The sequence below is a fragment of the Gadus chalcogrammus genome, chromosome 8, assembly GCF_026213295.1.
Source record: "Gadus chalcogrammus isolate NIFS_2021 chromosome 8, NIFS_Gcha_1.0, whole genome shotgun sequence".
In the NCBI taxonomy this organism is placed as follows: Eukaryota; Metazoa; Chordata; class Actinopteri; order Gadiformes; family Gadidae; genus Gadus; species Gadus chalcogrammus.
This window is the reverse complement of record NC_079419.1, coordinates 21,826,318-21,886,317: the sequence shown is the minus strand read 5'-3', so window position 1 is coordinate 21,886,317 and position 60,000 is coordinate 21,826,318. Positions and strand designations below refer to the sequence as shown.

Below are 60,000 nucleotides of genomic sequence, written 5' to 3'. Positions count from 1 at the left end.
GTCGACTTCAGGTTGATGTGAAAGTGGAAGAACCAGAGACGTCGCAGAACCCGACAAAGTCGTTTGTGATTCATTATATCGTCTGGAGGCGCACACAGCTTTTGGCCGTGATAATATGTATTAAATGATATAGATTTCTATGTATTATATGATATTATTTAGATATAGAGCTCCAGGACTGTAACGCAAGTGTTGTACACTTCCTTATTATTTGGATAACCGTTCTGCTTTTGGCGTTATGGCGCATAACACGTCGGACTCTCGTCTCTGGTATTTCTACAACGAGACTCGTATTGGGGGTTATCTCAGCCATAGTTGAGAAGGAATTGGGGGAAAGGAACTTTGGCTTTGACTGGCTGAAGTACATGAACTGCGACATGCCGCCGGTTGCCGCGAGGCACCATCGCCCGGCAGCGGGCAGCCGGCAGCAGGCAGCGCCCGGTTCAGTCGACTTCAGGTTGATGTGAAAGTGGAAGAACCAGAGACGTCGCAGAACCCGACAAAGTCGTTTGTGATTCATTATATCGTCTGGAGGCGCACACAGCTTTTGGCCGTGATAATATGTATTAAATGATATAGATTTCTATGTATTATATGATATTATTTAGATATAGTGCTCCAGGACTGTAACGCAAGTGTTGTACACTTCCTTGTTATTTGGATAACCGTTCTGCTTTTGGCGTTATGGCGCATAACACGTCGGACTCTCGTCTCTGGTATTTCTACAAGAAGACTGTATTGGGGGTTATCTGAGCCATGGTTGAGAAGGAATTGGGGGAAAGGAACTTTGGCTTTGACTGGCTGAAGTACATGAACTGCGACATGCCGCCGGTTGCCGCGAGGCACCATCGCCCGGCAGCAGGCAGCCGGCAGCAGGCAGCGCCCGGTTCAGTCGACTTCAGGTTGATGTGAAAGTGGAAGAACCAGAGACGTCGCAGAAGCCGACAAAGTCGTTTGTGATTCATAATATCGTCTGGAGGCGCACACAGCTTTTGGCCATGATAATATGCATTAAATTATATAGATTTCTATGTATCATGTGATATTATTTAGATATAGAGCTCCAGGACTGTAACGCAAGTGTTGTACACTTCCTTATTATTTGGATAACCGTTCTGCTTTTGGCGTTATGGCGCATAACACGTCGGACTCTCGTCTCTGGTATTTCTACAACGAGACTCGTATTGGGGGTTATCTCAGCCATGGTTGAGAAGGAATTGGGGGAAAGGAACTTTGGCTTTGACTGGCTGAAGTACATGAACTGCGTCATGCCGCCGGTTGCCGCGAGGCACCATCGCCCGGCAGCCGGCAGCCGGCAGCAGGCAGCGCCCGGTTCAGTCGACTTCAGGTTGATGTGAAAGTGGAAAAACCAGAGACGTCGCAGAACCCGACAAAGTCGTTTGTGATTCATTATATCGTCTGGAGGCGCACACAGCTTTTGGCCGTGATAATATGTATTAAATGATATAGATTTCTATGTATTATATGATATTATTTAGATATAGTGCTCCAGGACTGTAACGCAAGTGTTGTACACTTCCTTGTTATTTGGATAACCGTTCTGCTTTTGGCGTTATGGCGCATAACACGTCGGACTCTCGTCTCTGGTATTTCTACAACAAGACTGTATTGGGGGTTATCTGAGCCATGGTTGAGAAGGAATTGGGGGAAAGGAACTTTGGCTTTGACTGGCTGAAGTACATGAACTGCGACATGCCGCCGGTTGCCGCGAGGCACCATCGCCCGGCAGCAGGCAGCCGGCAGCAGGCAGCGCCCGGTTCAGTTGACTTCAGGTTGATGTGAAAGTGGAAGAACCAGAGACGTCGCAGAACCCGACAAAGTTGTTTGTGATTCATAATATCGTCTGGAGGCGCACACAGCTTTTGGCCGTGATAATATGTATTAAATGATATAGATTTCTATGTATTATGTGATATTATTTAGATATAGAGCTCCAGGACTGTAACGCAAGTGTTGTACACTTCCTTATTATTTGGATAACCGTTCTGCTTTTGGCGTTATGGCGCATAACACGTCGGACTCTCGTCTCTGGTATTTCTACAACGAGACTCGTATTGGGGGTTATCTCAGCCATGGTTGAGAAGGAATTGGGGGAAAGGAACTTTGGCTTTGACTGGCTGAAGTACATGAACTGCGTCATGCCGCCGGTTGCCGCGAGGCACCATCGCCCGGCAGCGGGCAGCCGGCAGCAGGCAGCGCCCGGTTCAGTCGACTTCAGGTTGATGTGAAAGTGGAAGAACCAGAGACGTCGCAGAACCCGACAAAGTCGTTTGTGATTCATTATATCGTCTGGAGGCGCACACAGCTTTTGGCCGTGATAATATGTATTAAATGATATAGATTTCTATGTATTATATGATATTATTTAGATATAGTGCTCCAGGACTGTAACGCAAGTGTTGTACACTTCCTTGTTATTTGGATAACCGTTCTGCTTTTGGCGTTATGGCGCATAACACGTCGGACTCTCGTCTCTGGTATTTCTACAAGAAGACTGTATTGGGGGTTATCTGAGCCATGGTTGAGAAGGAATTGGGGGAAAGGAACTTTGGCTTTGACTGGCTGAAGTACATGAACTGCGACATGCCGCCGGTTGCCGCGAGGCACCATCGCCCGGCAGCGGGCAGCCGGCAGCAGGCAGCGCCCGGTTCAGTCGACTTCAGGTTGATGTGAAAGTGGAAGAACCAGAGACGTCGCAGAACCCGACAAAGTCGTTTGTGATTCATTATATCGTCTGGAGGCGCACACAGCTTTTGGCCGTGATAATATGTATTAAATGATATAGATTTCTATGTATTATATGATATTATTTAGATATAGTGCTCCAGGACTGTAACGCAAGTGTTGTACACTTCCTTGTTATTTGGATAACCGTTCTGCTTTTGGCGTTATGGCGCATAACACGTCGGACTCTCGTCTCTGGTATTTCTACAAGAAGACTGTATTGGGGGTTATCTGAGCCATGGTTGAGAAGGAATTGGGGGAAAGGAACTTTGGCTTTGACTGGCTGAAGTACATGAACTGCGACATGCCGCCGGTTGCCGCGAGGCACCATCGCCCGGCAGCAGGCAGCCGGCAGCAGGCAGCGCCCGGTTCAGTCGACTTCAGGTTGATGTGAAAGTGGAAGAACCAGAGACGTCGCAGAAGCCGACAAAGTCGTTTGTGATTCATAATATCGTCTGGAGGCGCACACAGCTTTTGGCCATGATAATATGCATTAAATGATATAGATTTCTATGTATTATGTGATATTATTTAGATATAGAGCTCCAGGACTGTAACGCAAGTGTTGTACACTTCCTTATTATTTGGATAACCGTTCTGCTTTTGGCGTTATGGCGCATAACACGTCGGACTCTCGTCTCTGGTATTTCTACAACGAGACTCGTATTGGGGGTTATCTCAGCCATGGTTGAGAAGGAATTGGGGGAAAGGAACTTTGGCTTTGACTGGCTGAAGTACATGAACTGCGTCATGCCGCCGGTTGCCGCGAGGCACCATCGCCCGGCAGCGGGCAGCCGGCAGCAGGCAGCGCCCGGTTCAGTCGACTTCAGGTTGATGTGAAAGTGGAAGAACCAGAGACGTCGCAGAACCCGACAAAGTCGTTTGTGATTCATTATATCGTCTGGAGGCGCACACAGCTTTTGGCCGTGATAATATGTATTAAATGATATAGATTTCTATGTATTATATGATATTATTTAGATATAGTGCTCCAGGACTGTAACGCAAGTGTTGTACACTTCCTTGTTATTTGGATAACCGTTCTGCTTTTGGCGTTATGGCGCATAACACGTCGGACTCTCGTCTCTGGTATTTCTACAAGAAGACTGTATTGGGGGTTATCTGAGCCATGGTTGAGAAGGAATTGGGGGAAAGGAACTTTGGCTTTGACTGGCTGAAGTACATGAACTGCGACATGCCGCCGGTTGCCGCGAGGCACCATCGCCCGGCAGCAGGCGGCCGGCAGCAGGCAGCCGGCAGCAGGCAGCGCCCGGTTCAGTTGACTTCAGGTTGATGTGAAAGTGGAAGAACCAGAGACGTCGCAGAACCCGACAAAGTTGTTTGTGATTCATAATATCGTCTGGAGGCGCACACAGCTTTTGGCCGTGATAATATGTATTAAATGATATAGATTTCTATGTATTATGTGATATTATTTAGATATAGAGCTCCAGGACTGTAACGCAAGTGTTGTACACTTCCTTATTATTTGGATAACCGTTCTGCTTTTGGCGTTATGGCGCATAACACGTCGGACTCTCGTCTCTGGTATTTCTACAACGAGACTCGTATTGGGGGTTATCTCAGCCATGGTTGAGAAGGAATTGGGGGAAAGGAACTTTGGCTTTGACTGGCTGAAGTACATGAACTGCGTCATGCCGCCGGTTGCCGCGAGGCACCATCGCCCGGCAGCGGGCAGCTGGCAGCAGGCAGCACCCGGTTCAGTCGACTTCAGGTTGATGTGAAAGTGGAAGAACCAGAGACGTCGCAGAACCCGACAAAGTCGTTTGTGATTCATTATATCGTCTGGAGGCGCACACAGCTTTTGGCCGTGATAATATGTATTAAATTATATAGATTTCTATGTATTATATGATATTATTTAGATATAGAGCTCCAGGTGTTGTACACTTCCTTGTTATTTGGATAACCGTTCTGTCGGACTCTTGTCTCTGGTATTTCTACAACGAGACTCGTATTGGGGGTTATCTCAGCCAAGGTTGAGAATGAATTGGGGGGAAGGAACTTTGGCTTTGACTCCCTCAAGAACATGAACCAAGACATGGAGGAGAAAGGGATTGTTGTCTCCAGCTTGAGACCCGCTGAGGGACCACCGCCGGAGGCGGAGGTGCCTAAGCGCTGCCCGGCAACGATCCCTTTCTCCTCCTTGTCGCGGTTCAGTCTACTTCACATTGATGAGGACGTTGAAGAACCAGGAACGTCGGAGAACCCAACGCGGTCGTTTGAGATTCATAATATCGGCTCACACAGCTTTTGGCCGTTATAATATATATTATATGATATATACATCCACTGTAAACAGAGCGCATGGTACCGTGGCTGCAAGCTGCTCAGGGCCACACCCCCACCCTCCTCCTTGACCCGCCTCCCTCCTCCTCATTTGCATTATAGCTACAGACACCAAAACAGCGCATTTGGGGGAAGCTCAATGTGCGACTGGCTCCGAGTGGCTGTAACTCTGCACCACGGCTGAATTTCGGGAACGTCTTTGAATACTGTGTTAGTTGCCCACTAATACCTATATTAAAGAATACATAAAATAGCATGTCATGGGACCTTTAACGTTATGGATTGTACATATTCATAATTCGAAATTCGTCTCAGCCTTTACACCACAGATACTATAGGGTCTAAAGCATATAACCGCGTTGTCTGATTACAGTTGAATTCATTTTCCCACAATTTAACAGCTCTCGTTTTGAAAAATAATCACCGCGCCATTCGTTTCAATGGGAATCGCAATACTTTCAACATAAAGTGTACATATTTATAATTGGAAATTCGTCCCAGCCTTTATACGACAGATACTATAGGGTCTATAGCATATAACCGCATTTTCTGATTACAGTTTAATGTAACAGTAAACTGAACTCACCGCAACTTCAAATTAACCACACGGAGAGTAGCATGGCAACCGGTCAAACAACACAGCGTTCTGTGCGCGCATCCGCCGTGTTGATAAAAAATAACCCCCATATTGAACGAAGTTAAACTAAGCTAGCGTCCCGTTCACAGGCACCAGAATGAACGAGTTCACAGTAACGTTTATTAGTGGTGCCGAGATGATGCCTCATGAAACGTCAAAGCCTCTCAGCCAGATGAACCACCAAAGTGGTTCGTGCTCGAAGCTTCAAATGAGTACCCTAGGGACATCTAGTGGTGAATGAAATTATGACAACCCAACCCAAAATGTGATTTTTTCTTCGTGTGCCGATACAACATTAAATCATTTGAGAATTGAAGTCATTTCAGTGATACATGTGTGTGAGTGTGCCATTCATAAAATGGCACAGAGCTCATGCTAGAAAATAAATCATTTGGCAAAAGTGTGTCTTAGCAGACGCTTTTATCCAAAGCAACTTACATCGGTAAATACACACATTGACACACCGACGGCAGAGTCAACCATGCAAGGCGACAGTCAGCTGTCAGGAGGAAAGTGACAGGGACACAACAACACTGAACTAGGAGGAGCTGGGGATTGAACTAGCCACCTACCGGTTACAAGTCAACTGCTCTACCTCCTGAGCTAAGCCGAGCCACCCTGCATGACAACTGAGAAGGAGTTATTAATTTAATAGCCATTAAAGTCGAAATCTCCCGCCAATACTGAACCCATATTTCGAAGCAGTAGCCCGAGGCGAAGCCTCGAACGTCACACCCTACGCCTATGTGAATATATATATATATATATATATATATATATATATATATATATATATATATATATATATATATATATATATGTGTATGTACATATATATATGTTTATATGTGTGTATATACATATATATACATATATATACATATATATACACACACATATACACATATATATATATATATATATAGATATATATATAGATATAGATATATAGATATAGATATAGATATATATACACACACATATACACATATATATATTTATATATACACACATATAAACATATATATATGTACATACACATATATATATATATATATATATATATATATATATATATATAGAGAGAGAGAGAGAGAGAGAGAGAGAGAGAGAGAGAGAGAGAGAGAGAGAGAGAGAGAGAGAGAGAGAGAGAGAGAGAGAGAATGTGATTCTAAAAGGGGTGTGTGTTACGCCCAATCTATTGTGTTGGTAACTTCACTCATAAATCTATCTACAGTTAAGTATGCATTTAGACAAATACGATAAAATATCAATATAATATGTGCAACCTTTTATGTGTGGTTGTTCAAGACACACTGAAGGCATGATGCCACCATAGGTTTGCAGAGAACTACATACAATATGCACACTGAAGGCATGATGCCACCATAGGTTTGCAGAGAACTACATACAATATACACACTGAAGGCATGATGCCACCATAGGTTTGCAGAGAACTATATACAATATGCACACTGAAGCTGCACACTTGATTCAGGATTCTCATAGATCAGAGACAGTTCCGTCTTGAGCTTTGCCTTGTTCAGCGTGGGATATGACTTCACCGTGGCATTCAGAGCATCAGCAGGAAATGAATGGCAGTACCTTTCAAACATATTTCCATGTACTAAGGTAGCACTCACAAGGTGGCCAGTGCAAGAGAACCTCGCTTTGGTGTGAGCCAGGATGGTGTCGGTGTCGCAGACCTCTTCAGACAGCCTCTGCTTTGCCTCTTCTGTCAAAGCCGTCCTTGGTCTGTTGGTTCCAGATTGCTCTTGCAGCTGGTCAGAGTCTCTGAATGCAAACAAACCAATAATGTGTTTGTTAGGCTGTGTACAGTACTGTAGTCTACGTGATGCACATGTTCACACTTTATCCAGTAAAAAGATGTCAGCATACCCACTTAAAATGGGCAGGAATGCATAATGTTAGCGTTAAACACTGTTTTTTATCGATTGTGTTGGGACTTCACCCAAATCTATCTACAGTAAAGTATGCATTTAGACAAATATGATAAAATATCAATATAATATGGGCAACCTTTTATGTGTGGTTGTTCAAGACACACTGAATGCATGATGAGTATACCCACTTAAAATGGGCAGGGATGCATAATGTTAGTGTTAAACACTGTTTTTTAAGCTATCCATTGTGCCTCGCCTAACCAGGATGTCCAGCACAGAGTAAAGCATGGGAGATGGAAAAGGGGCTTGCTCCGTCCACTCCACGCATCGACCTGGTATTGCAGTAACTCCAGGACCGGTGCACCCCTCTCTCACTGTGAAAAACAAAACTAAACTCCTCCTGAGAGTACACCCGTCCGCCTGTAGACAACAAAGTGTCATTTACAATTCATAAACGCACTGTTTACAATTATTCCAACGATATTCTGTTGTAGTGATGTTATGGTTTGCGTCGAGGCATCGGGGCGTGTGTCGAGTAGGCCTACCTCGGCTCCTCCCCCAGCGATGCTCCGTATCGAGTAGGATTCACATAGGCGAAATGACGTAGCGCGTGACGTTCGAGGCTTCATCTCGGGCTGTTCCGCGATATGGGTTCACAATTGGCACATTTTTACAAAAAGAAGACCCTACCCAGTTCCAAGATCACTTTTATGGCTATGTAATTAATCACACTCGTTCTCAGTCATCATGCAGTTCTATTATTACAATTATTAGTAGGCTACTGTAGTTATAAGACAATCTATTTTGCCCGGGATGACTTAAAACCTTTGTCAAATTATTTGTTCTCTACCATGAGCTCGGGAGATATTTATGAACGGCAAACTCACACGTATCACTGAAATGACTTTAATTCTTTAACGTTTTGATGTTGTACGAAGCAAACATCACATCGTCACAGGAAACTCTTTCTTTCATCATAATTTCATTCACCACTAGGTGTCCCTAGCGTACTCATTTGAAGCTTCGAGGTCGAACCACTTTGATGGTTCACCTGGCTGCGAGGCTTTGACGTTTCATGAGGCATCATCTCGCCACCACTATTCTGTTGTTTAAGAAAGAAAAAAGGATTCTTTCTGTGGCGTGTCGATAACTCGGATCTCCAGGTTTCCTTTCGTTATGCTTCCGTCACGCTGATTTCAGATTCGCCTGGCTGTCATCGTGTGACCGGTGGTCTACAGTGTTTATTAAAGTCTAGACATCTCCGAATGCTTTGCAACCGTTCTCCTGGGGAACACGCGTGGGCATCGTTCAGCCCACCTGAACGTGTACAACTTATACTTACCTGGCAAGGGAGATACTATGATCAAGAAGGTGGTTCACCCATAGCGAGGCTCAGCAATTGCACTGAGGCTGTTGCTGACCCGTGCGAATTCCCCAAATGTGGGAATCTCGATTGCATCATTTCTGGTAGTGGGGGACTGCGTTCGCGCTCTCCCCTGATCATGTTGTTCTAAAGAAATAATAGCTATGAATGGCTTCATCGCGCTGACTAATGCCGTCCATCCCACGTTTTGCAACGCTACGTTTCTTCAAAAGATCACGCAAACGATGACGCCCAAGCAGTGTAATGCATTACATTCAAATGTGGAACTCTGAGTCTGGAATAACGTAGTCATTCATTCATTTCTTTCATTCATTATGGATCAAATTATTGTTTCTGTACAAGTCCCGTCTCTGGCCACAGCTAGTGGTGCCGAGATGATGCCTCATGAAACGTCAAAGCCTCAAAGCCAGATGAAGCACCAAAGTGGTTTGTGCTCGAAGCTTCAAATGAGTACGCTAGGGACATCTAGTGGTGAATGAAATTATGACAACCCAACCCAAAATGTGATTTTTTCTTCGTGTGCCGATACAACATTAAATCATTTGAGAATTGAAGTCATTTCAGTGATACATGTGTGTGAGTGTGACATTCATAAAATGGCACAGAGCTCATGCTAGAAAATAAATCATTTGGCAAAAGTGTGTCTTAACAGACGCTTTTATCCAATGCGACTTACATCGGTAAATACACACATTGACACACCGACGGCAGAGTCAACCATGCAAGGAGACAGTCAGCTGTCAGGAGCAATGTGACAGGGTAACAACAACACTGAGCTAGGAGGAGCTGGGGATTGAACTAGCAACCTACTGGTTACAATTCAACTGCTCTACCTCCTGAGCTAAGCCGACCCACACTACATGATAACTTAGAAGGACAGATTAATTTAATAGCCATTAAAGTGTTCTGGACAGTGGTTATTTTTTTGGCAGAATGATAGAACTGATTTTGTAAAAGCAAATGTGGTTGAGATGTGGGGGACAGTGTTTTGTGTAACTTTGGAGGGAGGTGCGGGGGGGGTAATGATTTTATTCAGAAACAGGATTTGGCTAAAGATTTTTATTCAGAAAGAGGATTTGCTCCAAAACCTTTGGGCTTAGCCTGTTTCTCTTTTTTGAGACAACCTCTCCTGCCTTAGAAAAAACCCGCTCGCAGGGGACAGAGGATGCAGGGGTACACAAAAATGTCAATGACAATATGTAGAGGTGTGGAAATAATAGTTTGTGCATTTCCCAGTATTGGAGTGGATCAGAGGCGTCGTCAGCCCCTTTTTACTGGGGCACGTGCCCCAGTAAAAGTCTCCAGTGCCCCAGTAAAATTCCATTGATCATTATTAAATTAATCTGCAGAAGCGCCGCACTCGCTATGGAATCGACAGGATTCATCAAGTACATCTCCTGCTGCCTCGGGAGTCTTCAGTCGAGCCTGCCTCTTACCAGCCAATCAAAAAACGAAAGGGGCTACATAAAAGCCAATCAGAAAATAGCCCTATTGTATCTGGGTAAGATTTAACGCAACAACCAATGAAAAAAATCAGTTATTTACGGATTCGTCCACGTGACTCTTCTGAATGTTTCAGTGGTAAAGTGTGTAAAGTATGACCAAGTGTTTCTTTCTGTTCAATAGTCTAGATAGAACTTTATCAATCCCCTGTAGGAGAAATTTGTTAATAAAACAATAATGGTAAAAAAAATAAGGAATCTCCCACTTCCGGCTTCCATGAAAGAGAACCATACTAATTCACACAATAGCGTTGATGCAAATCTAGCATTAAAGGTTAATTTAAGGAAGTTCTCTCCAGTCACGCTGAAACTAGTTTGCTAGTAGTAGCGCTTTAATTTGCAGTGTAAGAGAATTCTGAGAAATCTGAATGCTGACAAAATTCTCAGAATTCTGACACTGCAATTTATTTGCACGCTACGACTAGTGAACTACTTTAAAAAAAACTCGACACTGCGACCAGGCGACAAATGACTGGTGAGAAGCTTCTTAAATTAACCTTTAATGCTAGATTTGCAGCACTTTAATTCCCGTCAACTTTGTTTTCTAACACCAGCATTTCCACAACTATGCTCATGTTCGTGACTGCTATAGGCCTACAAAACCATTTATAGTGCATCTATTTTTCTGCTGGGTAATGCAGCTTTAATTTGGGCTCTGATTCTGAATAAATGCCGCTGCTGAACTGTGTGAATAAATAAAGGGAACTGAAATCTAAAGAAGACACGTGGTTTTGATGTAGGCCTACCGTGAATTCCAGCTGAAAGTGGAACATTGCTGCCATCAGGGGAAATTAATGTAACCTAGGCATATTGTAAGTAGCTTTCAATTCCTTGTTTTTTTGTTGATCATGTTTCGTTGGAAACCACGGGAGCTGGAAACAGCCCAGAGTAAGTCATCTCCTTTTTTAACGTTACAACAAATTCACAACTTGTTTGACACAAACAATGACAACTTGATTGCTGTTAAAGAATGTTGCCCACATAATTAGCACCAGTTTTTCAATACTGAGCGTCTGTAGCCTGTAGTTTTATAGCACACACACACACACACACACACACACACACACACACACACACACACACACACACACACACACACACACACACACACACACACACACACACCATGCGTGCACGCACACACGCGGAAAATGAATAATGAATGAAAAATTGTCTGTCTTCAAAACTTGAGGAAGTTTTAGTGGACAAAAACTTCCTTAACACAAAAAAGGAAATTATGGATATACAGGGTGTTTTTAACATATATGGATCCAACAATGTTCCCAACACTGACACAGATAATTCAGATCATTGCACTCACAATTCCTGTAAACAGTTGTAGTTGTGAGCGATCTTTCAGTGTGTCGAGAAGGCTCCACACCTGGCTTAGGTCAACCATGGGGCAAGGAAGGCTTCACCAACTTTCTCTTTTGTCCATTGAAAAGGAGCAACTATGCAAAGTGAGTCAAAGCCACGTTATTGACCGCTTTGCCACCATGAAGGCGCGGCGATACAGCTTAATAGTGAAAAAATAATCATTAAAAAAGGCTCTATGCAGTAGTGTATGGCCTTATTTAGTTTAATTTAAGAGCTTTGATGGTTCTATAACATTTTCCAGGTTGATTGGTGGCAATGAGCCACCTCACCTTAAGTCAGAAATTCTATTAGTTTTAAACCTTGTTTCTTGCCTTTTTAGTACATGTCGTTCTGGCAAAATTATGCTGTTTCCACACAGCTTCTAAATAAATATAGATGTGTAGACTTCTCCTGATAAAGAGGTGAAGGTCATAAAGAGACTTTTTGTTTATTTGTCAGTTACCTTATTTGTAAATCTTTGAGATGTGTATGTGTTTAAATAAATATAATTGTACGGTACTCATGAATCCATCTTTGCGTCTTTACCTTTACCAGTGCTTTAATATAGCCTACAATATGACAGTGACAATGATTTTGAAGCTTGTACATACCCTTCTGTATCCATCTATTTCATATTGTGCACACGTAAAAAAAAAAATGTTGGCAGTTGGGGGCCTTTGCCCCAGTAAAACTCTAGGTCTAGCAACGCCCCTGGAGTGGATCATCATTTCTTTAATGTGCGGTTCTCTTAAATAGCGCTGGACCTCTACAATGGCATCAGCTGTGGCACTATTACTTTGTTTGCTCAACTGCTGCACAGTTGCGTCCAAATGGCGCCACAGTTGACCTAGGGAAAATAGATAGAAAATGTATTAAATATCATAACAAAATAAACACAACAAAATCAAATTTTCTCTATGAATTTACCAGAGGAGGTGGAAGGGACTTCATCAATCGCTGCCGATGGAAGTGGAGATGAATTTACCGGTATTTCACTTATTATTTGACTACACTCAGTGGTGAGCCTTTTCACAGCTTCGTCAGCCTTGGATGGATTGAGGAAGCCGAGAGTTTTGAATCGTGGGTCCAGGAGAGTAGGGAGGGTCAGGATACTGGTCATTTGGGAGCGGCTAAGGGATTCCATTAACTTTAGTTGAATTGATTTGGTGAGATGTTGGGCCATGTCAGTGTGGATGGATCCACGCTGTTCACAGAGGGTTAGTGAGACCATTTTCAATAGTGGAAGAATCTTCGAGGCTGACACCCTCTTTTCCTCCGATAATTCAATTGTAGCCTCATTAAATGGGCCAAGCACACCAAGGCACTCCTTAATTATGGTAAACTCCATTGGAGTCAACATGGTGACTTCACAAGGGAGAGAAGCCATAGCTGCACTTACAGCTTCTCTCTCTGAGTGCAGCCTCTCCAACATTATATAGGTGCTGTTCCACCTTGTCTCCACCTCCTTCAGCAGCTTACGCTGTGGTCATCCCATGCATTGCTGCATCTGGGCTAGACTTTCCTTTACACAGAAAAGAACATATAAAATATTAGTTGGACAGTGCTACAACAGTCACAACAGGATAATGATATAGTAAAGAGAAGTGATGTTAAAAACAAAGAATATGCAGCACAAGCCATAATACCTTAGCAGTGGTACTAGACCGAAAGAGTGTTACAATTCTCCTGGCACTTGTACGCAGCTGCTCGAGTCCAGGGGTGTCATCCAAGGATTTCTTTACCATCAGGTTGATGGCATGAGCTATGCAGATGGCTTGTTTCATCTGCAGCTCCCTGCCACATGCAAGCATGTTGGAAGCTGCATCAGTAACAAGACAAGTCACCTTGTGCCTGATGCCCCACTCCTCCATAATGGCACCCTTAGCTTCAGCCAGGTTATGGGCTGTATGGCTCTGTGGGAAATGCTGAACCCCAAGCAGTGTGGTATTCAGCACACCATCTGCAATAAAGTGGCAGGTGACTGCAAGGTAGGCCTCCATATTCATGGATGTCCACATATCAGACGTAAGACTGACTGCAGTAGCCTACTGAACAAGGGCCTTGGCCTCCCTTTTGCCTTGGTGGTAGCGTTCCTCCACCATGGCCTTTAAAGCCTGAGAAAACAAGAACACTTTTTAGCATGACTTTTAAAGAGATATATAATGTAGGTTAATGAATGATAACATAATAATGTATACCTGTCTGGTGGGCAGAACATATGAAGGGTCAAGTAATTGTACCAGCCCCCTGAATCCCTGTTCGTTGACCACAGTAAAAGGCTGGCAATCCTTCACCACCATGTCCACTAAGGCCTCGTCCAGTACCTTTTTCCTGGAAGCTGGGCAAAAGAGACAAAACAAGTGAACAAGTAGTAACCTTATGGTATAGCCCACTTATAATGCATCATGCATAAAAAATAATACCAAAACGCACCTGTGCAAGTCCCAGCAGGTGCTGTGGTTGTCTCCTCTTTCTCATGAAGGGCACGGTAATGCCTCAACATGGAAGATGTATTGTTATTATATCCAAGAAGCTTGTTGCAGATTAGGCATTTCACCTATACAAACAAAAACAACCAATACAAAAGACAACATTAAAAAACATTACGCTACTTCTTGCCAAACCATGCTTTAAAATGAATAGCCGTATGAATAGGCAAACCTTATTGGGAGCAACTAGATGAAAATGCTCCCAAACAGGGGAAAACCTTCTCTTTTTGGCAAACTCCATGATGAATAATGAACGTGATGTTTCGATTGATACTACAGAAAATGCAATGCTCAAACTACTACGATCACAGACTAGTGATATATACCACAAGGTTGTGATCGTATACGGGACATCTTTATAGTCGAAATCTCCCGCCAATACTGAACCCATATTTCGAAGCAGAAGCCCGAGGCAAAGCCTCGAACGTCACACCCTACGTCATTTCGCCAACGTGAATCCTACTCGAAGCGGAGCTTCGCTGGGGGAGGAGCCGAGATACTCGACACACGCCCCGATGCCTCGACGCAAAACGTAACATCACTACCGTCCACTCCACGCATCGACCTGGTATTGCAGTACCTCCAGGACCGGTGCACCCCTCTCTCACTGTGAAAAACAAAACTAAACTCCTCCTGAGAGTACACCCGTCCGCCTGTAGACAATAAAGTGTCATTTACAATTCATAAACGCACTCTTTACAATTATTCCAACGATATTCTGTTGTTTAAGAAAGAAAAAAGGATTCTTTCTGTGGCGTGTCGATAACTCGGATCTCCAGGTTTCCTTTCGTTAAGCTTCCATCTCGCTGATTTCAGATTCGCCTGTCATCGTGTGACCGGTGGTCTACAGTGTTTATTAAAGTCTAGACATCTCCGAATGCTTTGCAACCGTTCTCCATGGGAACACGCGTGTGCATCGTTCAGCACACCTGAACGTGTTCAACTCATACTTACCTGGCAAGGGAGATACCATGATCAAGAAGGTGGTTCACTAGCAAGTCTGTAGTCGAGCGTTGTATGGGACACAGTGAATTGCGGACAGAACAAGCAGTCTAGCTAAGCCGGCCATGGCTTCATCAACTCCTCCGGCAGTTGCCATGGCCATCCAACAGAATCGAAGGAATGCAGTGAGATTCAACCTCCTAGAAGACCTCGAAATGGACCGGCTTCAGTTCAGTCGACAAATTCTCCAGAAAGACCTTCAGTTTTCGACCAACGAACTGGATTACGTTTTTGCCTTCCCGGGTAAGAAGATATATGAAGTTGTCTTTACAACAGTGCAGAACTTTGACCTTTGTATGCAACGATTTGATGAGAAGAAGAGATCAGCACCGAGCTTCAAGAAGATCACAATGATACCACTGGCAGAAAGAGATGTAAAGACAGTCCACGTGATTATCCTTTCTGAAAAAGTTAGAAATCAAGACGTGTGGACCTGGTTATCGAGGTTTTGCGATGTCACCAATGGAATGGAGGTTACCGACATCGATGGAGTAAAAACAGGAACCAGACGCTTCCAGGTGCGTCTACGACGGGCTGAGGGAGCAGTCCAACACATCCCCAACACGATCCAGCTGGGAGCATTCCGTGGCTCTGCTTTCTACCCTGGCCAACCCAAGCAGTGCAGGAGGTGTGGAAGCCTGGACCATCTTGCGGCCGCCTGTCCAAGCAACAACTGCAAAAGGTGCAAAGCATCAGACCACAACACAGACCAGTGCACAACCCCACTAGAATGCAGCTTGTGTTCTTCAACCAGCCACAGATTCAGGGACTGTCCCAAAGCCTACTCCAACCGAGTGAAGCTCAACACTATCACCAACAACTTCCCGATGAACCAAGGTCTTAACGAGGACCAACCAATACACCAGGTGCTGCTCGTTCCCCAAGAACCGGATGCAGCCCCAGATAATGAACCAATATTGGACGGGGCTGCAGACCCCATACCGGATGATTATGTAGGGTCCACTGCCATCGACGCCACCCTTGCCCCAGCGATCGACCACAGGCCTGCACAGCAAGCGGAATCCACCCCCAGGCCAGAACAGGGCATCCAGCGAAAGAAATCTCCGGCAACTCTCCAGGAAGCAGGTGACATGTTAGAACTCCTGCTGGCTAACATTCCTGATACAACAGATCCCGAAATGCCCGCTGAGAGGGGGAACCCGCTGTTGGAAGCACTAGAAACTCCTCCGGCTATACCATTGTTTGAAAGCCCACCCGACCAATCAGCACATTCCAAGAAACGTCAGATTAATTCTTCATCATCAGGTGAGCCATCCCTCCTGACGATTCCCACGTATCCCGGAACAAAATGGTCACCGTCCCTTGAAAAAAAAACCTCTTTTCTCGAAGACAAGCAGGTGGAGGCCTTTACTGCTGTCACGCACATCAGGGAAACCCACAATCCGGAGCCTCTAGCTAGACCCAAACGACCAAAAAAGATCAGGAAAGACAAAATATAGTTTTTGCCCCCCCCACCCCCCACTCACTATCCTGATGCCTGTCCTCTCCATCTCATCCCTGAACACTAGAGGCCTTAATGACCCTGTGAAGTGCCTGACGGCTTTCACCTTTTTAAATAGTGAAAAACATGACATCTTTCTACTCCAAGAATGTAATATACCATACAGAGACGATTACAAGACATTTGAACAAAGATGGACTTTTGGCCAATCTGTATGGTCAGGGGACAACAAGAACAGAGCGTCAGGGGTTGTGGTTTTATTCAAAGGTAAAGATTTCTGCATACAAAGGGTCAAACGAGTGATTGGTGGAAGACTGCTTTGCATTGACGTTGAATGGCACCAGCTAAAATTTAGAATAATCAATGTTTACTGTCCACCTGATCTAAATGAACGCCTAGAGGTTCTTAAAGAAATACAGCCGCTTCTTGTGTGTGGAAGCGATGTGATCCTGGGCGGGGACTTCAATTGTCTTATGGACAAAAAGGACAGAATGACCGTTGCTACGGTCAGGCTTGACTCAAGTTCAGAAATGTTGAATAACCTCATCAAGGATTTTAAACTTAATGATACCTTTCGCTATAAGAACCCTAACACACCAGGCTATACATGGTCAAATGGCACCATTTGTTCACGTATTGATTTTCTGTTGACAACAAAGAACATTTTAGTTTCTGATGCAGCTGTTACCCCAGTTTTTTTCAGTGACCATTCAAAAATTGACTGCACAATAAGGTGCAATGTTAAGGCTCATACAAGCCAAAATCCCTGGAAATTAAATGTTTCATTACTCAAAGATCTAAAATTAGTAGAAAGACTAAAGGACAAGTTAAAAAGATGGATTTCACTGCAGTTTTTATTCCAGTCAGTCGGTGAGTGGTGGGAAGACTTAAAAAGTCGGACCAAAAACTTTTTCACACGAGAAGGGAAAAGAATTGCAATGAAAAAGCGTTTCAAATACAAAAAACAACAGGCAAAGTTACAGCGTTTATATACGATGGCCCATTCAGGGTTTGATGTGGCAGTAGAGATTGCGAGGCTAAAGAAGGAGATGATGGCTGTTACTGCTGAGGATTCTAAAGGCCTTCTTATGCGTAGCAGGACTAAACACATGGAAGATAACGAAAAATGTTCCAGATACTTCTTTAGGAAATTAGCCAGACCCAGGAACACTATGTCATCCATTCTGAATGAGGATGGAATAGAAAAAACAGAAACTAAAGACATCCTTGTTTTAATACATACCTTTTATACTAAATTGTATAAAGAAGGGGTGACTGACATAAACGCCTTGGAAGACCTCTTGAGTTTCTTAAAGCCAAACGTCGGTATTGCCTCTGAACTCGAAAGTGGCTTAACTGTAAATTAATTGACCAAAGCCATACAGAGCATGCAAGATAATAATGCCCCAGGAGCTGATGGGTTACCCAAAGAATTTTATGTTACCTTTTGGGATATATTAAAAGACCCACTTTTAGAGATGTTTAATGAAAGTTTGCATAGTAATAATCTACCATTATCCTTAAGAACAGGTATCATCTCCTTGCTTTACAAAAAAGGAGACAAAAAAGACATTAAGAACTGGCGCCCACTTACCTTGCTTGGTGTAGACAGAAAGATCCTTGCAAAAGCCCTTTTTTTCCGCCTGCAACAAGTGTCTGGGCAGATTGTGGGGGAAGAGCAGACATGTGCAATACCTGGAAGATGCATGAGTGAAAGTCTTGCCTTAGTCAGAGATTCCTACCTCTACGCATATGACCGCAGACTGCCATTATGTATATCCGCCTTAGATTTGGAAAAAGCATTTGACAAGGTTAGCCATACCTTCCTCAGGAAAGTCCTGGTTAAACTTGGTTTTGGGCCTCAGCTTAGAGCTTGGTTTGACTTGCTGTATACTGACTGCTTAAGCAAGGTTGTTATCAATGGTCACTCCACTGACACCTTTGAAGTTTGCTCAGGAGTAAGACAGGGATGCCTATTGTCTGTTATGTTGTTTATATTTGCCATGGAGCCCTTGGCTCGGGCTATAAAGGAAGACCCTTCTATTCATGGTCTCCAAGTCCCTGGAAGCGGGGGACAGGAAGCCAAGCTAGCCGTGTATATGGATGATCTAACAATATTATGCACAGACAATAAGTCAATACTCAAAGTGCTATATTGGTGTGACCAATTCTCCGCCGCCTCTAGTGCCAAACTCAATAGGTCAAAAAGTGAAATCTTGTATCTTAATTGGCCTGAACCTAATTTTAACCACGGCCTGGTCCAAAGGGATGAGAGAATTAAGATTCTTGGACTAGAGATTGGGCAAAATATGGAAAATATTAATTGGGAGAAAAAACTACCAATGATTAAAGGTAAACTGCTCCAATGGGAACAAAGAAATCTCACCTTTACGGAGAAAGTACTGGTGATCAACTCAGAAATTGTTGCTTCTCTCACTTACCTTGCCGCAACAATTCCAGCCCCCAAGCATGTAATGACAGCCCTGAGAAGATGCATTTTTCAGTTTGTGTGGGGAGCGCAGCAAGAGAGAATTAGACGAGAGATAATGTATAGACCATTGCAGAAAGGGGGTCAAAATGTCCCTGATCTAGCAAAGAAAATGGCGGCTCTATTCCTGACGCCCATATTGCAGGCAGTACTAAACGAAAATAGGAGGAGCCTATGGCCAAATTTCGCCATGTTCTGGGTAGGCCATCAAGTCCTAAGGAAAGTGCGGTTAAGACCGTGCCTAAAAAGACCTCATGCAGAGAAGAGACCTCCGCTGTATGAAAGGGTGGTGACCTTTGTAAAGTCTGGAAAGTGGCGGGATGTTGGTCGGGTAGACCGAGCCTTTGTGGAGAGTTGTTTGAGCCCCGAACGGTCAAGACTGGTTACTGTTGGCGTGCTGGCTGAAACCAGCTGCCTTAGGGTGTGGAGAAATGTCAATGCGCCTTTTTTGTTCAATGCATATAGAGAGCTCGCTTGGCAGGCAGTTCAGAGGTGTCTCCCTATACGAGACTTTCTGAAGAGACGGGGGTCATCTAAGAGTGCAAGATGTCCCAGGGTGGGGTGTGGTGGAGATGAGGATGTTTCACATTTGTTGTGGTCATGTGGGGTGGCTCGGAGGGTTTGGCGCTTATTGGGGCCATGGCTGGGTGACCTGTTTAGAGTCCCAACGGAATCAGATGTCCTGTATGGGGTTATAAAGAGTGGTGACGGTAAGGGCTGGGAAAGATGGTGGGCCTTGATTAATTGCACAAAAGAGTCGATGTGGAGGTGTCGTAACCTAATGGTGTACAAGAGCCTTTTGTTTTCAGCGGAATCAATCGTTAATTTGAGCATAACCTTGGTAAAGGATTATGTGTGGAGGGACAAGGAACGATATGGAATTGTGGTATGTAAGGAACTCTGGAAAATAGAGAACACTGAGTTATGTAGAATTTTGTGTTAACATTTGAATGCGTTGACCTTGCTGTAAAATGTAACTATTTTGCTTGTTAACCTTTGAATGTGTTTTGACCTTGAAACCATGTTGTAAAATGCAACTCTGTGCCTGACTTAAATAAACGCCTAAAAATTGAATTGGTTCACCCATAGCGAGGCTCAGCCATTGCACAGAGGCTGTTGCTGACCCGTGCGAATTCCCCAAATGTGGGAATCTCGATTGCATAATTTCTGGTGGTGGGGGACTGCGTTCGCGCTCTCCCCTGATCATGTTGTTCTAAAGAAATAATAGCTATGAATGGCTTCATCGTGCTATATTGCAGTCCATACCATGTTTTGCATCGCTACGTTTCTTCAAAAGATCACGCAAACGATGACGCGCAAGCAGTGTAATGCATTGCGTTCAAATATGGAACTCTGAGTCTGGAATAACGCATTCATTCATTCATTCATTCATTCATTCCTTTCATTCATTATGGATCCTTATTTCCAGAAATATTATGTGCAAGGCCTAGATTATCAAAATCCGCTAGTCTGCTGAATGTTTTGTTTATTATTTTCATACTTTGAGTTGATGTAGCTGATGAGATTCATATTATCAAGTGGAAAAGTGTTTAATTGTTACATTTTTGGGCTGAATTAAGAAAAATAATAAGAATGTATTCAGTGCACTCACTTTGTCTGGATGACAGAGCCATTCACAGAACTCATTATTTTGACCACACAGGGAGTGCAGCCAGCAAAGTGGGGGTGTATTCACACCTCTGGTTGCGGGAGAGAAGACACAAGGACTTGTAATTTCTTTGGTGTGTTTTTTCTTTCCACTACCCCACCCCTTGTGAAAGCCAAGCACACAGAGACTCAAATTCTTTTACAACTTTTATTTTTCACCCCGAATGGGTTTCATTGAAAAGGCAATGCATATAAAACACAAGTAAACAAGATCTGTTTAATTAAAAGCTCGCCCACCACAACAAGGTACAGATCTACAGGCGAGAACACGAGAGCATGAGACGAGAGACAAACATGTACTACCATTTGCAAACATTTTCATTAAACATGGAGCTGACAGACATGCACACATCAAAAGGAAAGGCACATATAAATAACATTAATAATAATGCAAAAATCTCAACAATTGAAGAACACACACTTGTACTTAAGATACAACTCAACAATTGGCTTGTACAGGCTAAAGTGCAATAATGAACATGATTATCCAAAGACTCAGGTGACCAATCAACAAATAAAGGCTCAAGCTGTTCCTCCCTTTTGTTTTTTTGTGTTATCTTTAGCAAACTTTTGTTAAAACTGAAGCAGACAAATACATACAAACATCACAAACACATGAAGCTGACAAAGACAAACAACATGTATGACAAAAACACAGATTATCTGAACATGAACAACCACTAAAGGGTATGTAAACTGATTGTGTTAGATTGGAACTGATTAAGGTTAAAAAGATTGACCCGCTTCTCGGCCTTTTGGCTAAGACAGTGATCCCCTCCGTTGTCTGTCTATATATTGCCTATTTAGTGGCAATTATATAGCAGGTTAGGAGGATATTGCACCATCTTTTTGGTAAGTTGGGGTCAAATACCAGTTGCTGATACCCTTTACCAAGAAGACCATTGTCCAGTTTGTTTAAACGGTAAAGTGCATTTTATTGTTGCCTGTATTACCTTGTTTACTCACTGTTTTATTGCTTTTAACATCTTGAATTTTTAAGAGTGTGGTGTCTCCATCATGTCGGTTAACCCTTCCGGCATGAGGAGGCACCACAGTGTACGTTTTAAATTGAAGTCAATCAATGGAATTTTAATTCAGATGTCCCGGCTTGATTTTTCAAGGAAGCACATCCAAGGAATCCTGAAGTTTACCGGAAACGACTTGAATTGTATTCTTACTCTGCCCTTTAACAAAGGATTCGATGTTAGCTTCGCAGCCGCAACAACCCTCAAAGAATTTTGGACACGCTACGACACGGTAAAAGACCAGTTCTCAGCATTTGAAGTGGAGAGACTAAATGACGATTCCATTAAAACCGTAATCGTCAGGATGTTCAATGAAACTGTAAATGCTGATGATATTTGTATATGGCTGGCAACAGTGGCATCACAGAGGTAAGTTATTCACACACACACACACACACACACACACACACACACACACACACACACACACACACACACACACACACACACACACACACACACACACACACACACACACACACACACACAGTCCTCCTTTCCAACTCTGCATCCACGACACTCTTAAAGAGTTCAAAGTTGTCATACACCACATTGTCGAAGCCAGGGGTAGTGGACTTCCTAGTGGATGGACAGTAGGAAAACATTTTCTGCATGCTTCCAGCCACTTTGTCCTTGAAAGGGTTGTACCTCTTCCACTGTCCACCACAGTTTGGCATGTGGCAAGCCCCACATGGCCTTGAGGACTTGTTAGGCATGAATGCCTTCACTGTTGGTGCAGGAGGGACAAAGCACTGGCTGCAGGATGTCCCACGAAACAGGACGGAGGGGGCCTGTGGCTGTGCGGGGAAGACCTGCAGTATGGGTGCTGCCGACACAGGGGGTGGGCCGTAGGTCAACGCAGCGGGTGGCCTCGGCTGGAGGTGGGTGGGCGCAGAAGGCCTCGGCAGAATGGGGGTGAGCGCAGCAGGCTTCGGCCGGGTGGAGGACGACAACCCAGTGGGCTGAACGGGTCGGTTCGCGGGAGTCACAGGCTGTGGCTCAGCAACAAATAATCTGGAAACATAAAATACACATGTGATCAGTATTGATATGACGTGTGTGCTATTTGCTTTCCACAGCCAACAGGTGAAACAAAGTGCTTATGACAACTTACCTCCGCTTCTCACCACGTCTCTTTCCAGCCTCGTGATGGATGAGCCGGTACTGGACCTGAGGCCGGTCTGGCGGAGGGAGGGATGTTGGCAGCGCAGGAGCCTCCGGGAACGGTGCGTCCGACAGCACTTTCAGGTGAGGAGTCACCTTGTGGCCGAAGGAGCAGTCGCTCCTTCTGCCACTTCAGCAGCTCGTTCTGCTCTCCCTGCTGGCAGTACTGGAACAGCAGCCACACCAGCCAGCCGACATCATTCTCCACAAGCCACCTGAAGGTCTGACCGGCGTACTACCCGAACGTGATGACCAGCTGACCTTTCCACAGCTCAGCCCCCGACCTCTTGGCAGCCGCCTCTGCTGTCTTGAGATCCAGCCATTTAGGGTCAACAACAGTGCTGCTGCGGGCCTCTGCCACAGACCTTGCTGCCTCTGTACAGTACAGCCTGGCCTCTCCTTGCCGGTACAAAATGATGTTGGGGTACTGGTGTAGCTGTTGATGGCTGACCAGCGATGGTTTAGTGGCCAAGCTCTTCCCGCAGACATCACAGGTAAAGGTCTCCCTGGCGATGGCATGGATCTTCAGATGACTCGCCAGGTTGGACTTTTCACTGAATGTCTTGTCGCACACGGTGCACTGATGTGTAGGCTCCTCCATGTTCCATCTGGTACAGTAAAACATGAATAAATGAGTACAACAAGCAGATCATTTAGATTGACAATATGTAGCCCTTTATTATACAGAAATGTGCTGTTGGTGTATTAGCCTAGGTGGACAACACGCTCGCCAGATTGTTATCTATGTTGTTAGAAATCAGCTACTGTTTCCAGGTATGCAGCGCATCCCATGCAACAAGAGATTAACACGGTCGCCAAATTGCTTTATGTTACACTTACTCTCGCATCAGCTGTTGTCTAAACAGTCACATTTACCCAAATCAACACATATCCACATCAAATTGTCCAAGAAAACGTTGATTGTCGCCGAAAAGCAACAAGTTTGCAGGTATGCGACGTATGCCCTTACTCATTGTAAACAGTGTCGTTAGCCGCGCCTAGCTATCGTTACAAAACACACATTAATCAGCTTATTATTTCAACGAACCCTGGGTACATATAGTCATGCCATACACCGTTGGAAAGCTTAGATTACCACGATTAAAAGGAGACCACCCACGAGTAATATGGTTGCTCGCAGACAAAACGGCGATAGGTTGACTGAAGTCAACCCAGCAGCTAAAAACGTAACCGCTACGTCTTCCCTTTATACACAACGACCGTGTTATGACACGGTGGAAATCTTTTCTTTTTCTACAAAATCGAAACAGCTTAATACAAACCTTAAAAAAAAGGTCTAATTATCAACTAGCAAACGGTGAAGGGGATACAATTTACCTGAGTGAAACCACGTGCTGTAAGCTATTTTCTTTTTCAACTCGAGCTCATTGGCTGCAATGGCTGCAATAGAGTTCCGGGTGTTGACGTTGTTGGGGCGGGGAAATCGTGGGCACCACCATTTTGGCAGTATTCGATAGTATTGTTGGTTTATTTATTTTTTAACATTTTTTTGGTGAAGCACTGCTTCACCTGTAGTCTTATAGAAGCCTCCACTGCTCCAAACTCTATTTGTGAAACATGCAGACGGCCTAGTGAGACTGCCAGCAGGCAGCAGCAAAGAGATGTAGCGACCTCGGTTTATTTCTTCAGCTTTCACATACACACAAACACGCACACAGGGTGCTTGGTCATTCTTTTGTTTTTTTTTCGTTGTCTGTTAAACCGCCACGTGGAGCGACGTGTCTGGGAACGTCGCCTCTTGGTCTGAGCGTGTGTAGGCATCGCTTCTCGGCCTTTTGGCTAAGATCAAGTGTAGTATCTGTTCTTATCAGTTTAATATCTGATACGTCCCCTACCCGGGGACCATATATTAAATTGATTTTTGGAACTGGGAGATGGAAAAGGGGCTTGCCCCGTCCACTCCACGCATCGACCTGGTATTGCAGTACCTCCAGGACCGGTGCACCCCTCTCTCACTGTGAAAAACTAAACTAAACTCCTCCTGAGAGTACACCCGTCCGCCTGTAGACAATAAAGTGTCATTTACAATTCATAAACGCACTGTTTACAATTATTCCAACGATATTCTGTTGTTTAAGAAAGAAAAAATGATTCTTTCTGTGGCGTGTCGATAACTCGGATCTCCAGGTTTCCTTTCGTTAAGCTTCCATCTCGCTGATTTCAGATTCGCCTGTCATCGTGTGACCGGTGGTCTACAGTGTTTATTAAAGTCTAGACATCGCCGAATGCTTTGCAACCGTTCTCCACGGGAACACGCGTGGGCATCGTTCAGCCCACCTGAACGTGTTCAACTCATACTTACCTGGCAAGGGAGATACCATGATCAAGAAGGTGGTTCACCCATAGCGAGGCTCAGCCATTGCACTGAGGCTGTTGCTGACCCGTGCGAATTCCCCAAATGTGGGAATCTCGATTGCATAATTTCTGGTAGTGGGGGACTGCGTTCGCGCTCTCCCCTGATCATGTTGTTCTAAAGAAATAATAGCTATGAATGGCTTCATCGTGCTGCCTATTGCAGTCCATACCATGTTTTGCAACGCTACGTTTCTTCAAAAGATCACGCAAACGATGACGCCCAAGCAGTGTAATGCATTGCGTTCAAATATGGAACTCTGAGTCTGGAATAACGTATTCATTCATTCATTCATTCATTCATTCATTCATTCATTCATTATTTTTCAACTCGAGCTCATTGGCTGCAATGGCTGCAATAGAGTTCCGGGTGTTGACGTTGTTGGGGCGGGGAAAACGTGGGCACCACCATTTTGTGATTGTGAATTCTCCCGGAGCCTCCCATTGAGCTCCACCGTCACCACCTCAGAACACTTCAGGAACGATTAGTCGATTAACGTGTGGCTCGGAGGCTCCCAAGGAGCGCCACAATCCAACGTCTGACACCAAGTTTATGGGGGAATCTTGAGCCAGGTCAATTTAAACTGTCTAAACTAGGTAGAATAAGAGTAATCTGAACTCACAACAATTATGCACATCTGGGTATTAAATATAGGGTGACATTCTAAAACAAAACAAAAACTGAACCTAAAAGAAAAAATCAGAAGTTATTGGGTGAAGCAAATGTTATTGCAAGTTAATTATAATGAACCATTTTCTAATTATCTTAGTTTTATATGTGGTATGCTTTTAATATCCCCTCGTGTATGTAACAGTCGAGTAACCTCCATTATTTTGATGGCTCTGACACACACAAGAGGACATTCACACATGGTATATGAATCCACCATTTGTTTTCATTTTATATTTTTACTTATTTTTACTTTCATTTGAATCTCTATATACACATTCTTAAGAAAAGCACGAACGAAGATGCATCATAACATGCATCAACAGACCTAAAAATAAGCATATTATTCAACAATTTGAGACCTCAGATGGGATATCTTCCTGCGGAGCCCTTCATTTTCTAAAGGGTCCGCAGAGAGGTCCGCCGAGTGGCCAGGAGTTCTTACACATTCAGAAGTGTTGCTGAGGACAGCTGCTTCACAACAAACCAAAAGCCTTTGTTAACCATATGGTCATCTAAGTCATCATTCCTTAAAGGGGTAGTTCGGAATTTTGGACATAGGGCCTGATTCCCAAGTGAGCATTGGTATTCTACATCACTGGAGACAGTTTTCAACACATTTCATACAGTCCTTCTAGTTGCAGAGTTTGCTCGTGCTAGGCTAGCGCAAGTCAACGGGCAATGCTAGCCTGCTATTAAAAACAGTCTTACCCACTCCACAGTACACCCGAGGTAAATCAATTATAACACCAGACTATAGATTTAAATGTCTGTTTATAGAATAATGTTAGAAATAAAACCTCTGCAACAAGAAGGACTGTATGAAATGTGTTGAAAACTGTCTCCAGTGATGTAGAATACCAATGCTCACTTGGGAATCAGGCCCTATGTCCAAAATTCCGAACTACCCCTTTAAGATGTCATAAATATGGGGTTGGCCGTTCCTTATCACTTGCGTCTCTGCGCTTCTCTGGGGATCAAGGATAACGGGCCCAAACCAACACAGGACATCAAAGGAACAGAGTGAGAACTGATTTCCACTAACCTCAAAGGATTTTGAACGACCCTGCAGAATAACAGGTTGACAAGACCACATGGGAAAATACAAACATACAAAACTTAAATTTGAACATTATCAAAATATCTTAATATTAAAAATCTGCATTTCAATATTAGGCATCATACTTCTGTTGTTACCGGAACGTTGTCAGTCGGGGACAGTCGGGGTTACGTACGGCTGTGCGTTTTGGTTGACCATTAAACTGGTTGTGATATATTGTAATAATCGAGTTTCCTACATAGCCCGTCGTGTAATGAAAAACGAAACACGTATATTGTCAATCATAATTAGGATGGATTATGGATTACATTTTATTGTACTTATGTAATGTAATTGTAAATATTGCCAATTATTAACCATAGATTACGTGAAGACTTTTATTAAAATATTGTTATTCATAGTTTGTAATGAAATATATATTTTATTCTTTCTTATTTTGGTATTATGGACCTCGTCAGGTCTGTTGAACTATGCATTTCTACCGCTTGTCCTCAGGATCCTCTATTGGGGGGGACTCTTCCGCACTCCTACGAGGCAGGTTATCCCAGAATTCTCCTAATAAGAAGCTCTTGATCTTTAGCGCCCAAGTCCTGGATAATCCCCGGACTTCTGTGGACGAGCGGTATCCATGCTATGGACAACTTTAAAGGCTAACCGTTCATGATGGAGTTTAGATAATTATTCCTATCTTAAGATCACCGTGTAACTGTCGTACAGGGATCTGGTTTGATGTAAGACCCCTGGGTTGGTGTCCTTTTGTAGGACTTCTTTCGGTTCTGGAATCCGGCTTTCCTTTCAATGGCGCCTGCATCCAGCTTGTATTGCATCTCGACGACCGCGTGGTTAGAGTCTCGGTAGAACTTTTCCAAGAACGTCAGGATCACCAAATGCTGAATAGTTCTTCGAGGAAAGGGTTCAAATCCGGGATTGCTTTCAACTCACTTTATTGTTAAAGTAGGCATGTTTCGGTATGGTAACTGACTATGGAACGAAAGTCTAGGAGTCGTGTCGAACACGTGTGAGAGATAATAACTCTAGCTACTTCCAGCCACGGGCAGAGGCCCGTGACTGTCCGCGGGTGTGCGTGTAAATCTCTGGCGCTCTCCACCTCGAGTCCACAGGTAGAGACCGTCAAGTGGGCGTGGCCTATGTAGTGGGCGTGGCCCGGGGTGACGTAATGGCTTCAGCTTCTTCGCCTAACTAAAGGTGATGCCTTCTGTGGTGGAGCAGCCTTCAATAAGGTCTTGCTCCCCTTGTGGCTATGTATAGTATTTACGGCTTATATGTTTGGTCCTGCTTCATTGGGTCTATGTGTGGGTAGCTTAGATTCTTAAAATACGTAACAGCTTTTTTCTTTTTCAACTCAACCTCATTGGCTGCAATGGCCTGCCGTGCGTTGATCTTTAGCGCCCACTGTTTTGGAGAATTTAAGCAACATACAGACACTGACAACGTCTCTCCAAACTCTATTTGTGAAACATGTGGACAGTGTAGTGAAGCTCCTTATATCCCCAATCCTTACACAATACAAAGTTGGACTTTCATCAAATATTGATGTGGATAGCATGTTTTTCTGGGTCATACTGTGTGGATGTCAGCATATTCTCATGTCTTCTGGATCCCAATGTGACCTTAGAACATATATTATCCTTATACAAACAGAGATGATGCACACGTGTGAATGTAAGCATTGTCTTCAGAGAGTACATCAGATGGGAATAGACTTGACCCACTCACTGGTGCCACATGGCACATCAGGTGGGAATGGACTGGACCCACTCACTGGCGCCACATGGCACATAACATCTAGGGCAGAGGTGATCAGCTATTTTCCACTATTAAAGTATCTATATGATATGTAGGCCTAATAATAATCATAGTTTAACATAAAATGTAAGGTTAATTTCTACCACACTAGCAGGGAGCAGCAGAGAGCTGCAATGACGGCGGTCCACTGCAGTCCATCCCAGGTTTTGCAACGCTACGTTTCTTCAAAAGATCATGCAAACGATGACGCCCAAGCAGTGTAATGCATTGCGTTCAAATATGTAACTCTGAGTCTGGAATAACGTATTCATTCATTCATTTCTTTCATTCATTATGGATCTAATCATTTTTTCAGTAGCCTACAGGTCCCGTCTCTGGCCACGGCAGCGCTCTCACTCCTTACGTGCTCCTCCTGTATAAATGCTAATATGGTAATATGGTATGCTAATAATTGCTTACGGCCATACCATCCTGAGTACGTCCGATCTCGTCTGATCTCGGAAGCAAAGCAGGGTCGGGCCTGGTTAGTACTTGGATGGGTGACCGCCTGGGAATACCAGGTGCTGTAAGCATTATTATTTTTCAACTCGAGCTCATTGGCTGCAATGGTCTGCCATGCTTTGATCTTTAGCGCCCACTGTTTTGGAGAATTTAAGCAACATACAGACACTGACAACGTCTCTCCAAACTCTATTTGTGAAACATGTGGAGAGTGTAGTGACGCTGCTAGCAGTGAGCAGCAGAGAGCTGCAATGACGGCGGTCCACTGTTGTCCATCCCAGGTTTTTCAACGCTACGTTTCTTCAAAAGATCATGAAAAGTTATGAGGGGATTTGGGGTTTTTCGATACCTGTAAGTGTACAATATCGTCTGTGTAAGCACACGGTCTGTAAAACACAAGGTGACATTAGCTTTTAGAACATTGATTTTGGATTAAGGTCATAGTCTACGTTTGCAGTTTTATTGGGTTTACATTATCTCTCCCAGTTCTCCGTATGTTTCCACAAGACAAGGGCGCTGGGGATTGTCTTTCCCTCAATAAAACTGTTTCTGTGGACACGTCTTGTGATGAATGTGTTTAACGATTTTGAAAGCGTGTTCAGAGATATGCAAATGCAAGCATATTTTGCTTTGGTCCCGAGTCCTGTAAGGTGTCCACTACTTCCGTCCCATCCCGGTGAACATACAACAGATTTTCGGCAGTTGGATCCTGATGTTAAAGATGTTAAAGATGTTAAAGATGTTCCCTGTCTGACCTTCAATTAAAAAATAACTCTGCTCCCAATATCATGTGGTTTTATTCCTAGTTATGAGGCGTAGTTTTGGTAAACTGCTTACATTTGCACACAAAAGCAGATAAATAAAAACTCCATTGAAATTATAATCTATTTTTTTTTTTATTCTCTTTTTTTCATTAATGGAATCTCTACAACAATAGTAGGCCTTTACTGGCTTTACTCTTGGCTACTACCATATATACAGACATACTACCACATTTTTTAATTTAGCAATCGCACATAATTATTTTCAATTGATACAACTATATTTTAATGACTTGCCATTTTACTCAAGATTGTCCAGTAGAATTGTGACAAACAAAATAAATTGAGTTGTATGTTTTGTTTATGTGAAGCAAACAATAATAATGAAAATTTGAATGTAAAATAACTATTAACATTTTGAACATTACTAGGTTAATACTAATATATGAATGTGATCAAAAAAGTCCCTAAAACACCACCCTTCGCTTCCTTTTTGGTGATAGGTACAACAATCAATCAATCAACAATCAAACAATCAATCAACAAGTCAGATTGAATGAACTGTCTCTGTTACATTAGTACACAATCTTTAAATAAATACTTAAGATATGTAACGCATCAATACAACAATCTGTATACAACGAAAGCCAAACAAAGGCACTGTTAGGTAAAGCACAACAAGCACATGGAAACATCCTTTCTGTTCATGGCAGACCTTCTACACCTCATCCCGGGACGCCTCGTCCTGGGACGAGTGTCCACAGCACTCAGGACAGCAGCAGCAGCTGTGGCAGCAGTAGCGTTGAAGTGGACTCAGAGGTCCTGTTGAGCCCCCTCCAGACTGGGGCTCTCGTTGGTTTACTGCTCCCCCCTGTGGCTGTACCTCTCTGTGGGGCTTGAAGCTAATCTTAGGGTGCTGACATGCGGTCAGACCACATACAGAGTTAGATTAGATGCACCAAACACCGACACTAGTTTCGACAACATTGTAGTTCATGTCGGCACCAACAATGCTAGGACAAGACAAACTGAGGTCACAAAAAGCAACATAGCTAGGCTTTGTGACTTCGCCAGAAAGATGTGTCGGCATCGATTAATTCTCTCTGGCCCTCTACCCGATAAGGGTAATGATGAGCGTTATAGTAGATTATTGTCTCTAAATCGCTGGCTGTCACGATATAGTTCAGAGCAGGGCTTTGGTTTCATAGATAACTGGCCCTCCCTGTGGGGTCGCCCTGGTGTGCTCATGAGAGACGGCCTACACCCTACTGGGTTAGGCTCCTCAATTATGTCAAAAAACATAGACAGATGTCTTAGTCAGGCGTGACTCATCCACTCACAGCACGCTGGGCTGCAGGAGTTTAGCAAACCTGCTAGCCACATGATAGTTTACGTTGCAGAGTCTGGAACAGCAGATGGGTTAGCTGAACCAGTATCTATTGCACCAATTGTTTCAGAGCTCAGTGTTAACCAGACTCCCTCTGAAATTAACGCTGTACCTATATGTACGGTGGGGCGGCCTCACACTGTCTCAAGGTGTAAAACCCGCAGGCGAGGGCCGCGACCAGTATGTCGAACTCTGGCGATCCCACTGATCGCCTCAGAGCTGAGTGTTAACCAGACTCCCTCTGAAAATAATAAAATGGAAGCACTCAGAATAGGGTTCATGAACATAAGGTCGCTTTCATCTAAAGCGCTCTTGGTCCATGATCTAATTATTGATAAAAAGATCGACATACTGGGCCTTTGTGAAACCAGTTTAAAGCCAGATGAGTTTCTAGCCCTAAACGAAGCTACTCCACCCCATTACGTTAGCACCCAAGTATCTAGAGAAGTTAAGAAAGGTGGTGGAGTAGCCCTGATATCTAATTCTAAGCTTAATTTAAAGCCAAAGAATAGATATATTTTCAGATCCTTTGAGGTGCTAGCGCTCTGCACTTCAGCTCCCCGAGAAGCGAAACGAGTTCCAGACTCTTTCGTTTTAGCTGTAGTATACCGTCCCCCAGGACCGTATTCCGTTTTTGTTGATTAGTTTTCTGACTTTGCAACTGATCTGGCTACATACTCAGACAATATTTTGCTTATTGGGGATTTCAACATTCATGTGAATAACCCATCTGATGCCCTCGCAAGGGCTTTTCTGTCCATTACAGATACACTTGGCTTCAAACAGCTCGTCCAGCACCCAACCCACATCGGTGGAAACACGCTGGATCTCGTTCTGACCCACGGTGTAGACATTTCACAGCTAGTGGTCTCTTCCTACACCTCAGCTTTATCAGACCACTTTTTGCTCACTTTCCAGGTGGTGGTATCCTGCCCCTGCGACGATCAGCAAGCTACTTTCAGCTGTCGCCGCATCACACCTGCAACCATTACAGCTATGGCAGATAAGTTATCTGGTTCACTTGCACCTCTTTGTAACTATAGTGGTTCTGTGGAGTGCCTTACTGATGACCTCAACATTGCCTTGTCTGTTGCCATTGATTCAGTTGCTCGGAACGTAACTAAAAAACGAACATTGAAAAAACCAGCCCCCTGGTTTAATGCAGAAACGCGCACTCCTTGAACGCCAATGGCGCTCGACTAAACTTGAGGTCTTTCATCTTGCATGGCATAACAGTCTGCTCACCTGGGGTGAGCAGACTGTTATGGGTGCGCTGACTAATGCCAGGAACGCCTACTTTTCCAGTATCATCAACTTGAATAGAAACAATCCCAAGTTTATTTTTTGACACGGTGAGGAGTCTCACTCAGAAACAGACTCAGACAGTGGGCTCCTCGATCGTGGCAGGTGAATTCATGGATTTCTTTGAGAGTAAGATTCAATCAATTAGAGTGGAAATTGATGCTTGCCGCGCGGCTTGTCCTACACATTCTGTGGGGCAGGATGGGGAACTCTGACGCAACTCTCCTGGAGTTCAAGGCAATTCTTTTGGTGGAACTTGAAAGGGTGATAAAGGCATCAAAGCCAACAACCTGTATGTTGGATCCTCTCCCTTCCAGGGTTCTCAAGGAACTTCTTCCCACGGTGGGGCCTGCAATCCTCTGGCTTATGAATCTCTCGTTTTCAACAGGAATTGTTCCAATTCAATTCAAATTACTTTATTTTTCCGTTAGGAACTTCAGATGTGGAGGAGCAGCAGGGTGTGTCCATACCCAACAGTACATACAATAAACAAAAGAAAAACACGCACACACTCACAAACATACACCGTCAGCCCTGCAGAAAATAAAAATAAAAATCCTTGCCTAAGCCTAATAAATAAATAGTATTATTACCTCCATAGTGGAGGATGAATAAATAAATCATTTAAAAAGATTCCAGGCATTAAAACAAGAGGATACAGTTCAAGGAGGGGTTAAACCATTCAAGAGTCTTATGGATGCCGGGACAAAACTTGACAGGGCTCTGTTTGTCCTTACTGTAGGGGCTCTGTATCTGCGGCCTGAGGGTAAGAGGGAATACTGGCTGTGTAGAGTGTGTGGGATGTCAAGGGTGATTTGTGTTGATTTCTGCTTAGTCCTTTTGTTGTATATATTGATGAGGGATTCCTGCTGTTGTCCAATTATTTTGCTGCTCAGTTTGATGATTCTGTTTAGTGGGTTCCTATGGATGTTGGACAGTGCTCCGAACCAGGAGGTGATGTTAAAGGTGATTATGGATTCAATGAAATATCTGTAGAATGCTGTCAGAACGGATTGGTGGACCTGGAGTTTGCGGAGTTTACGAAGGAAAAAGAGACGTTGCTGGCACTTGGAGTGGATGATATCAGTATTTGTAAAATATATATATATATATTTTTTAATAAAATAAGTTAAAAAAATTAATAATAATTTGTGCGGGACATATACGCGCGGTAGCGCATGCGCTGTCAACAGCATTTGAAAGCCGTCAACAGTAGTTACGCACTCCTAAACGTTGGCATGGCTGAGGGGAAACGAGCTAAGACCTACCATTTTCACCCTGAGTGGGAGGAAGATTATTGAATATTGTTGAGAAGGTGCCGTGCGCAGACGGAATGAAACCCCCACTGAAGTACGTAGGTTCACGATACAACCCTTTTCTCGGGAGGTTGCTAAACTCCTTTTCTCGGGAGGTTGGCTACTTGAAAAGTAGATCTTGGGTCAAAAAAGGTTGGGCACCCCTGGTGTAGAGTGCATAAAGAACTGGTGAGATGACAGAGCCCTGTGGAGCACCTGTAGAGATCCTTCTGGATGAGCTAAGGTGGCCGTTAACTCTCACTCTCTGGTGTCTGTCTGTCAGGAATGAGAGGACCCAGAGTATGAGGTGGGGATTGACATCCATCTGGCTTAGTTTTTTTCCCATTAGATGGGGTTGCACAGTGTTAAAGGCACTTGAGAAGTCTGAACACCAGCCGCAGAAATGACTTGGGCTTCTCACGGTGGGTGTAAGCTCTGCGCAGCAGCGTTAGTGTGGCGTCGTCTACCCCTCTGTGACGTTTGTACGCAAACTGAAGCGGGTCAGCATACTTACTGACCTCTGCCTGTAATTGTGTGAGAATTAGCCTCTCAAAGCCTTTCATGACCAGGGATGGTAAGGCCACAGGTCGATAGTCATTATCACAGGTTGGTTTACTCTTTTTGGGCACAGGGCATATGATGGAAGTCTTCCAGACTGAGGGGATAGAGCGTTCCGCCAGTGAGCGGTCAAAAAGGTGGCAGTAGACACCAGCAAGCTGGTTGCTGCAGGCCTTCAGCAAGCGGCCACAGATCTGGTCTGGCCCTGGTGCTTTATTTGGCTTCATCCTTCTCAACACCAGCTCAACCTCCGCCTGCTGCAGCTCCCGATTTACATAGCCCGGTATCCTAGCAGTGAGCTCCTCCATTAGCTTCTCCCTCTCCTGTGTTTGGTCCAATTTCTCAAACCTGCAGTACAACTGGTTAAGGTTCTCTGCCATGTCAATGCAGTCTATTGCCCCGGTGGTGGGAAGAGCTGAGTTGTTAATGGGGAGGCCAGCTAGGGTTTTGACACCTTGCCATGCATCTCTTGGATTACCCTCCAGAAAGAGTTTCTCAACTCTCTTCCTGTATTCCATCTTTGCTGCTTTTAATTGTTTATTCAGTTTTTTTTAATGAGTTTAGACTCAATTTTATTTCCAGAGAAGAATGCAATTTTCTTTTCATTCAGTGTTGATTTCAGGGCTTTTGTAATCCAAGGCTTGTTGTTAGAAAAAACCTTAACAGTCTTAGTAGGGACAACCATTGCCTCACAGAAAGTTATGTAGTCAGTTACCACATCAGTAGCCTCCTCTAGGCTGTTACCCTGCGTTAGCACCTCCCACTCAGTGCACTCGAAGCAGGCCTGAAGAGTGTCAATTGCAGCAGAATCCCACTTTTTCACCTGCTTCTTTATAACACCCTCCCTTTGAAGCTTTGTGCGATAAGCGGGGATAAGATGGACAACGTTATGGTCCGCAGGACTAAGAGGAAGTTTTCTAAATGCCTTGTATGCGTTCTTTACATTACCATAACAGAGGTCAATTGTTTTATCGCCTCTGGTAGTGCATGTAACATATTGTTGGTAAGTAGGAAGTATTTTATTTAGTCTACAGGCATTAAAATCCCCGAGGATGAGAACAGGTGAGTCAGGGGATGCGCATTCAATTTTGTGGACACATGCAGCTATGGCCTCAGATGAGACAGATCAGGTTCGCCTGACTGTACGCCCATTGGCAAGCTATGTTCGCATGCAGTTCATCCAACTTATTCCGTAATGAGCGAACATTGGCAAGTACAATGGAGGGGAGCGATGGGCATTTCGATGTGCCGGTGAGTCGTTTCAGCCTCTGCCTTACTCCTCCTCTCCTACCCCGCTTCCTTCTCGAAGTATCCCGCCGACAATCGTGGTTGGGGCTATATCGTCTCAGTTCTCCGCAGTTTCCCAGATTTGGTGCTGAATAATCCCAATTCCGTAGTAGCAGCAGATCATCTCGGGAGTACTGCAGAATTCCAATTCCGAGCCTCCCAAAAGCCGCGAGTGATCTGGCTATCCAAAGTAGCAGCAGCAGTAGTAGTAGACACTTCCTCATCTTAAAGTTTAATTTTATAAAGTTCCGACAAGCTGGAAGCTCTTTGATCAAACCAGTAATCTAAGTAGGCATACGATGTACCATTCAATCACTTCAGCCAACTAGACACGGGACTAAAACTTTGACAAACAAATAGAACGCACAACAGGACGCACTAGAGACGCTGTCCACTTGTCGCCATGACAGCGCCATGGCGACAAGTGGTTTTATCACCGCAAGGCTGCGGTGATAAAACCGCTACTCAAAAAGCCTGGCATAGATCCTGAATTAGTCAGGAACTATCGGCCTATATCGAATCTGCCCTTCCTGTGCAAGGTACAGGAAAGGATTGTAGCAAAGCAAATCGTTGATTATCTGACGAGGAACAATTTCTTCGAACCTTTCCAGTCGGGGTTCAGGAATTTCTACTCAACTGAAAATTACAAGAGTTGTAAATGACATCCTTCTTGCTTTGGATAAAAATACAAGCTCAATGCTTGTGCTGCTGGACCTGAGCGCTGCGTTCAACACGATCGACCACAGCACTCTTCTTCCCCGTCTTGAGCACTATGTTGGTTTCGGGGTTACGGCTCTTGGTTGGCTTGAATCGTACCTCACAGATAGAACCCAATTTGTGCTTCAAGAGGGTTCAGAATCAAAGCACGGTAAATTACGCTTTGGCGTACCACAAGGGTCGGTCTTTGGTCCATTACTTTTTGCAATCTAGATGCTTCCCCTGGGCGACGTTATCCGCTGCTTCGGAATTAGTTTCCACTGCTACGCGGATGACACCCAGCTCTACAGTCCTGTAGATTCCGGGGACTCGGCCCAGATTCAAAGGGGTTTAGTCCTGTCTGGCTGCTGTGAAGGCCTGGATGTCACAAAACTTCCTACAGCTTAACACTGGGAAGACAGAGCTGATAATTATCGGCTCGAAGTGGGACCGGGAAGAGTTTGAGGATGTCTCTCTGTGGTTGGATGGCTTCGCCATCCCACAGAGTGCGTCCGTCAAAAATCTTGGTGTCCTGTTTGACCCTCAACTATGCTTTGACCAACATATAAGAAGTATAACTAGAATTGCCTTTTTCCATCTGAGAAACATTGCAAGAATCAGACCAATGTTATCTGCAGCGGATGCAGAGACACTGATTCATGCATTTGTCTGCACGGCTCTATCGTCAGTCCATCTTCAGAATGTGCTCTCAGAGCTCCTCAAGCTCTCTGTATTTGTCAGCTAGCGTCTGTCGGTTGCTTGGCTGCTGGTGATTCGGTATTCTTCTTGCGGATCTCTGCTCGTTGTCTGTGAGGGCTCTTTGTCCTCTCTCTGCCGGTGGATTCCGTCCCCCTCTCTGCCGGTGGATTCCGTCTTCCTCTTGCGGATCTCTGCTCGTTGTCTGCGAGGGCTCTTTGTCCTCTCTTTGCAGGTGAGGCCTTTTGAGTATGTCGCGAATGGTCTGCAGCTTCTGCTCCGGGTTCTTTCTCATCTTGGTACCTCTGCTCTTCATGCGGTCCATCTCCCTCCGTTCCATTCTTGTCTCTTTCCACAATTGATCTTGGTTAGAGATATGTTCTTTTGTAGAAATGTTTTCAGCTGTTGTGGCGTCGTCTTGGTGGTCATCGTTATCATTGTGTTGTCATCATCATGTTTTCCCGCTCGGCGCATTTCATGTCCTTTCATGGCTTCTGCTGAGTCTTTCTGAGAGTTGGATGTCTCTGTTCCAGCATCAGCAGGATGTCTGGATTCGACATCACATCGCAACATCAGTCAGGGTTAGGTGCTTTGTCAATGACACCTCGACACACTGCTTGGTAAAGCCGGGGGGAACAACCTTCAGGTTACCAGCCAACCTGCTCTACCACCTGAGCTACTGCCGTCCCATGCATGTATGGGATCGTCATTCTTTATTCTTGTAAAGCTCTCTTCTGCACCACTTGGGGGCATTTCGGGGCCTTTTTGTTTGATCTGCACTTGAGGAAGGTTAGAAGGTTAGAAGGTTAGGTTTGAACAGAGATCTGTTTGAACAGAGATCTGTTCAATTTGTACCTTGTTTCTCTTCTTTTTTCTTGTTACATCCCACAGAAGTTTTTTTTTACGACAACGTCATATTGAGCTTTCAAATCTACCTTAATTTTGTCAAGATGCAAATACGAATGCAGCATAGTTTTCCATTTATCATCACATTCTTGTTGTTTCATTTTGTTTTCCTCATGTTTTCTTACAAACATGTACATTGTACACAATTATCATCTCTTTGAGTTTTAAGGATAGCATATTCAGGTTCTCTCTTTCTTTTCCGGCTTGCATATAATCTGCCTCTGTATCATTCTGGATTTCAGACCTCATGGTATCCAAATAAAGGTTGCCTTTGTTGATTGTTTCTTTAACTGTGTCCAGATATTTGCTTTGCCTGTATACTGCTTCCTTTTCAATTTTGAGATCTTGCTTCTCCAGTAGAAGCTCCTCGTTCCAATTCTTTCGCATTTCTTGTTTTTGTACCATCATGTCCGATTTCATATTGATCAGATCTTCTCTTTGTCTTTTTATCTGTTTGAAGTGCTTGTCAATCTCCAATTTCTGCTGTTCAATTTATTTTTGCTGAATTTCCAAGTTGGTTGTCTGTTTTTGTGCATCCAGAATCTTCTGCTCTGTTAATTGCATCTTCATTGTAATGTCTTGATGTGTCTTTTGACGTGTGTCCCGATAGGACTCACTATATTGGTGCACCTAGCCGTTCCAGAATCACTCCAGAATCATGCTGTGACACCATGCTTTCAACAAGGTCACCATATATATTGTGTATCTCATATCTTATGATAAAGAAAATTGGTTTCTTTATAACTTCTTTAATGCTTGCATATGTTTTATGATAAGGTAAATTGATTACCTTATAACTTCTTTGATGCGTGCATATGTTTTATGATAAGGTAAATTGATTACCTTATAACTTCTTTGATGCTTACATATGTTTTATGATAAGGTAAATTGATTACCTTATAACTTCTTTGATGCTTACATATGTTTTATGATAAGGTAAATTGATTACCTTATAACTTCTTTAATGCTTACGTATATTTTATGATAAGGTAAATTGATTACCTTATAACTTCTTCAATGCTTACATATATTTTAGGATAAAGAAAATTGGTTTCTTTATAACTGCTTGTGTGAAAGTAAATTGCTTACTTTAGATTTTCTTATGTGTTAAAATTATGTGCCTTAAAATGTCTTATCATAGGGCTAACTGGTTACATTATATACACTTTTATGTAGTAAATTGAATGCTTAAACATGTCTCCTTGTGGAGAAACATTGGAGGAATACAAAGAACATGTGTCCCTTTAGACCCCATGATGTATGAACACAACTTCAAGCTCCTTGTGTTGCCCCTCGGGCAAAATAAGGGAAACTCGGGGACGTTTGTCAAAGGATCTTTTGTTATCAGGAGAGTAAAACAGGGAAATCTGCAGAGAAAGCTCAGTTAGTTCGTTGGTCCTCGGTCTTTTTGGTTCTTCTGCTGCTGGTGTGGTGCCGTGTGTTCTCTGCCCTGCTCTTGCTCTTCTGCTTCCAAAAAACAGCGGCCTTCATAGCAATAGATTTTCATCTTAGGGACTCTGACACCGTAGCGCTCGGTTCAGACTCTGTTTTATTTTTAGCTTAGACTTAGAAATCCAACCTTGGCTCCACCCGAGAGAACGTTTGGTACTTAGACTTAGAAATCCAACCTTGGCTCCACCCGAGAGAACGTTTGGTACTTAGACTTAGAAACCCAACCTTGGCTCCACCCAAGAGGACGTTGGTACTTCCAACCTCAAGGGCCTCTTGAGAGGAAGTTGTATACTTTAAATAGGAAACTTCTTTAGCACTAGCTTAGTCTCAAGCGTGATTAACTCAACAAAGGCAACTCTCGGGGTCATGCGGTGCACTGAGGCACGAGAGTTGCGTCAACGTTAAAACCTAGACTTAGAAACCCAACCTTGGCTCCACCCGAGAGAACGTTTGGTACCTAGACTTAGAAACCCAACCTTGGCTCCACCCGAGAGAACGTTTGGTACCTAGACTTAGAAACCCAACCTTGGCTCCACCCGAGAGAACGTTTGGTACCTAGACTTAGAAACCCAACCTTGGCTCCACCCAAGAGGACGTTGGTACTTTTAATAGGCCATTCTTCATCTATTTTCTTCTTCTTTTTACTGTCTTTTCTTTTCAAATCTATACTCAGTTGTAAAAGTGATTTTGTTTATTGGACCTAAAAATAAATCTACCTGACTACATTTGTAGTAGGTTAACTCAATCGTTCGAGTCCTTTTCCCTGTCGACTCCTCGACACAGGCAAAGCAGAACGACACGCGCTCTCCCAGCTGATCCCCTCACGGTGAGTGGCGCATTGTACAGGCAATGGTTGATTGTGACTGACGTGTATAGGGGGTGACAAGGCAAAAAAGATACATCATCATTTCGTATTAACTATTATTGTTTCGAGAGACTTTGGTCCCGCTAAACGGACGGGTCTGAATTCGTATTAAAGTAAAAACTGTTGTGAAGGGACTTAACAGAGTGACCTGGGTCGGACCGGATTAAGACTGAGCCGAGCCGGACCGAGCGCCTCCGTGAAACCAACGATTCACGGAGACAAGTGGGTCTCGACCTAGGTTGGTCCCGGGGAGCGTACGTGCGACACCCAGACTCACACACACACAAAACACCCCCCGCGGAGCGGTGTGTGTGTGTCGTACGCGATCGTTCCCATAAATCACCGCGCGTGCGGTGTCCAACACTCGACACTTTTCAACCAACTCTTTTATTGCCTCTTTCATATTTGTGTTGTGTCATCGTTTGCATGGCCTCTTCTTCTCTCATCCTTACTTCATACAAATCTCTTTCTAGGATCTTCCTTTCTTCCAAGGCCTTTCTTCGCTCTTCATCAATATCAAGCTTCTCTTGTTCAAGCTGTGCTGTCTCTTCAAAGATTCCGTCCATGATCACTTTAAGCTCCTCCTTCTTATTCATTATATCACTCTTAAAACGTTGAACCCAATTTGGATATCATCCATCAATCGTTTCAAGTCACTCTCTAGAACCACTTGTTGTTTCTGTTTTTGGGCCATGTCTTGTATCTCTTTATGAAGTTCTTGGATGTTCTTTTGGACTTCAAGAAGTACATTTTCCATATTTTCTCTGTCACTGTTCATGTCGGTCAAAGCTCTTTGCTTTTTTATGAGAAGGTCTGTCCTCAATATATATTCAATTTCCTCTGTTTGTATTCCAATGTCATGACCTAATGTTATCTGTTCCTCTCTCGGTCTTTGGATTGATTGAGAATACCTCTCCATTTCCACTCTATGGTTATCAAACTCCTGTTTCTTCTGTTGTGTAAGCGATTTAAGGTTTTTTATATCTGCATTTGAATCATCCCGCAAGATGTCCATCTTTGTTTGGTGGTCTACTTGTGTCTTATTTTTAAGCATTTGTAGATTATCCCTGTGATATTGTGTCACGCTTGCTGTTCTTATTAGCGTATTGTCTTCCATTCTGGATTCATACAGTCCTTTTTCCATCCTATTCCTGTCATCTGCTATTGTTTTTTGCTGTTTTATAATGTCACTCTTTGTCTGTTTGAGGGTTTCCTTCTCTCTTCTGATATTGTCATATATATATATATATATATATATATATATATATATATATATATATATATCAGCTTCAGCCTCTTGTTTCATGCAGTTGACATGTCTTTTTAAATCTTCCACTTTGTCTCTTTCAATTTGTAAGGTATCCCGACAGTCGTTCATCATTGTTTGTCTCTTTCTATTTCTTTATCCTTAAGTTCTTGTTCTTTCTGTTTCATTCTAAGACCATTCACAACATTCCTGTATTCAGCCTTTCTCTTTTGAATGTTAAGAGCATTTTCTTGTAGTCTTTTCCTGTGTTCCTGTGTTTCATTGAGGGCTCTATTTATAATAGCCTGCTTGCTCGCAAGTTCCACCACTGTCATTTCAAGTCTCTTTTTTTCCTCTTCCATTTTTCTTTGGTGACCTGGCAGTATAACCATTAACCTGTGTATAAAGAACTTCATCAATTCCCCTTCTTCTTTCTCTTTCTTTGTTTTCTCATCTATATCATTGGATTTGATTGAATGATTTGTGTTTGGGCCAATTCCTCTTGAATGTAATCAGCCAAGTCCTCTACGCCTCCTGCTGGAGGCTCTTGCATTAGCTCTACATTTCCACTTTGTGGTGCCTGCAATCTTGGTTCTGGCTTCCCTCCGGGGTTTCCTGTTTGCCCTTGCAGATCTACCTTCATAACCCCAGAGTCGTTTATCTTCTCTTTGCTGCTCACCTCAATCCTCTGTTCCACATCTCTCCTTTTTAGTGTTTCTTGCTCAAAGGCATCCGTTTCTTTCTGTACTCCAGACAACGATCACATCCGTTAAGCCTCTGGCTCTTTTCTATTGACCATCCGTAATGTCTTTTTGTTTTGATTTCTCTCCACTTCGAGCTCAGACTTAAGCAGCTCCAACTCTCTAATCTCTCTTTTAGTCCTCTCGAAGTGGTCATCAAGCTCGCTCCTCTTCCCTTGTGTGACTCAAATTTGCATCTCAGTTTGGGCATGTTGTTTATTTTTTTCTCAATCAATCTTTCAATCTGTAACTAAGATTTTAGTTTCTCTATGTTCATCTTCTCAGTCTTGTTCTCAGCTGCTAGTGTTTCAATCTCCTCTCGTTGTTTCTCCAGATTGAGTTTTAGGGTTTTCAGATCATTCATTTTCATGTTTCCTCTCATTTCCATTTCTCCAAGATCACTCATAACTTGGTTAAATTGATCAGTGTCTCTTTGTAATTGTATCTTTAGAACCTCTAACTGATCCCTTTCTCTTCTGATCTTCTCCATCCTATCATCCAGTTCTCTCCTTTTCTTTTGCGTATTGTTTGGAGGGATTCCTTTTCTCTTTGAATTTCAACCAACCGCATTCCAACTTCCTCTCTTTTTCGTATTTCCCTCTCAGATGACCTATCATTTTCTTTTCTTTTTGTTACCAACTCTGCCTTCAGTAGCTCAATCTCCCTTGTCTCTCTCTTGATGTGTCGCATTTTATCGTCAAGTTCTTGGGTTTGTTTCGCAATACCATCCCTTGCTTTGTTTATTTCTGTACACAGCTTTTGTCTTTCCTTTATCAGGCTCTCTCTCTCGTACTCAACCTGATGTTTCAACATCTCCATTTCCTGTCTTTCAGTTCTGCGACAAGCCCTTAACATTTGAAGGTCCTCCTTTTGTTTGTCCATAGCAGACTCAGTCCCCATCTTCTGTTTGAGTTGGCCTTGAAGTTCCGCCATTTCTTTCATTTCCCTTTGTCCTTGGTCTAAATTGGCACTTTACTCAGTTTTCTCATTTGTTTCTTCTTTGGATACAAGTTCTAAAATATCTTGTTCTTCTTTCTCCATGTCGCTTTCTTGAAATTGCTGCCTATCAATTGCCACTTCTCTTTCCTGTCTGTGTAGTTTAACCTGTGCTAGATATGCCTCATCTCTATCAATATTGGAGTCCATGTCTATCCTCTGCTGACTGATTTCTCTATTGACTATCTGAAGCTCAACGTTTTTCTGGCAAATCATATCACTTTCTAAGCTTTGTTTCTCTGCCTCAATCTTGCAGTTCAAACCCTTGAGTTGTGTCTGTTTTACTTGGTATTCCTCTAACTTAGTCTTAAAATGTGAAGCCATACGTTCAATTTATGTTTTACTTTGGCTATGTTCTCGATCTGCTGGTCCACCAGCACCTTCTTCTGATGTAGTTATGTTTTTAAAACGTCCAATTCATCCCTCTCTCTGAGTTTTTCTCTCGTCGCTGGTCAAGTTCTCTCTGCTGTTTCCTAATCATCATTTGAATCCATTTCATGTCAGCCCTCTCTTTGCTCAGATACATTTCACGTTGATCCATGGCTTCTTTAACTCTGTTTGGGACATCTCTGATTGTGTTGCAGCAGCTGCAGCACTGACCCCTCAGCGTTCCCGCGGACCTCCCTGGGAGCCCTGTCAACGCAGCTTTCTTCACTTTTTTTCAATGATATTTGTTCTGATGATTCTTGTATTCTGTTCATCTCCCGAATCAAGGTTTGTGTCCTGTCCTTTCCTAACGCCGGTGGCCTCTCTGATTCACGTTCTATCAGATTTGCTGGTTTTGTTTGGTGTTCAGTTGTTAAAGACGCCACTGGTATTTCATATTCAACATTCTCTCCTTCATAACTCTGTCTGTGACCCTGTAAACGTACTCTGTACTGTCCTGTCTGTTTGATCTGCCCGGTTGATCTATCATCTTGAACTCCTTCGTCCCTCTCGTCTGACCCATCGTCAGCCCCTGGCAGATAAAGGTTGCTTATATCCTCAATCAGTCTTTCCATCTCTTTGTGCTTTTGTTTTAAGTGGTCCATAGCCCCTTTCTGAGCAATCTTCTCCAATCTTTAGTCGAGCTCACGTCTCTGTTTCTGTGCTCTGTAATTTGTCCACTTGGTTTGTCTTCCGTCCTGTTGCAAATCGGTTCTCACTTGCTTGGGTGTCTGTGTCACCGTCTTCAACACATGATGATCGCTTGCACTTTATGAACCAACCTTTGGATTTTTACGTTCACTCTAATCCCTTCTCCTGCCCCCTCATTCTCTGTATCCATGGCGAATTGACTTGCATCGTCCTTCTTTGACCTCTCTTTCTCTTCCATGTCTTCTTTACTTGCGGTACCGTTTCCCTTCTCTTTTCAGCATCCTGCTGTTTCATCATGGTGCGCCTCATACTTTTCTCCAGGTAACTTTTCTTTGTGTCAATCTCAGTGTTCCAGACTTCCCTCTCTCGTATCTGTCTAATTGTCTTTTCCAACTTTTCATCAAGCTCCAGCTGCTGCCTTTGAATGTTCTCCTTCATCTTTTTCACTTCGTCCATCTCCTCTTTCTTCACAAACTGCCTATCTCTTTCTATGTCATCTCTCTGGGCCTGTATTTCAGCTTTCGCTCGGTCCTCATTCATTTCATGTATCGCTGCCGTCATCCGATCTCGGTGGGATACGGTTTGCCTCTCAACATCATTTTTTCATTTTTTATTTAACATTAGCAAAGTGGACGAATGCCCTTTTTCCTAATTCAGTGCGGGCAAATGGAACATGGATCATGTGTAATATGTTGTGACCTGGGTCTCATCAGGGCTGTCCGTTGGTGTTCTGCGGGCCCCGGGGTTCTAGTCTCTGCGGAGACTTCCTGCCCCTCCAATTCAGCCAGTCTTTCCACTGCTGCCGTCACTCGCTTCAGTTCGTTCTTCATCTTCTCATACGGCTCATTGTCGTCATGCAGTCTGGCAGTGTGCGAGTGATCCATCTTGTTCTTGCGTTTCTCCGTCTCTCTGATTGAAGTCGCATCCTCTTCATTTGCTTCCTTAGAAATGCAATTTCATACTTTGCCATCCTGAAGTTGTGTTTTATTTCAGCAATACATTTTTGCGTTTGTCCTTCAACTTTATTTGCTTCACTTACTCGTCTCTTGTTCTCCTGAACGTGACGCTGGATGTCAGCCTGACCCTTTTCTGAATGCATCTTGCAGTTGTTTATTTGTTTTTGTCGGTTCTGTGTGTCTTATTGTCTTATCATGCATGATAATGGCTTTGAATATTTCTCGCTCCTTCTTGAACTCATTTGGCCTGCAGTCTATAAGTTCTCTTTCTGTTTTGACATCAGCCCAGACTTTTTCAATGAGCTCTTTTTCATTACTTATATCTTCCTTGGTCTTCTGCAGTTTCTGAATAACACCGCCTAGCTAACTTCTAAACTCATTATCAATCAATTCTGCTGTTGTTTTTCTGCTTTAAGTTGAACAATGGATGATTGTTGTTCTTCTTTTCTTGGCTTCATCTGGACAATTTCAGCCTTTTTTTTATTTAGTACACTTGAAAAGTATTTCAATTTCTTTGATAGCTTGCAGTGTCTCTTGTTTTCGTCTTCTTAGATAGTACGTCTTGCTTTGTGGGTCCAAGTCGACTACTTTTTCTTCCAATTGTTCAGGACTTTCCAAGGAGTTACTCTGCTCTGTTTGGGTCATCTTGGCGTTTACTTGTCTTTGCTCTTTAAATGGAAGTAATACATGATCCATTGCTTTAAGCTTTAGCCTCATCGTAACTTGTTGTTCCAATCGTTTAATTCCCAACATTACTATCAAACAGGGATAATAAAATGTTTGCAATCAAAAAACATAGACTCAAAGATGGTAGAACAACTCTTTCAGCGCTAGTGTTTGGTAGAAGGCATCTTTGGCTTCAGGAGCCCCCCTTTCCATAGCGTGAAACAGCGCCCTCCGCTGGTCTTGTGGGGTATGAGCTTCGTTGATCGAGATCAGGTCCTCCTCGAATCATATCAGCTGCAATGCAAAGGAAGCCTCTGTCACGTTAAAATTGTACCGGGGGCGAACGTCATCAGTTGTGTGACGAAATAATATAATACAGATAACGGATCGCCAGATAACACTTGTTTTTTTTTACTTTACATTTGTATTGCATTTAATTGTTTAATCGAATCTAGCTAGTAAACTGAGTGTTTAATGTGTGTCATAGTCTAGCTAGCTTGTGTTAATTTAATTTCCTTAATTAAATTTAGAGAATAGATTTTAGGTTATACATGGATAGATGGATAGATGGATAGATAGATAGTGTGAGGTAGATAGATAGATAGATAGATAGATAGATAGATAGATAGATAGATAGATAGATAGATAGATAGATAGATAGATAGATAGTGTGAGCTAGATAGATAGATAGATAGATAGATAGATAGATAGATAGATAGATAGATAGATAGATAGATAGATAGATAGATAGATAGATAGATAGATAGATAGATAGTGTGAGCTAGATAGATTGATAGATAGATAGATAGATAGATAGATAGTGTGAGCTAGATAGATAGTGTGAGCTAGATAGATAGATAGATAGATAGATAGATATATAGATAGATAGTGTGAGCTAGATAGATAGATAGATAGATAGTGTGAGCTAGATAGATAGATAGATAGTGTGAGCTAGATAGATAGATAGATAGAGAGATAGAGAGATAGATAGATAGAGAGATAGAGAGATAGAGAGAGAGATAGAGAGATAGAGAGCTAGATAGATAGATAGATAGATAGATAGATAGATAGATAGATAGATAGATAGATAGATAGATAGATAATTCATTAATACACAGGATCAGATGTTATAATCCCTTGTGCCAAAATCCAAGGAAAACACATATTCAGAAGCCCCTGTCCAAACCAACCTTATAAGCACGCTGGCTACTGAGCTACCAACCAAAGGTGAAAAAAAACACGAGACAACTAGCCCAATTAACAGCAGTACATACAGCAGTAAGCAGTAAGCAGAATATCATTGGGGTTATCAAGTGGGCACCCTCTTTCACAGATGTTTCGTTTAAGTTAGGCCCACGACACCTCCTGAAGGCTTAACAATGAAACCAGCGTCCTGGATTCACCCCCCTCAATGCTGCCACCACATTGCCACATTTAAAGCATCTAAACACTCTTTCCTGCATCGTACCCCTAGCCCTACCCCTAACCCTGACCACACAAACACGTTGGCATATTAGCTCACGTTAGCACAGCTGGCTTACCTCAGCTTGCACCCCAGGAAGTATGTTTTCTCCTTACCCACAGCCATTCACTTGCTCGTTCTGCTGCCACGGACATGTTACTAACCGCCTGCCTCAGACTTCGTCCACAAATACCAAGTTCAGTCAGCAAGCTAATAGCAGATCTAGCCACAAACCCCCGTGCACCGATTTCAACAGGCCTTAGTCGCGAACTCCAGCCTCTCCGTGCTGCCTCTTCAGCCATCTCAGCATACTTCGCTTTCTTAAGCTCATTAGCTACTTCAACTCTGTCTTCCCAAGGAACTGTAAGTTCAATAAAATAAACAATCTTCTCTAAGTCTGACCACAATAGCATATCTGGTCTTAGCCGAGTGCTAACAATGTGTGGAGGCACAACAACCTGCTGAATAAGATCCGCCTTCAATTCCCAGGCTCCTCCATTACTTAGCTGCCCGACTCTGTGCCTGCCTCTAAATGGTCTAGCCTTTTCCCCCTGATGCACAAAGTTAATTTGCCTACCCTCTTTACTAGCGGCTGATGAATTAGCTTCTCCCCGTTTAGCATCAACAGCCTCTGCCAAACATTTCAATACCTGGTTGTGACGCCACGTATACCTTATAGATAGATAGATAGATAGATAGATAGATAGATAGATAGATAGATAGATAGATAGATAGATAGATAGATAGATAGATAGATAGATAGATAGATAGATAGATAGATAGATAGATAGATAGATAGATAGATAGATAGATAGATAGATAGATAGATAGATAGATAGATAGATAGATAGATAGATAGATAGATAGATAGATAGATAGATAGATAGATAGATAGATAGATAGATAGATAGATAGATAGATAGATAGATAGATAGATAGATAGATAGATAGATAGATAGATAGATAGATAGATAGATAGATAGATAGATAGATAGATAGATAGATAGATAGATAGATAGATAGATAGATAGATAGATAGATAGATAGATAGATAGATAGATAGATAGATAGATAGATAGATAGATAGATAGATAGATAGATAGATAGATAGATAGATAGATAGATAGATAGATAGATAGATAGATAGATAGATAGATAGATAGATAGATAGATAGATAGATAGATAGATAGATAGATAGATAGATAGATAGATAGATAGATAGATAGATAGATAGATAGATAGATAGATAGATAGATAGATAGATAGATAGATAGATAGATAGATAGATAGATAGATAGATAGATGATAGATAGATAGATAGATAGATAGATAGATAGATAGATAGATAGATAGATAGATAGATAGATAGATAGATAGATAGATAGATAGATAGATAGATAGATAGATAGATAGATAGATAGATAGATAGATAGATAGATAGATAGATAGATAGATAGATAGATAGATAGATAGATAGATAGATAGATAGATAGATAGATAGATAGATAGATAGATAGATAGATAGATAGATAGATAGATAGATAGATAGATAGATAGATAGATAGATAGATAGATAGATAGATAGATAGATAGATAGATAGATAGATAGATAGATAGATAGATAGATAGATAGATAGATAGATAGATAGATAGATAGATAGATAGATAGATAGATAGATAGATAGATAGATAGATAGATAGATAGATAGATAGATAGATAGATAGATAGATAGATAGATAGATAGATAGATAGATAGATAGATAGATAGATAGATAGATAGATAGATAGATAGATAGATAGATAGATAGATAGATAGATAGATAGATAGATAGATAGATAGATAGATAGATAGATAGATAGATAGATAGATAGATAGATAGATAGATAGATAGATAGATAGATAGATAGATAGATAGATAGATAGATAGATAGATAGATAGATAGATAGATAGATAGATAGATAGATAGATAGATAGATAGATAGATAGATAGATAGATAGATAGATAGATAGATAGATAGATAGATAGATAGATAGATAGATAGATAGATAGATAGATAGATAGATAGATAGATAGATAGATAGATAGATAGATAGATAGATAGATAGATAGATAGATAGATAGATAGATAGATAGATAGATAGATAGATAGATAGATAGATAGATAGATAGATAGATAGATAGATAGATAGATAGATAGATAGATAGATAGATAGATAGATAGATAGATAGATAGATAGATAGATAGATAGATAGATAGATAGATAGATAGATAGATAGATAGATAGATAGATAGATAGATAGATAGATAGATAGATAGATAGATAGATAGATAGATAGATAGATAGATAGATAGATAGATAGATAGATAGATAGATAGATAGATAGATAGATAGATAGATAGATAGATAGATAGATAGATAGATAGATAGATAGATAGATAGATAGATAGATAGATAGATAGATAGATAGATAGATAGATAGATAGATAGATAGATAGATAGATAGATAGATAGATAGATAGATAGATAGATAGATAGATAGATAGATAGATAGATAGATAGATAGATAGATAGATAGATAGATAGATAGATAGATAGATAGATAGATAGATAGATAGATAGATAGATAGATAGATAGATAGATAGATAGATAGATAGATAGATAGATAGATAGATAGATAGATAGATAGATAGATAGATAGATAGATAGATAGATAGATAGATAGATAGATAGATAGATAGATAGATAGATAGATAGATAGATAGATAGATAGATAGATAGATAGATAGATAGATAGATAGATAGATAGATAGATAGATAGATAGATAGATAGATAGATAGATAGATAGATAGATAGATAGATAGATAGATAGATAGATAGATAGATAGATAGATAGATAGATAGATAGATAGATAGATAGATAGATAGATAGATAGATAGATAGATAGATAGATAGATAGATAGATAGATAGATAGATAGATAGATAGATAGATAGATAGATAGATAGATAGATAGATAGATAGATAGATAGATAGATAGATAGATAGATAGATAGATAGATAGATAGATAGATAGATAGATAGATATAGATAGATAGATAGATAGATAGATAGATAGATAGATAGATAGATAGATAGATAGATAGATAGATAGATAGATAGATAGATAGATAGATAGATAGATAGATAGATAGATAGATAGATAGATAGATAGATAGATAGATAGATAGATAGATAGATAGATAGATAGATAGATAGATAGATAGATAGATAGATAGATAGATAGATAGATAGATAGATAGATAGATAGATAGATAGATAGATAGATAGATAGATAGATAGATAGATAGATAGATAGATAGATAGATAGATAGATAGATAGATAGATAGATAGATAGATAGATAGATAGATAGATAGATAGATAGATAGATAGATAGATAGATAGATAGATAGATAGATAGATAGATAGATAGATAGATAGATAGATAGATAGATAGATAGATAGATAGATAGATAGATAGATAGATAGATAGATAGATAGATAGATAGATAGATAGATAGATAGATAGATAGATAGATAGATAGATAGATAGATAGATAGATAGATAGATAGATAGATAGATAGATAGATAGATAGATAGATAGATAGATAGATAGATAGATAGATAGATAGATAGATAGATAGATAGATAGATAGATAGATAGATAGATAGATAGATAGATAGATAGATAGATAGATAGATAGATAGATAGATAGATAGATAGATAGATAGATAGATAGATAGATAGATAGATAGATAGATAGATAGATAGATAGATAGATAGATAGATAGATAGATAGATAGATAGATAGATAGATAGATAGATAGATAGATAGATAGATAGATAGATAGATAGATAGATAGATAGATAGATAGATAGATAGATAGATAGATAGATAGATAGATAGATAGATAGATAGATAGATAGATAGATAGATAGATAGATAGATAGATAGATAGATAGATAGATAGATAGATAGATAGATAGATAGATAGATAGATAGATAGATAGATAGATAGATAGATAGATAGATAGATAGATAGATAGATAGATAGATAGATAGATAGATAGATAGATAGATAGATAGATAGATAGATAGATAGATAGATAGATAGATAGATAGATAGATAGATAGATAGATAGATAGATAGATAGATAGATAGATAGATAGATAGATAGATAGATAGATAGATAGATAGATAGATAGATAGATAGATAGATAGATAGATAGATAGATAGATAGATAGATAGATAGATAGATAGATAGATAGATAGATAGATAGATAGATAGATAGATAGATAGATAGATAGATAGATAGATAGATAGATAGATAGATAGATAGATAGATAGATAGATAGATAGATAGATAGATAGATAGATAGATAGATAGATAGATAGATAGATAGATAGATAGATAGATAGATAGATAGATAGATAGATAGATAGATAGATAGATAGATAGATAGATAGATAGATAGATAGATAGATAGATAGATAGATAGATAGATAGATAGATAGATAGATAGATAGATAGATAGATAGATAGATAGATAGATAGATAGATAGATAGATAGATAGATAGATAGATAGATAGATAGATAGATAGATAGATAGATAGATAGATAGATAGATAGATAGATAGATAGATAGATAGATAGATAGATAGATAGATAGATAGATAGATAGATAGATAGATAGATAGATAGATAGATAGATAGATAGATAGATAGATAGATAGATAGATAGATAGATAGATAGATAGATAGATAGATAGATAGATAGATAGATAGATAGATAGATAGATAGATAGATAGATAGATAGATAGATAGATAGATAGATAGATAGATAGATAGATAGATAGATAGATAGATAGATAGATAGATAGATAGATAGATAGATAGATAGATAGATAGATAGATAGATAGATAGATAGATAGATAGATAGATAGATAGATAGATAGATAGATAGATAGATAGATAGATAGATAGATAGATAGATAGATAGATAGATAGATAGATAGATAGATAGATAGATAGATAGATAGATAGATAGATAGATAGATAGATAGATAGATAGATAGATAGATAGATAGATAGATAGATAGATAGATAGATAGATAGATAGATAGATAGATAGATAGATAGATAGATAGATAGATAGATAGATAGATAGATAGATAGATAGATAGATAGATAGATAGATAGATAGATAGATAGATAGATAGATAGATAGATAGATAGATAGATAGATAGATAGATAGATAGATAGATAGATAGATAGATAGTAGATAGATAGATAGATAGATAGATAGATAGATAGATAGATAGATAGATAGAATAGAAAGGATAGATAGATAGATAGATAGATAGATAGATAGATAGATAGATAGATAGATAGATAGATAGATAGATAGATAGATAGATAGATAGATAGATAGATAGATAGATAGATAGATAGATAGATAGATAGATAGATAGATAGATAGATAGATAGATAGATAGATAGATAGATAGATAGATAGATAGATAGATAGATAGATAGATAGATAGATAGATAGATAGATAGATAGATAGATAGATAGATAGATAGATAGATAGATAGATAGATAGATAGATAGATAGATAGATAGATAGATAGATAGATAGATAGATAGATAGATAGATAGATAGATAGATAGATAGATAGATAGATAGATAGATAGATAGATAGATAGATAGATAGATAGATAGATAGATAGATAGATAGATAGATAGATAGATAGATAGATAGATAGATAGATAGATAGATAGATAGATAGATAGATAGATAGATAGATAGATAGATAGATAGATAGATAGATAGATAGATAGATAGATAGATAGATAGATAGATAGATAGATAGATAGATAGATAGATAGATAGATAGATAGATAGATAGATAGATAGATAGATAGATAGATAGATAGATAGATAGATAGATAGATAGATAGATAGATAGATAGATAGATAGATAGATAGATAGATAGATAGATAGATAGATAGATAGATAGATAGATAGATAGATAGATAGATAGGCATTTACTAACTGGTAAATGTTTTTTATTATTATTATTCACGTTATCCCCATAACATGTAGCTATTACTGTGTAGGGAAATAGATAAGTACAATGCAATACAATGCAAATATAAAGTTAGGAACGCTAATAAATGTAATTTGTAAAATAAGTGTTATCTGTCTTGTCGCGCTCAATGAACGAGTTCGCGAATGTTCAAGAACCTTCCACGTCATTCGACGCGATCGACCGTTGCCAGGCAGGTTTGGAATGGATTACTATGGATGACGTAGGCCGGTACAATTTTAACGTGACACCTCCACAATGGCTGCAGCCGATCTTACCCCAGCAAGGAGTCTGTCGCTGATTCCTTGCAGGAATGTGCCCACTGGAAAACATATTGGTGTTTCGCCATGTTTTAATGGTGAAATGGATGTCAAGACCCCTGCAAAACATATCAAAGAGGAAACATTCTAAATAATTTATAAAAAATTGAACATTAATAATTTCAATTCATGAAAAAAGGAAAAAATTATGTGAAGAAAGATTTTCTAAAACTCTTTTCCTCTGCAGGTTCGTGTTCTATGCATTAGCCCCCTCATTTTAAGTTTTAAAAGCAAACAAACATGTCAAAAGTTAAAGTTCAAATAATAATCTATGTAATAATTAACCCAGTTCACAGTGTTGACTTGAGTTCTCAGTGCAACGCTTGGTACTCCCAACAGAGATAAAAAACAATATCACCCCCTAAAAAAATAAGCCATCTCTTTAGCTCCACCCTGTTTTCTTCCCCATAAAACCCACATGACAACGAGTGTTGTTCAACATGATTGGACGACAGCTTAGAGAGAAGTGGTGGCGTTTTTATTTTTTGGCCATTTGTTCTTACCTCAGCCTGACCTTCTGTGATGAGGGTGACAGGGGGTGTCTCTGGCTCGGTGTCCCCGGACCCCCCACGGCCCTGTGGATAATCACACGTGCACAGGCGCTGTGGCGCACATACTCACACGCTCCACGCACCTATCGAGGGGGACACATTCATGCATGGTCTCACACGTGATCACACCGGGCTGCACGCCTACTCGGTTGATCGCCTCCTGTTCATTTTGAATAACCCCCCATATACAGGCACTGTCGCCCAACCTCCCAACCGAAGGCCCTGCCACGCGACACGCGGTGAGGACAGAGCAGCACACCCATAGGTTGTTCCCGTATACATTTATTACCTAATGGTCTATATGATCCATCCTGAACTAGGGCAAATACTCACAATCTTAGACCGTATTTTCGAAAAAAACATACTTTAAATCGCTACAACAAATGTGTTATCAGTGGGGTTTTTATGCTGTTTTCTTGCAGTCACACAAGTTTGAATAACAACCAGTGACAATGGTGATGCAGGCACTACCTTTTGCTTTCACGAATACATGTGGTGTCTTTTTAAACTCTATACAGTAAATGTATACATTATACATACATTTATACAGTGTGTGGTTAAGATGGACGTCTCATTTCAAGTGAGGCGGCTTTGTGTGCACGGTATGGCATCTACTAACAGGATCATTAATTTGTCCCCTTCATTATTACAATAAATCCAGTCCAGCGAAAACGAATAAAGTAGTGCTGTCAGTTAAACACGATATTAACGGCATTAACGCAGAACAATTTTAACAGCGTTATTTTTTTTATTTTTTTTTCTTTGGCTCAAAACAAAGAAGCAGTAGCCTGACTGCTATGTTCAAGGCAGTATGTTTGTATGTTCATCGTTTAATTGCACTATAGGCTTTTTTTTGTATCGTCCTGTTTTGATCAGTATATGCCAATGTTGTTATCAATAAAAAAACATTAGCACAAGGCAAGCTCGGTTGGAAAGAATACCGTCAGCCACTCTGCCCTTTGTGGAATAGTTTGGACATGCCTACAGAACAAAAAACAAAGGGCATGTCCACGATGAAACACTAAAGCACTTTACTTCTGCTAACAATAGTCTTCGGGTTCCATTGATTGCATTTCCATTTGATTTGAGGTCAAAATCACTGCTCTTTAATGGTTTGTGAGTGTCGGACTAATGGTTGTTGTTACTTCATGAGGTGGATGCATTGGTTTGTCTCGTCGACTAGATGGAGGTAAGTGACCACGGATTACAGTTTATGCGTTAAAGTCTAGGACCCACTCCTAAAGAACAATGAGATACTCCTTGAACACCTAGAGCTTTGACCTTTGACCCTGTCTGTCCGTCTGTCCATCCGTCGGTTTTTTTGTTAAACAATGAGTGAGACGACAAGAATGTGTGTGTGTGTGTGTGTGTGTGTGTGTGTGTGTGTGTGTGTGTGTGTGTGTGTGTGTGTGTGTGTGTGTGTGTGTGTGTGTGTGTGTGTGTCCAACTGGAAGAACAAGAGCAAAGTGAAGGAACTGGGAACAATATTGTGTGTGTATATCAGGGGCGGCTGGTGATCAAAAATGTTGATCACACCCCCCCCCTCATAAAAAAAATTGAATATAATAGATTTGATTTCCTGTATTCTGGTGCATTTTGGAGATGGCCACTTTTACCTACTATTCATTCAGATTCATAGCCTACATCCTGACTTGCAGGGCCTGGACAGGCTTACACTGCATATCTACAGACCTACTTCATGGCCATTCCACCAGCCATTGCTATTTGACCCATTGTTGTTATTCTGATATTGAGATAAATCATGATCACTGTCCTATAGTCTCAATGTCTACTTCAAATGCAGTTATTGGAATATGGGACAGTTGCTTCATTTTGTTTATATGCTACAGGTCGAAAGACCAAATTAATATGTAACTTACTTGCTCCTTTTAAGTATAACATTGCTTGGGGAGTCCAATTCCTCCACTGAAAAGGGTGGAAAGTGCTTACAACTCTCTACTAGTTAGCGATCTATCTCTTCTCTACACATAGTTGTGGTGCGCGATTGCTGCTGAGGGAGGTAGCCTATTTGATTGATTCGCTGAATTGTCAAATCATGTGGTGATAACAAAAAAGAAAAGCGATACCATTGGCCTGGGGCGCACTGGTGCGACCCAAGGGCAAATTTTCTTGCGCCAATGAAAAGCTGTCTCTGCTTGATAGACAGCAAGGTTAGCGAGCTTACATTGGCCGTTTCTCAATTCGCGTACTTGTGCGTGCTCGTGTGCTCGTGGACTCGTGAAACGTCATCAGTCATTGCCCGAGCACTGTTCCAATTCGAAGCACGCATCAAGCAAGTACTGTCGTAAAACCCTGGAAGTGTTCTTGATGCGTGCTCGATCTCGCCGTTTCACCGAGCATGCATCGGAGGTGGCTCGTGTGTGCTTGCAATCGCTATAAATCCCAGGATGCATTTCGCACTCGCAGCAGTACGATGGCGGACAATATGGAGAAGACGCACAACTGTAGCTTAAGTTACTCTTAACTTATATATATATTTATATAATATATAATATAATAATAATATAAGATAATATATAAATATATATATATAAAGTCGTGTGTGTTTAGCTTATACACATGACAGGACACGCATATCTTTTCAATTTTTATTCATTCAGAATATTTACATACTATTTGAAAATGAAAGAGGCTGGGATTTTGTTTTATATCATTTGTTTATATTGTTCAGTAGTATATGCCTAAATGAGGCCGTAGCACAGTTAACGGACGAGCAGAGGTGGTGACGTCATCGAGTCCGCTGCTGTTCCAATCGCAGGTACGTACTCGCGTGCTCGCAAGTCTGTGCTTGAAGTACAGACTTGCCAAGTACGTACTTGCAAGTCATCGAGTCCGTAGTACGCGTGCTAGGAATTGAGAAACGGCCATGCTCCTGTCTGGCCGGTTAGCCGTTATAGTCCGCAGCTGTGGCTCATAGGCTAATTGAGCCACACCCATTCTGGAGCTCTTTAAGAGGGCCAGAGTTTTCAAGAGAGTCTATCTGCAGACATCCACCCACACGCTCCAGACATCCCACACGCCGGAAATCGGATAATAAAAAATAAAAATCAGAGAATAAAATAAAAATCGGGCGTTACGTAATGTGTTTACATAAATGAACGGGCGTTAAGTAATGTGTTTACATAAATGAACGAAATAAGTTAATTTATAAAATCGGATAAACGCTTCCGGTTTTGGACAGAAGACCTGACACTCGCTGTTGACTTTAAGCTGGAGCTTATGGCTCTTCTCTTTCTGTAAATACACAAACCTTATACAGAATTCCCTCTGTGTTATACTGCAATCATCTCAATTTAATATTTGATAGGACACAAACTGAAGGGCATCAGAGATTGAGGCTAATAATTATTTTAAATACTATGTATGAGTGGACAGGAATAGATAGAACAATTCCCCTTTAGCTTCACCTTTTCTGACATATTTATATTAGGTCTAGCTATGTTACATTCTGTTGTCTTAACATAAGGTTCGACTGCATTCCAACATAATTTATCATGTTATTAGCACTTTTACATTCCTAAATTCTTACTCTGAACCATCATTCATTTAATATCTGGCTCTAATCGTCTATAATATTGTCTTACCTTGTGCTGCTGGACCACCTTATTTGCCTATATTTAAATACGACAAACTCAAGTCTGTGTTTTAACTTAGCTCTGTGTGTAACCAAAGTGAAAGTCATACAAAAAATCAATACATTGTAAACGTTATAACACTTTATTAAGAACACTCAACAGATAACTGAACTCAGAACCTCAACACACACACACACACACACACTCACACACACACACACACACACACACACACACACACACACACACACACACACACACACACACACACACACACAGACACACACACACACACACACACACACACACACACACACACACACACACACACACACACACACACACACACACACACAGCAATGTCACTGGCTGTCCACCCAGCGACCCAAGAAACATGGCGTTGACCCGAAGATCCTCCTCAGCTGCCATGTTAAGGAAGACCTCCATGTCTTCCTGAAAATCAAATGTGAAGATTAGGGGATACTTTTCTTCTTCATCAGTTGAAGAACGTATCCTTTCCAGGAGCTCCTGCTGTTCTTTTGCGTCCATATTCGGAAATGTGGGCTCGACCACCTTCCCTCTGAGCAAACCTGCATTCTGACGCAGCCAGGCAACTCCAGCCACAATGTTGTCAAGTGGCCCCTGTTTAATGGAAAATGAAATGCCACCAAGTTGGAATCATTTTATATTCAATTATATTATTTTTGCAACGAGTTAGTTACTTAAACTAAGACTTGGAACTGTAAGGTTTTACACCCCGGACTGCAGACAAGCCCATCCAGATAATAACACATCAAATTAGACAACAGCGGCACTGTGGTGGGAAACATAACTGGAGGGGGTAAGTCTGTCTACAGAGAGGAGGTCCTGAAACTGTTGAACACTGAGTGAGTTGAACACCAGAATTATTTTGTCCTCTTTAAATACTTAGAATAATGAAAGACCATCACACCTAGGAGGATGGCACATTCTTTACAAAAGATTATTGTCATGACTGAATGGTGGAAGATTCAGGGAAATTAAAGATTGTTGTAGGAGTAAATGAACAAAAAAAGATCAAACAAATGCAACTTAACATTAACAGCATTAAAAATATATAAATAAAACGTACCTCATGAATGTCATCTCGCCTTCTCTTCTTCAGTTTAAAAACTGGTGGCACCTCACCCCGAAGAAGAGCCTTAGATGTGTCAGTCCAGTGGGCAAAGAGTTTGCCATGGCTCAAATATTAAGAATTAAAGGAAGAAAGAGAAATTAATACACTACAAATACAACAGAGACACTCATGTGTAATCATTTCTTAGTCAAACAAAGGTGAACATAATTTGGCCTTACCTTCCAAGGTCAAGAAAATATATATCAGCCATAATATAAAATAACTTTTTAGATAGCTTTGAATAAGCAAGGGAACTTACAACAGTGAAGTCAAACGGTGCATCCATGACTTTGTAAAGGGCATAGGCCTACTGTAAATAAAACAATCATTTTATGTTAATATTTTTTAAGCACAAAGAGTAAATAAATCCGC

The 60,000-nt window shown here is 41.5% G+C and overlaps 1 long non-coding RNA gene, 4 other non-coding genes and 1 pseudogene across 5 annotated transcripts; 5 read left to right on the top strand and 1 right to left on the bottom strand.

Annotated features, from left to right (window-relative positions):
- Positions 1 to 8,930: 8,930 nt before the first annotated feature.
- On the top strand, positions 8,931 to 9,095 carry LOC130388395 (U1 spliceosomal RNA). The gene has a single exon (XR_008896421.1). It is a non-coding gene; the product is annotated as a U1 spliceosomal RNA (small nuclear RNA).
- An 11,250-nt stretch (positions 9,096 to 20,345) lies between these two features.
- Positions 20,346 to 20,481, top strand: LOC130388397 (U1 spliceosomal RNA; annotated as a pseudogene).
- A 1,891-nt stretch (positions 20,482 to 22,372) lies between these two features.
- LOC130388191 (uncharacterized) lies at positions 22,373 to 24,951 on the bottom strand. Its single transcript, XR_008896387.1, has 2 exons — positions 24,420 to 24,951; positions 22,373 to 23,744 (listed from the first exon to the last, which is right to left on the bottom strand). It is a non-coding gene; the product is annotated as an uncharacterized LOC130388191 (long non-coding RNA).
- On the top strand, positions 24,917 to 25,107 carry LOC130388398 (U2 spliceosomal RNA). The gene has a single exon (XR_008896423.1). It is a non-coding gene; the product is annotated as a U2 spliceosomal RNA (small nuclear RNA).
- Positions 25,108 to 25,451: 344 nt separating this feature from the next.
- Positions 25,452 to 25,616, top strand: LOC130388394 (U1 spliceosomal RNA). Its single transcript, XR_008896420.1, has one exon. It is a non-coding gene; the product is annotated as a U1 spliceosomal RNA (small nuclear RNA).
- Positions 25,617 to 29,459: 3,843 nt separating this feature from the next.
- Positions 29,460 to 29,578, top strand: LOC130388390 (5S ribosomal RNA). The gene has a single exon (XR_008896419.1). It is a non-coding gene; the product is annotated as a 5S ribosomal RNA (ribosomal RNA).
- The last annotated feature ends 30,422 nt before the right edge of the window (positions 29,579 to 60,000 follow it).